The sequence below is a fragment of the Opisthocomus hoazin genome, chromosome 2, assembly GCF_030867145.1.
Source record: "Opisthocomus hoazin isolate bOpiHoa1 chromosome 2, bOpiHoa1.hap1, whole genome shotgun sequence".
In the NCBI taxonomy this organism is placed as follows: domain Eukaryota; kingdom Metazoa; phylum Chordata; class Aves; order Opisthocomiformes; family Opisthocomidae; genus Opisthocomus; species Opisthocomus hoazin.
Genome location: NC_134415.1, coordinates 93031141 through 93103229, shown reverse-complemented (window position 1 = coordinate 93103229; position 72089 = coordinate 93031141).

Below are 72089 nucleotides of genomic sequence, written 5' to 3'. Positions count from 1 at the left end.
CTTATGTGCTTTCATTTGTATAAGCACATAAATAACATAAACACACATGTAAGCAATTGCCTTTCATTATAGTTGCTTCTCATCTCTGTTTCCACTGGTTCCAGTTGCACTTCTATTGTGATAATGTGGTTTGTTCATGTGTTCCCAGCATTAAAGACGAGCTTCCTCCCACTAACATCAAATATGAATTTTGCTACTCTTTCCACAAAATTGACATCAGGCCCATACTGTCCAGTCAGTCTCAAACACAGCTTTGACAAATTCATGCAGGTGTTGTGATTAGGGGATTACTAAAGGCCCTGTTGCCTAGGCAGACTCTCCTAATGATTTTAATTATAAGGCATCACAGTGACCACCAGGAAAAATCAACAGTTATTGCATGAAGCAGGGCTTTATAAGGTAAAGTACTGAGAGCCGTTATTAACACTCAATCTAAACTTTTTGACTTTATTGAGATAAAGAGGTAAAAATTACACTTGTCCAGGCTTGCTTCAGTCTGAGAAGTTTCATTTCCCTTCAGCAAGTGTGAATAGTTCATCCAGAAACAAAATAAAACCCAACCTGCCCACACTGTCAGCTAAGTATGGAAATACTGTATCTTCTCCCTGTAGATTCTTCTTTCTGCACTTTAGCCTCCGTTTCTCACCAGTTTTCCATCAGATTTATGAAATGTACTACTGGGTTAGCTCAATGACAGCAATGAACCACAAATAGAACATCCTCTCTATAAGTGGGAAAAGTTTTATGCATGTTGCAGTTGTCTTTGCAAAAACAATCTTATACCCTGGTGTCAGGAAGTCTGACACAGTATCCATAGTGTTATTTTCATCAGTGTACATACAGTAAATAACCCACTGACCCAGCTTGGAAGGTGCAGTGATACCCATGCACTACAAGTGTATTATGTTAACTTACGGTATTGCCTTGAGAACAGCTCTAAGGCTTTTAACACTGCCATTATGTTCAGAGAAGTGAATACGTTTTCTTACTCAGAAAATCTGTTTTCTTTTTACATTGAAGGTATAGGACGCTTGCTTTAGTTGCTGAAGATTTTACTGTTGTTTTAATCTTGTTGACATTAGGAGACAACACTCTAGGAATGTAAACAGGATTCTCACTACTCACACTCCCTTAGGAGAGTTGTGTTGGCTCCAGTTACTATCCATTCACTAATGCTAAGATGTGAGCTAGAAAGGCCAAAGGCTTACTTTCAAAATCCTAGCTAAGTCTGATTTTTGGCAGGAAAGAAAGTTACCTTTTTACTTTTATGTTAAGTCAAGACTGTGTTGCAGCTATTGAGAGACAAGCATGGAACTTAATATCATCAGTGGCTGAGTGTGCAGTGTGTACCATGTCCAGAATATATCAGCACTTTAAAAAAGGTGATGCCAAGAGGTTTTATTCCTTCTTGCTACCTTGGTAATGTCTGTGCCCCTCCCATGGCCCTTTGGAGTGATGCAGGACCAGCCATCTGAGAAGACAACAATAACTACTTCTACTGTCAAAATAGATCAGAAAAGTTGTATAGACACATCTCATGCTCTCTTTTGTAGTCCTTCCTTACTGAAGGTCAGAGCACGGTTTCCGTCACCGTAACGCTGAAGGTAAGCTACCCTGGAACTGCTGAACTGAAACTGCAAAACTCATCTCAGCATCAGCAGGGCAGCCTATTCCCCATCTGCACTTGCCTGGCAGCTCTTCAACACTAGTCCTGGAGGAGGCAATCTTCCAACTGAACATGAGTACTAACAAAAGTTCACAGACCTATCCTGAAGTACAAGATCCTAGGGAACAAAGAGAAAGCTCCCTTGTTTCCTTTGCAAGTTCATAATGCAGCAACCTTCCACGAAGTAACACCTCAGACCATCAGGCACAGCTCAGGATCTGTCCACGATTATGCCAAAACCATAGCAGAACCAACTGCATTCAAATAAAGAGGTGATTCTTCAGGATGGAGTCCATGAGTAAACTGCAGACAAGGCTGCAACCACATTTGTCCCAGACACGTTACGGCTGGGCAAGAATAAGGAATTTCAATTCCTCACCTGAACCTCTTGTGGTTACAGGAATTGCTGCCAAACATGAACGTTCTCCTTACTTCTAGACCCTCAGGAACAAAGTATACCAAAGTGGGTGAAAGAAGAGCAGGACAATGTACCTACATCTTTCTTCTTGTACAGATCAATTTTATAGTACACATGGAAAAGGGCATACTGTAAGGTCCTCTTCCTTCCCTGAAAGGCTTTGTATTACTCCAGGACCTTCCAAGCATGACTGAGCATAATACAGTCATCAGTGAAATCTTCACAGGTACTGCAGAATTTGCATAAACATGTACCATGATGAGAAGAAGAAAATAGAATTATAGGATCAGAAAGGGGGAAGTGTAATGAAATGCCAAAACACATGCGTATCCATAAAACTAAAATGAAATCCAGAATTCTCTAAAGAAGAATCAATGAAAACAGAACAAGAGGTTAATTTATATGTCTTCAAGTGAAACAAACTCATCGTAATGGTTGCCCGTAAAAAGTATCTAGTCACTCTGGAAAACAAATAGTGTGACTCCAGCAGTTTCGGTATTCTTCAGGTATTTTATGTGGGAAAACTATATCTGTTGATCTACAGCATATTTGGCAAGTTTTTAAAGGAAGTTTTGCCCAAAGATTTTGTTCACCATAAAATATGAGAGTATAAGATCATATGCCATGCCTTCTGGGCATAATCTTACTTATAGCAACATAAATTAGAAGTTACTTCAGAAAAGCTAAAAAAGTTTACGTACAAAAGAAAATCAAAGCCAGAGTGCTCTGAGCTGATCAGGATACAGGTGTGAGGCTGTAACAGCTCTCCAATTTTCCCTAACTTAGCATTTATTAGGGTGACACAGAGTTGCCGAGAGCCTGGCTATTCAAGAGGAAAATAATATGGCACAAAAGTGGAGAGGCAACACCCCATGAACTTGGCATCTTTGTGTTTTAGATTTTCTTTCTGTCCCAAATTCCTTGTCTCTTTTAACTGGTTGGCAGTGTACCATACTAGCTGAGCAGGGCCCATGTGTTCATCCTGCTGTCGTTCTACCACTACTTCTAAGAACGAGGCTCCAGAAGTAACATGATATAGATATTGGCAATAAATGTTTGGCTCAGGACCCTTTCTTCACTCTCTTCCTCCTTTCTTTATAGATCTAATTATAACTAAAAGAGTACTTGTGCCAAATCACTCTCATCTGCAACCCCAAATTCCTTAAAAATGACGGAAATTCTCCTGAAGCGTGCAATGATGGGAAAAAAAATGATCACATTCATGATTTTCCATGCAGTCTTGAGAGAATAACTTAGCTAAAGCCTTGGTCAAGATGAACTAACTTGAATGCATTTGTGCATGCTAAACATAAAATAAAAATGAGAATGGTTATTTCTTCCTGTTTGTTGCCTCCTGTTAACCCACCTTCCAGCATACCCAGTTTTGCAGGTCAGATAGTTGTGCAGTAAGAACTACAGTGCTTTTCCTCAGCGACCAGTGAGGGACAAAAGCTAAGCGAATGGGCTGTATGTCTAGCTGACAGCTTTAAGAGATCTTATGAGACCCCAAAGATAGGCATACTGACAACTGTGGAAGGGTTTGTGGAATCCGTGCACAGCCCCACACTCTTCTGACCACTCGGGTAGGGAACTAGCCATTTTTCTTCTTATGGGAAACAAGGTTAACCTCTTTCTTTCTGGTCCTTCAAATCTCAGGCAATAAACTTAAATAATTTGGTGAAAAAAGAATTTATTAAACCACAGTGTATAAACAGCTTAAAATTTCTGTTCCATACAAAATCTGTTCAAGCACTGTTTTTCCAAGAGACATTTCAAGGTTAGCCATGGCCGCATATCTTCTCCCTGTCATAATGATGTCAGCTTGCACTGGCCTTTGGCCACTGCTCCACAAGACCCCTCTTTGTGGCTATTAGTACCAGATCAGAAACACAGTCACTTCCAGATGCAAAGTGTGGAGAGATCCCACCAAAGTGCAAACTCACAGGGTTGAACAGTGTCAGAAAACTTCCTGTGGCAATAACATTGTCCTGACAGGATTTAAGAAAGATTAAGTATTATCAGACTTCTAACAACCTAATGCTAGCACAAAAACTGTCTCATATGCCCTAGCTAATTTCACAAAAAAGTGACTCTCAGCTCAGACCAGCTCTAGAGCAAACCTGCCCTGGTAGGTGAGACGGTGAGGCACAATGCTACTCAATGTGGAAGCTCAGCCCGAGACAGAAGTTTGGCTACAAATGTGGTAGTACTCAGACAGGGTGAAAACATTTTGACAGATGAATTTTAGACCAGAAAATTCAGCTCCTGTCAAAACAAAAAAATCTCAAGGCAGTGTGTGAATTTTTAAAGCATTTTTCTGCAAGTGTCAAAATATTTTCAGCTTTATTTTTATATTTTGACAGCATCAAAATATTTTGTTTATATACAGCTAAAACTTTTTTTTCAATTTCATCAGTTGGTTTTATGACATTCAGTTTGAAATCACACAGTAAAACTGAGTATTTACTATAGCTGATAATTTTATATTACACCTCAACTTAATCATAAAATACTGTCAAAACATTTTAATGCTTCCCAAGTCTTCACTCCTCAAAGACTTTAAGACATTTGGTTTGCTTTATTCAGGATTAAACAAATGAGGAAATAACTTAATTTCTCACTGGATAAAAAATCTCTTTTATGAACTGCTCAAGATCCTTCACCTTAATTTTATAATGCCACGTTTCAAAGAGTGTGTGTCACACAAAAATCCTTCTCTATGTGAAAATTACTGGAGATGGTCCTTTATACTGTATAAAACAAAGGAAAAATGAACAAAAGTGTATCAATGTCATTTTTTCTCATATGTCCAAAAAGACCTTGAGTTTGAGGAAAATAAGGTGGTGAACTAGAAGAATTCAGCATTTCAGAGACACAGATGAACACCGCCTGGAGACGAATTTTGTCTCATTCTAATTCTAGCCTAGTGATTGCTGTAACAACCCTAGCTGTGCGCTCTGAATCCCTAGTGTCACTATTCCCATCTGCTTCTGAGGTGGACTCAGTTGTGAAAGCTTATGAAGTAAAAAGTAAAAGTTTGTAAAGGAAATAAAAAATATTGCAAATGGATAAGAGGAAAAGACATTTGAGGAAAAGACATTTCTGATGACTATTGAGCAGATTTTTAAGTTACAGTTAATATAAAACTTAGATCTCTTTTTTTACCTTTGATTTTAAAATAATGTGTATTTCTATATATATAAAGGCAGAAATATATGTATTTAAAAATGTGTGAAACAATTTCTAACCCAATGACCTCTCTGCTTACCCCAAAAAAGTGAAAATTTGGTCTTTTCCCCTAGCCACAATTTGATAAGACTTGAGAAGTCGGAAGCAGAGAAGCAGATATTCGTCAGACTCTTGGTTACGAAATAGGTATTACTTAGAGTTGCTCTAGATTCGTTGACATTTTTGAACAAAAAAAATAAAGACTGCAAGGATGGTTTGAAGAGATAAGGTTTAATTGCTCTTTAACTTCATTCTTCTTTTAATTTCCAGAAGTGAGGACAAGCATATTAAGAGAAAGTCATTCTTCAGTCCAAATCGGTGATATGTTGTTTCTCATGCAGCAAAAAAGAAAAAAGTTGCACATTCTTGAAAAATGATACCAACCCTTACGTTTATATCTCATAGTCCTGGAACTACTATCCTACAAAATGGCAGGTAAACTCCAGTTAATGTAAATGCAACAGATGCTTACTCCCTGAGAAAGAAATCTAACAAAGGAGGCAGGAGACCTGCATGGTTAAACAAGGAGCTTCTAGCAGAGATCAGGTGGAAGAGAAAGGTCCATGGAATGTGGAAAGAGGGGCAGGCCACTTGGGAAGAGTACAGAAACGTGGTGAGAGCATTCAGGGATGCTACGAGGAAGGCCAAACCTCACCTGGAATTGAAGCTGGCAATGGATGTCAAAAACAACAAGAAGGGCTTCTTCAACTACATCAGCAGCAAAAGGAAGGCTAGGGACAATGTGGGGCCGCTGCTGAAGGAGGCGGGTGTCCTGGTGACGGAGGATGCGGAGAAGGCAGAGCTACTGAATGACTTCTTTGCTTCAGTCTTCAGTGCTAAGACTGGCCCTCAGGAATCCCAGGCCCCGGAAGTAAGAGAAGAAGCCTACAAAGAGGACGACTTTCCCTTGGTCGAGGAGGACTGTGTGAGGGATCGCTTAAGTGATCTGGATGTCCACAAATCCATGGGCCCCGATGGAATGCACCCACGAGTGCTGAGGGAGCTGGCGGGTGTCATTGCTGAGCCACTCTTGATCACCTTTGAGAGGTCCTGGAGGACAGGAGAGGTGCCCGAGGACTGGAGAAAGGCCAATGTCACTCCAATCTTCAAAAAGGGCAAGAAAGAGGACCCATGGAACTACAGGCCAGTCAGCCTCACCTCCATCCTGGGAAAGCTGATGGAGCAGCTTATCCTGGAGGCCATCGTCAAACAAGTGGAGGAAAAGAAGGTTATCAGGAGTAGTCAGCATGGATTCACCAAGGGGAAATCATGCCTGACCAATCTGATAGCTTTCTACGATGACATGACTGGCTGGGTAGACGAAAGGAGAGCCATAGATGTTGTCTACCTTGACTTCAGCAAGGCTTTTGACACAGTCTCCCATGATATCCTCCTAGGGAAGCTGAGGAAGTGTGGGCTGGATGAGTGGTCGGTGAAGTGGATAGAGAACTGGCTGAATGGCAGAACGCAGAGGGTTGTCATCAGTGGCGCTGAGTCTAGTTGGAGGCTGGTAACAAGTGGTGTCCCCCAGGGGTCAGTACTGGGCCCAGTCTTGTTTAACTTCTTCATCAACGACCTGGATGAAGAGTTGGAATGTACCCTCAGCAAGTTTGCTGATGACACCAAACTGGGAGGAGTGGTAGATACACCAGAAGGCTGTGCTGCCATTCAGCGTGACCTGGATAGGCTGGAAAGCTGGGCAGAGAGGAACCTGATGAGGTTCAACAAAGGCAAATGCAAGGTCCTGCACCTGGGGAGGAACAACCTCATGCACCAGTACAGGCTTGGGGCGGACCTGCTGGAGAGCAGCTCTGCGGAGAGGGACCTGGGTGTCCTGGTGGACGACAGGTTAACCATGACCCAGCAGTGTGCCCTGGCTGCCAAGAAAGCCAGTGGAATCCTGGGGTGCATCAAGAAGAGTGTGGCCAGCAGGTCGAGGGAGGTTCTCCTTCCCCTCTACACTGCCCTAGTGAGGCCTCATCTAGAGTACTCTGTCCAGTTCTGGGCTCCCCAGTTCAAGAAAGATGAAGAGCTACTGGAGAGAGTCCAGCGGAGGGCTACGAGTATGATGAGGGGACCGGAACATCTCCCCTACGAGAAGAGGTTGAGGGAACTGGGCTTGTTCAGCCTGAAGAAGAGAAGGCTGTGAGGGGACCTAATAAATGCTTACAAATATCTGAAGGATGGGTGTCAGGAGGATGGGGCCAAGCTCTTTTCAGTGGTGCCCAGCGATAGGACAAGGGGCAACGGGCACAAACTGAGGCACAGGAAGTTCCGTCTGAACATGAGGAAGAACTTCTTCCCTCTGAGGGTGACGGAGCACTGGAACAGACTGCCCAGGGAGGTTGTGGAGTCTCTTTCTCTGGAGATATTCAAGACCCTTCTGGACAAGGTCCTGTGCAGCTTGCTGTAGGTGACCCTGCTTCGGCAGGGGGGTTGGACTAGATGACCCACAGAGGTCCCTTCCAACCCCTACTATTCTGTGATTCTGTGATTCTGTGAAAGGAGAAACATGCTTCAGAGCATTGCACTCTGCAAGAAAGACTTTGTGTAGGGTATTATGTACCTGTTAGATACATCATACACTTTCCTGTGTCCTTCACTTGAAACCAGGCTTATAACCTCGACCAGTTTGTAACTGAAAGGGGTGAATGCCTCTCGTAGATAACCTGTTTTACTAATCTTCTTGTCAGGTTTCGGTATAAAACACGAAGGAAAAAGAACGTTTCGGTTACTGTTTCAGGGCCTGGGCCAGCATACTAACTACTCGAGGAATGTTTCACCGTCCAGCAGAATCAGGACTAAATGGACAAACTTTCCCACACATTCTGCCAATGTGTTTGAATTCTGCCGATAATAACAGTTCTGCTATTCACAGTACCAGGCCGCTGTGAGCAGACAATCTCAGTTTAGCCCAAATTACATAAAGAAGAAAAATGTGTATTGAGATGTAAATCTTAAATTCACCTTCTTTTGTGTTTTTCTCAGATACCTACACAAAAACACTGCTAACCTCTCCATCAGCGCAACAAAAGCATATGTCTTTAAAACAAATGAGAGCTGCTTGCTACCAAGGAAAAGCAGTCTAATTAGCTGATAATATTTTAGTACCGTGCTGCCATGGGCAGATTAGGCAGGCTAGACAGGCTGAGCAGAGGGTTAGTCTAAACGTTACTGAACCAGAGATACAGGGCAAAGGTGGCTTGATTTGTTCCACCTGGGAGTGAGTAAAGCATCTTGTTTTTCATTTTCGGCTTTGGAAATGTGGAAATAACTACAGCATTTATTCACTGTCTATTTGGTTGCTACCAGGAGTTTACAGTGTTTCTTAGATGAAGTAAATTGCTATAAACTTCAGAAAAACATTGAAAAATTTAGAACATGTCTTAAATATCTTGTTTACATTTAAAAGCTGGATTTTTTTATTGCAATGGAGATCTGAGTTTGCCAGGAATTTCCAGACTATGTGTCCTATCCATTCTATTCCAACCCTTTTATCACAATGACCTTCTTTCTGCATAATTCATTATAAGAAAATATTTTTGCATGGGAGATTACTAAGGCAAAAACATAACATTGTAAGCAAGAAAGTGGTTCTACGTAGATGTGATACTGGAATGCAGATCTGAGTTAGTATAGTTTTAAATAGAAAATCTACATTTCATCCTCCTACCTCCACCCTTTGTAAAAAAGCAGGATAGACCTAAAATAACAATTCACTCAATGACCTATGCTTGTTTTACTATTGGGACACAAAGGAAAAAATCACCCATCATTGACTAGAAGGTACTATTTCCTTTGTGATACATGGACATCTGTTAATATAGCAAGTAAGATTTGCACCTACACACTAGCCCTGTTGCCAAGTTCCTGTTTCCACCAGGATCTAACTGGCAACTTCCTGGCCCAATCGTCCTTTTGACACTTGCTCCTGGCCCGCTGCCCTTCCCTGAGAGCTGACAGGAGCCTGCCCCATAGATGTCTATTCCTCTGCCTGAAAAGAGTCAGGAGCTGCGAGTCTGAGATGCAGTGAGCACCTCCATGTGGGAGAAAGGCATGGGCTGAAGGACATCTTCCCTTCCAGGTGTAGGTGGCCAACCTACAGCCGGGGGCTGTCTCTGGAGTTGGGAAAAAAGCACTTGAAACCTGAACCATGGTCCAAAACCAGGACCCTCCACTGCACACTGTGTCCTCTTTACCAGACTGTCCTCTAAGCAGCGTCTCTTTTGGTACTATGACACATCTTGTTGAAAATTTCTCCACCAAGCAGGGCACAGGTTGCATGCTGTTACCTCTTGCTGCATCAGGTAGTATGGCCAGGGGAAGAGTATGGCTTGAGGACCTTCCAGCTCCCACTACCTGTGGGCTGGGACACCTTGCTGTGGCTGCAGGCAGCCAAACACAGACTGGAGGAGTCTGAAGGTTTCTCTAGCTGAAGCTAGTCACCAGCACCAGGCTGAGATGCTGTTAAGCTCTCCTTCACTTCTATTTGGCCCCTGTTCCCAACGCAGCTGGTGCAGGAACAGCATTCAGGGCCACTTAAGACATAGCATCACATAGAAACTTCAGTATTATAACTACAGGCTACGAGAAAAATAAACAGGAACAAGGATGTACCCAATTGTGGCCAAAGCTTGTTCTGTGTTAGTCAATATGTACATACTTTGGGACAGGTGAAGCAAGCAGCCTGGTCTGTGACTCATCCTCTCCAAAGTCTTTCCAGCATGTTACAGTTTGTTTTCTGTATTTCTTCTGCCCTGGAGGAGAGATTTTCTTCTGGGGTGCATCGTAGGGGGATGCTTTGAGATCCAGCCTTGGCCTTGCCAGAAGGTTTAAACAGATTCACAGCAGAGATCGGCATTGGTCTAGAAGTCTACCCGGCTCTGTTCTCCTAATCTCACTTCTTGTCTCCAGAAAACTTGGTGCAGCGCAGCTACAAGTGGCAGGTGTAGATCTGCCTGTGTAGATAAAGAGCCTTTTGAAGTGGGAAGGGGGTGGAGAGAAAAACTTGCTACTGAAGATGTCTCCCACAAAGGATTTTCTATTAACCTTTGATTACATTTCGCAGGATTTATTTCTGCAGTGCCCTACAGATAAGATATGCCAAAACACTGTCTGAGGCCTTTCCTAAACATAAATCCTATAGAGTGCAATCAAAGTGTCAGTAGCAAGCTCGATCTGTTCTGCATGTGTGTGCTGCAATGTAACTGTAAGTAGGTTTGATCAAACTTAACAAAACCTGCTGCTTTCGGGGCACTGAGGGCCTGGGCTTGCTTCTCAGTATTTCTTCTAATTGCTTTGAAACTCTTCACTATTTAATTTAATAAAAATAAGGACTGTGGGAAGTGAAGATGTCACTTACAAAAATTCCCAGCCATTTTCAAGTCATGGTTTTTATGTTCTACTCCTCTCAAAACACAAAATGTGGGAGTGGAATAAAATGTTCCAACTCACTAAAGTGTCACTGTGACTGATGCTTCACTGTGGTTTCTCAAACTGCTGAAGATGAGTTATGGGGCAAAACTGAAGGACCACTTTATTCCCCCTCACTACATTCAGCACCACTGCAGACATGAAAAATATTTTCCGTTCAGTAGAAGCACTTGGGACAAACCCTTTACTTCTGCATCAGGAGTGCCTATCAGCACCATTTTCTGAACTGACATGAAACATCAGCAGTATCTGGTTTCAGACATGTACCTAGGTGTATATATGCACATAAGTAGCAGAGAGAAAGAAAGTATTTTAAGTCTAAAAAGGGCAAATCTATTAAGTAAAGATTAGAATTCTTCAAAGACTCTAAGGGTATTAAAAAGGGGATTTTCCAAATAAAGGGCTCATTGTTTACAAGCTGTTTCTGCAATTAATAAAACACATTCAAGACCTTTATATGTAACCTGCCACAGTCTTTTAAGGTAATCTTAGATCAGGAGATACCATTTAAACTCTGAATTTTCTCCAAACATAATCAAAATTCCTCGAATTTTCTGCAAGGAACGAAAAGACTGAAATCCAGCCTGTTTTTATATCTCCAGGTGCATTCATTCTGCCTTCTATGAAAAGAGAAACAAATTGTGGTCTAACAAATAGATCAAATACTGGGATGGATTCTGTTCTTTCCTTCACAAGCTATGACTGAGGCAGAAAAACAGAGAGACATCTTCAAAAATCCACTTACGTCTCCCTGCTCCCATATGGTTTCAGCTACAGCCCTGTAGTGATCCAAAGGGATCATGACAGAAATTTTTGAGGTGGCAGATTCACCCTGCACAGCTCAGGTGATACACTGAGAAGCCAAGTGATACACTGTGAAGCCAAACGGTGCCAAGAATTTACCTTGTGGGAGCTAACTGGGCTCAGCACTACTATGTGATCAGTATTTTAAGACATGACACTCTGATAGTGATTAGTATTAACGGCACAGGAGACTGTCTAAATAAAACTTAATGGTATTTAAAAGGATTTCTGAAGGATGCTTGGTATGATTTATTATATTTTTATGTTAATAGTGAAGAAAATTATTTTCAATATGTAATATGTAGCCAGAAGAAAGTAATTTATCATTTAAACATCCACAGCCAAATTACAGCTCATAATTTATTAGATAGGAGCATCTAATCTTCCTGAAATGTGTCTTGAGAGATTTTTGTTACTTGCCTAAAATCAAAGAAGGAAACAATCAGATACAAATCACTTGGCAAGCTGTGGTTTTTCACAAGACCAATTCTTACTCTGATGAGAAAGGAACAATGCATGCTCCAGAATACATCTGATCACTCAAACAAAAGGACTCTGTCTATCAAATTAGCTAAGAAAGGATGAAATAAGATTAATTTTGAACTAAATCCCCCTAGTGTCATGCCATTGTTGTTAGGCCCTCGTATTTTGCCCACAGTTCACCAGATTGCATAACAGTGCCTGGATTTATTTACTGAATTTACTGCTCTTTAATTTTCCCTTCCCAGTGAAGGCTGAGCATTATACTTGCATGCAACAATTGCTGAATTGTTTGTATCTGTGACTAGAGCCATTTGTCTGAGCCATGAGATCCACTCCAGTCACTGACAAAATCAACCCAGTATTTTTTTGTGTGGTTTACTCCCTGTCTTCTTTATTGGGCAGGCACAGATCCCTCTCCCTGTAAAAGCCAGAGCTGGGAAATTAGTGGGAAAAACTGTTCACAATCAGTGTGTTAAAAATGAGAATAATGACCAACAGTGCTGTTATATGAAGTCAAAAATTTTAGAGAGATAGGCTTAGAGCATTCATGCCGCAATAGTGTATATCTTCACATTGCAGCTTTCTATTTCCACAAGTCATTTTGAAGACAGGGGTTCAGCATCCTCCCAAGTCTTCATGTGAATAACCCCAGAGGATCCAAAACCAAAGTTGTGATACACAGTAATATTGAGGACAGCAGGAGATACCTGTGTTGCACAGTCTCCAGGAAGGCAATGAGGCATTGCGTGTGAAAAGAACTTTAACAGAGTATGCCAGCATCAACTCAAACAGACCTGAGGCCTCCACCAGGTTTTGGTGTCTTGCATTACCCATTAAGGACTGCTGTAGTAAACTTGCAGCAAAAAATTACACTCCAGTCATTTCCCCCTTTCTTCTGCTTCTTTGTTTTGAAATGGTTAAGGATCATTTTCTCTGTTCCCACCCTAGCCAGCAGACTTTATTAACTCTTCACCTCATGTTCATTGTTGAATTCATTGCACTCTTTGAAGTATACCAATTATCTACCGCTGTTCTCTTCTCTCTAGGTGCAATATGGGGGAAAAAAGATCATCTCTAAAAACTACAGGAAAAAAAAGCAATTAAAAGCCACCTTCCATTCCAGCAGAGAAAGAGGTCTTCATTCTGTCATCCCTGTGCTTCAGACAATATCACTAACAGACTTAAAAAGTTACTTACCTTTGGAAATTGATTAAAAAAAGAAAAAAGAATCTCCTTCCTTAAGGTCAAGAAGTCGCTCTGCTCTGCTCACCAGCATTACATGTACTAAAAAGTGATTTGTTTACTGAATCCTGAGCTTTTTTCACTGAAAGTCTGTTGTTCCTTCAAGTTATGCCACTGATCAATCAACTACTTATTTGCTAAATAGGCTTCAATTTTAGCTTTTTTTAAAATAAAAAATTTCTTGATTGTTAAAATGGAATGAATATAAATTTAGTTCTTTGATGAATAATTTTAGCATTCACTATCCTTCAAATATCTAGGAACTTTTTGAAGAGCTTTTGCCTCTGTCAATTTTATAGTTCTCTGGCAGAAAGCTCAAATTGCTAGGTGTATTAAATGAATATGCCATTTATATACACATGTTATGGGGGTCTTTTTTTTCCCAAATACCAAATAAAGGCAACTGAGAAAATCACATCTCAAGTAAACTGCAAAGATCAGCCATAAAATTGCACAACTTCCAGTAGTTCTCATTCTGCTCCCTCCTTAATGTCAACAAGGTATTATTTTTATATCTCAGTTCTGATTAGAGGACAAGGAAAGTAAAAGTATTTTTATTTTCTTTTTTTTGTGGGGTTTTTTTTTTGAGCATTGAAAGACAGATTCTTGGTCTACGGACCTAAAAGGTGACTCACTTTCTATATATGAGCTGCAAAGAAAGCAGACCTGCTTTATGAAACACCTTTGCAGCCACCAGAAGTAATACTTTGCTTCAAAAGTAAGTCTGAAAATTGATCCAACCTCCAAAAGACTTAACATGTACATCTTCTCCCCTCATTGTCTCATCAAGGGCTGGATTCCCTGCTATGAATATCTGCTACCCAAAAGAAAGGCATTTGGGTAAGTTACTCATCAGGATTCCTTCTATAATCATCACAAAGGGAGAAGTACACCACAATATGATTGATACCCTTTGAAAACATAAGTCTAATATAAAAGTAGTTGCTTTCTGGAGAAACATCATGGTAGATTGACCATGGGGTGATCACAGACACCTACATCTGAGACCGCTGAAGTCAGCAAAACCCATCCCATCCCTATACACCACCAACACACTCATTTCACTTTGCCAGTAAATTATATTTTTTGTCTTTGTATTTAGGGATTTTTTTTTTACTTCATGACTTAGCTGTAAAATTTAGGCACCTTTCCTCCTTCTCACTAGCACTGGATCTAGTATCCCAGCTCATGGAGAAAAACAAAATCACCAGCCTGTCCAGAGCATTATCAGCCTCTGTTCAGACATGCAAAGGAGAAGGTTAAAGTATCTCTCCTTTCCTACACTTCCCTATTATCTGCCTGGGCTCAGTCAAAAAAGGAGAGAATAAGCTCTTGAAAATTTTTCCTGCTGCTGTGTTCCTGTTTACACACCTGGCACCTCTGTACTGTTCTGCATCCATCCAGACTAGCAGAGTCCGTGCAGCTCCTCCGCGCTTCCCGAGGCTTGCAAGCAACCTTAAAGACTATAGTCTCATCCTATCGAAACTAGTTTGAATAAAAGCATTATTTACATGTATATGTAAAAAGTGTTTATACAACACACACGTATGGCAGTGTAGTCTGAAACACACAATACATGCACCTAGTGAGAACCAGCTCCTTACAACCTGTCTGTCTTGCAGCACCTTTCTCTGCACACCATGCCCTAGTAAGACATGCTGGGCAAAATATTTTTATATGACCAAAGCCTGCCTCTTTACAAAACCTTCTAGGTTCTCGGTCCCAGGAAACCTTATTTAGGTATTTAGCATATTCTCCTACCTATTTGACACAGATGTTCTGAGTTACAGAACAGTTGCTTAAAATCGCATGCTACATTCAGACCCCTTCTACTTTTCCTATGTGAAGTTTGAATGCACTTTGGCCACTTGAAAAATAATTTCTGTAGGTCTTTAAGATTCTCTAACAGACCTTTTATACTGATTGTGTCATACATCTAGACCAGAAAGTTTTGGAATACTTAAACATTATAGCTTTCCTAGTATTTAACACTTTTGACCAGCAGATCTGTAAGTGCTTTAATAATCGCCCATTTGCACAAACAGAAAAACTGCAGTTCTGAGATGTGCAGTGACATTCTGTATCATGACCAAGGCACTCTCACTTCTTCCCGCTCTCTTCTCTGCTGCATGAGCAAATGGAAAGCGTGGAAGCCCAGCCAGTGGAAATATATTAACTGAGTTTTACTAATTTCATTCCAACTGCTTTGGAATGTCTAACGAACTCTCTGAAGCTAAGTTCATTGTCTTTCAGCAGTTTGACATATTTGTCAGTTAATTTAACATTTATAAACACACACAGAAATGAATTTTTAATGCTAGATTTGCATGTGAAATCCTGTCTGCACTGTAAGCTTGGTTTGTTTAAGAAAACAAAATTCTCATCAGTGGAGAATAAAAGTATGAGCACAATCACTGCTTGCAAATAAAAACAAAAAATGAAAAAAATACATGTAACCCCCCCCACACACATACCGACAAATAATGGTGCTGAACTTTCTGGTGGGAAAAATGTATAACAGTTTTGGTAAATCCTAACTTCAGTTCTGTAAAAAAAATACTTTTTGTGAGTTGATTAAACATTCTTTAAACATTTTTAAGTGCTTATTATATTATATTTGGAATTACCATACAGATGAGTAGGCAAAATCATAAAAGAAAGGTCTTCTTTGTACAGATAAAAAGGGAGCAAGTGCACATTAGTTCCTAGTGGAAGACACAGAGGTCATTTAATCATTGTGTGGAAAGGGAGGAGATGTTAATTTATTGATAGATCATTTTTACATTACAAGTCCTACTGTAGCACTGGATTTCCAAGATAAGTGAATTTTCAGAGAGACACCATTTGGAGGAATGTCTTAATACCAACAGAAATGTAAGAGCTTCTAATTTTCTTCTGGATGACATGGATAAAGTTGGTAGAAGGAGTATCTTGTAATTGGGGAAAACTTGCCTTAAATGAGGCACGCACGGTTCATAGACTGCCTAGTCAGCTGTAATATCTAGAAAGAGATTTCAGAGCTTATTAAAACAGCTTAAAGATGGTAACTTTGAGTTCCTAAGTTGGCAAGTGTTACAAAAGTTATGAGAAAAAGAATTCTAAAATGAGAAGATATTAAATATTTATGCATATGTGGAAAGTTCTAGCCCATCAGTGGTTTGTGATTTTATAGCAAGATTTAGACAATGAAAAGTGACCAGTATCTCTGGTCATAAGTATCTCTAGAAGAGCATCTAGAAGTATCAGAAGTGACGTTAAGTATCTCTGAGAGAGAAAATTTACCATGCAATATATTAGTTTTACCACACAAGATAGGGACAGGGTACAAAATCAGCAACAGTACAAATTCCACATAGACAAGGAAAAATAAGGCACCTGCCACATTTGCCATGGGTAGCAACATGCGAAGCAGTACGCTGTTTTGCTGAGTGTAACTGTAAATTTTATTTATTTTATGTAAATTTTGCATAAATTTCAGAAAGTGTACCTGAAGAATAAACTCTGAGGTTTCCTTTTGGGAACCTTTATGTCCATTTTAGTAACCTACATCTCTGAAACATGAAATAATATGTAGTATTTAGCTTCTGTAATACAGACTGTAAAGATCGTATTTTTTTTCTTTTTCTGATCAGCACATTATGATACCAACGAGATACCAGGCTTCCTATGGTTGTTGTCGTACACGGTGATAGTCCTAAAGCTTGTGAATGAAGCAGCACAGGTACAAAATCGATTCTGACTCACCCAGCAAAGGGAATCACCCTGTTCTTACCAAATGAGGATGCTCACAAACTACCTGGACTAAAGCAGAAAGACAACAAAGTAAAACCCAGCTGACTTCTGGCCTTCTGCCTCTGGGCAGGAGTCACCCATCAGCATCTGTGCAAGTGCAGGTGGGCTCCATCGCACCCAGGCGATGATCAGGCAAATCTGGCAGACCTCCAGAGGACCGTAATCCCTTGGATCTCCTGGGAGCATGCGTCATTCACCCAAAAAACCCTGAATCGCACGTAAAGTGCTATTCTTCCAGCTGAGTGGCTGCTGAGAGCTCGTGTACGGACCTTATAGTTTTCTATCCAAGAGCTATCTAAACTAAAATGCTTCAAGTGAATCGAGAATGCCCTCTTCTTCCTGAGAGCCCTTATGATTCATCTCCTAAGTCCAGCCTTTTCTTGCATACTCTCGTTGGAGGTGTCTGACATCTGCGTGGTGCTCAGTTCACTCCAGGAGGTGGGTTATGAATGTTTCTGTTGCTTCAGCCTGAGGTCAGAGAACCCAGATTCCTCCCTTTCAGGATGACTGCCTGACTACAGACGGTGCTATTTCCTGCATGTAACAGGAGAGCCCTGCTCAGTTAGACATTTACCTTTAAACAAGGGACTGCGGCATCTGGTTTCCAAGTGTACAGAAATGTCTGATGAGCTGCTGACCTCAAACACCTACGCCCTGCGAGGTGTGATGTTTCAGCTGTTTTTGGTGACCAGGGTCAGCTTCATTCCTGCTTGGCAGGAACACTCCTCTGTGGAGAACCCTCTGAGGCACTGTACTCTTTCTCTCACCGAAGTCAGAAACCAAGAAGTACCTCTTTACTACCTTCACGTCTCCCTGGCAGGAAAAGCAGTAACATTTTTTAGTTTCCAGAAGTCAAGCAGGAGGTGCCTTCAACCTGAAGACCTCACCAGGACACCGAAGTTAAGCTACAGATATTTCTGACTTTGATATTTATGTTTTCCACCCACAAATACTTTAAACACCAACAAAAGAATATCAAAACACCATTATAACTCAAAAGTTAGGCAAGTTTCTTTCTGCAGTTAAGTGATTGCAGGCAGTAATAAAATAAATGTTGAAGACAGCAAACCAACAAGGTAGAAGCACAGTCATTCAGAAAAAAATTTGTGATAAGAGGGATCCTTAGAGTCCAGAGTGCAAGAATTTGTGCAGTCTGCTATGATCTTAGGAGGACATGAATGCTGTCACTCGTGGAGTGTGCACTAGCACAAAGATGGTGGGATGCCTGATCCATCCATCCCAGGTGTTTCTCTGCTGGCAAGAGAAGGAGTCTCTCCTGCCCCCAGTCCTCCTGACCACGGAAGCAGGTTCAATGCGTGTGGTGCGGTCACAAACAGGTTTGGTTTATTGTCCTGCTCCAGGCTGTGATGAGCAAGCACAGTGAGGCCTGAGAGGTACCCCCAGCCAGCCCTGATTACACCACTTCCATATCTTTGCATACTTTTTCCTGGTTCTTGACCTCCTCTTGCTCTACTCTTGTCCCTCCTTTTGCCATCTCCGTCCTCTCATAACTAAACAGCCATAATTAACTCTTCCAGCTTGGTTTCAGTTTTGCTGCATCTGTACCCAAATTTGGTGGGTTTGATATGATTACCTAGGGATTCCTGGCTTTATATGTACTTTTTGGTATGGTTCCCTAGATAGTGCTGGCTTTGCATGACTGTATTCCCAAAAGGTCCCTCATATTCCACTCCAATTATCTGTCAAATCCAGCCAAGTCTTACATAACTCTCCCTTAAACAACAGTGAAATCCAACCCCCTTTCACAGCACTATCTGTTACCTTTGTCAGATTAATACGTTGTTATCAGTCACATCCAGCAACTCCAGCTATGTCAGGTCCAAAGGTTTCTCACATCCTTTGTAGTTATCTTCTCCTGGGGCCAGGACCCCATCACCTGCCTGCAGCATTGACATAATCAAGATGTCCCTTGGCCTGCATGCAAGTGGCAGGTGTATAGCCAAACAAGAAAGAAGATAAACTAGTTGTATGTGAGAGAAGAATGGAGAAGTTTAGGTATGGAGTATCTATCTAGCATTCTGCCATGGGCAAGTCCACAGCCAAAGGGAGGAAGACTTTATCTTTTCTTACAGATTTTGAGAGCAGGATTCATCAATACGGGTTCATGAAAGGCAGGTCCTGCTTGACCAACCTGATCTCCTTCTATGACCAGGTGACCCGCCTAGTGGCCTGAAGTTGCATCAGGGGATGTTTAGAATAGATATGAGGAAAAATTTCTTTACTGAAAGAGTGGTCAGACATTGGAACAGGCTGCCCAGGGAGGTGGTGGAGTCCCCATCCCTGGAGGTGTTCAAAAAACCTGTAGACATGGCACTTCGGGATATGGTTTAGTAGGCATGGTGTTGTTGGACGGATGGTTGGACTTGATGACCTTAGAGGTCTTTTCCAACCTATGATTCTATGATTCTATGATTCTATGATCTCATTTAACAAGAGCTATCTAAAACTTACCTAATAAATGCATCTGCATTTTCTTCTGAACTCAACAGAAAAAAATTAAGAAAGGAAGTTAGAAGTTTCTCCTTTGACTGATCAGGAATCACTTTTTTCTCTGCAAGTTGCAGGTGTCTTCTGTAAGTCAATGTTGCCTCTTGTGCCAATTCCATCACCTGGATTTTATTACTCTCTTCTTTCTTTATTTTCTCTCCCTACCCACATGTGAAAACACTAGATGAGCTGAAAGACAGATAGAACTGGAACCAAAATCTCGGGCATTAATCTGCATTCCTTGCTTTCAGCACTGGGGACAAAGAGAACCGGGAAGGAATTGGCGGTTGCTTACTAGCTTTCATTGACAAAGCTATTGCCTTCTTGCAGTTTCGTAGGTGAGGTCATCATGCTGAGTAATTTTTGGGACAGATGGTGGAACTGGGACAGACAACAAAGAACAGATGGCCAGTGAGAAGTACCAGAATAAAAACATGTGGTTTGGAGCTGGACAGCCTACTCTTTCCGCATCAAACAGTTATAGTGTTAATCTATTTAATTCTAAATTCAGGTTTTCTATTAATGTCTTGCAACAGCTACATTTAGTACCATTCAGAAATTTAAGTTCAGCTTTTTGTCTTCTGAGGTAAATATTCTAACTCATCAGGGGAAAATTAAACTAATTTTGTCTTTTTTGCATGTAAACACTAGTTGAAACTGGGGAAAAACACTTTTAAGAGAAGTATTCTTTTTTTTCCAGGGCTAGTAAGGAAAATTTAAAATATTTTTAAAAATACTCTTCGCTGATTTCCACTCTTCCCACTTGCTCTGCTATAGAAGACGGGTATCATGGCTATAAAGAGAAGAGAGAAGATACTTGTAACTTGTATATAAAGATTGTTTTCATCTGCTTCTGAGATTGAGACAATCAGCATTTAGGGACATACCTCAAATCCAGAGTTATTCATTTCAGATTATAAGAGAACCACATAGACAATACAGTCAGAATACAATAAAGTGAAATGACTGTGTCGTTCAGGTACAAATTTGGCAGGTACTTTCTGATGGATGCATCTCAATGAGCTTGGCATTAAAGGACTATGGCATGGGAAAAGATGTGCATAGACCAGAATGCAAGCTCTTTTCTAAAGGAGAACAATAAACAATTTTTTTAATCTTAGAAGTATAAATTCGGTAAAGTCACACTGATTTTCAGTGGTTGAATTCATGCATGCTTTTACACATTAGAGATTCCTCAGCTATTCTGGTTACAGAAATTTAACGAAAGTAAGCATTGATTTTTTTTAATTTTTTTTTTAAACAAGAGAGCAATCTTTGGGGATCTGTAGTGGAGTCAGCTGAAGAAGAGCAATAATATGTCTTTCAAAGGTCTCAGTCTTCCGTACTCTTATAAAACAAACTCCATATAACCCAGCTTGGACCTCATTTACACTGCCACCAGCATAATTTTATCTACTCCAGTGAACTCACCAGTGCTTAGCTGTAGATTACGTCATGAGAGTCAGCAATGGTGTGTTTAAATGGCACAACGAACTTCTGATTACTCATTTTAAATGAAATGACCAAGGGTTTTCATTCAAAACAGAGTGAGTTGAAGAGAACTGGAGAGAAAATTAACAAAAATTGGCATAGCTAACTTCAGTGAATCTCAGTCCAAAGTGAAGAAGACTAGTTGACAGTACCAAGCCTAAAAGAACCTTTCGATGATTTTATGATCCCAACATTATTTCAAACAAGGGCAAGAAAAGACACAGCTAATTTCTCACTAGAAAATTCTATAAACTGAAGAAAAAAATTACAGTTCAATTGCTGGAACCATCCTATGTTCTGGGTGCCAGGATACCTGAAGAATGTTGGTTTTGGTTTGCTCTCAGTTTAGGTTCTGCAAGTAATGATTCTCTTCTGCAAACTGTCTTTTACCTTAAATCCTTTTACAATAAAATGTCCATTTTAAAAAAGACATAACACATTGCCTCTCTGATTCAACAGCAGCATGTTATTATGTAATGCAATTCCTGCCTAGTTTATAAGGACACTAGTGAAACATGATAAGGTTTGGAGCTCAAAATTTCCCTGCTGCATAAGCCCAAAACTACGTACGGAATTCAGTCTTCAGAAAATGAGAATCCCTCTTCAAGATCTAGAACCAGCACAGCAGATTCTCTCCTCCAAATGTTACAGCAAGCATATGAGTTCAACACAGACTAAAGGTTATGGTCCATAAATACATTCTCCTTGGCTGAGAACTGGCAGAGAAGATCTGGCCTCAGCCCAAGTCCTCTCCTAAGCATGCAGCCCTCTCTTTTCCCTCCTCCTCCTCCAGCTGACACCATCATGAAGAGTGCTCAGACAGGCAGCTGCTGCCAAATAGCAAGCTCTTTGCCCCTTAAGCTTTCTTAAGGTCTCCAGAGATGCCATGGACAATTTTTCTACACAGGAATTATAAATTTTACTAAAGATTCTCCCAATACTGAAATTCATGTTAAATGGCTGCAATCTCCTAGATGTCCACCCAGCATAACTAAAATGCATAAGGTAGGATGATGGACCAACTTCAACTGTGGGAGGAGCTGCGCTGGGTAAGACAGAGAGAGTTCCTCTAAGTCCACTGTCCCACATGACTCCATGGTAGGGAGATCAACATGAGGCTGTTAACATTGTTTATACAACCTGACTATAAAAGCACCTCTTTTTTATTATAATTTGGGGAAGTTACCCTGAATATCTTGAAACTACCCTGAGCATTTCCTAAATTAAATAAAGTCTCAGTTTGGTAATTAATGTGATCTCTCTTTGCATTCGAAAAATCTTAACACCTCGGTTATCTTGTTAGTATAAAATCACATACCATTTTCTTCTGTGCTTGACAATAATAGACTTCTCCACTGCTTTGCCAAAATAAATAATTTTTACAATTCATATATTTTTTCAATCTATATGCATAGATTAGCATAAAAATTTTACATATTCTGTATTTTCAACTTTGCCATCAGTGTATTTTCAACTTTGCCACATAGTTTAGTATTTGACTGGAAATCCCTTACCTGTTTATCTAATGTTAAGAACATATATATGTGTATGTGCATATGGGTGTCATACCACCATTTCATTTTTAAAAGATGCAGATGGCAGAATAACAGAGGGTGCTGTTATCAACAGTTGTGTAAATTTCTCACTGATAAACATATGTACAAGTGGTCTATTTATTCTGATGGCAAGACTAACTGAGATTATACAAGTAGACCTGGGCACAGGTTATGTTTTATTGAGGAGTCTGCATAAATACTAATTACTCTCAACCTTATTTATGAGGTAGTTGAATATTATCATTATTTTGCACATGGCAGAACTGAGAAACTAAATTGCTTCTTCAAGGCTATTCTGAAAGGAAATAGGCTACATTAAAGCATTACTTAAATTCACTGTGGACTCAGCTGTTATACCATGCTGTCTAGATTGAGTTTGATGTGATTATTTCTCTTAGAAAACTCTCCTGCACATCAACAGGAAGATTTTAAACATAAGAGGAAAGGTTTGCTGTCTTCAGACTATCAGGCTACAAAGATGATTCAGTTGTCGAAAATTTAGCTAAATAAGTAACTGTTAGTTCTTGTCCTGCCCTTAAAGCACATATCTGTCAGTTTATTTTCTTTGCTAAACAGCTTCTTAGATAGTGTTAACCCTGATGATACTTCTGTCTTTCCTACTATGCCACCATGCATCAGTCTGAATCCAAAGCTTTCTCATGAGAGTTAGCCACTCAGACAGTATTTGTGGAGCGCACTTCATCTGCATCATCAAACATCACTCCATAGCTGAGGACATCTCAATAACACTACAGCAGCAACCTCTCAATATCATTTAAGCAAATCTTCACCTTCAGGATGTATCTGTTGCTAATTGATTTTTACCTTCAGCTGGAAAGACAGGGATGAGTGCCCTCATGAGTGCCCTCATGTCTTTCAGATCATCGCCAAATCCTCACTCCGAACCGTTACAGTTCGTAGGAATCACCAATGCAAAGTGTGACCAAAGGAGCTCTTGACCCTGGACAATCACTGTGCAATGTCTCATGTGTGGCTTTTGGATGACCACACTTTGTGTGGACCGCTGGGGCTGGTTGGCAGATGAATCATTTCTCTCAGGAGGAGCAGCCAACCATTTCCAACACCCTTGGCTCCTCTCTGACATACAATAGTCATGAATCTCCCAGCCATTAAAGAATGCAATTCTGCAGCTGCTATTATCAGACACAGCTCTCTACTGCATGCAGCAAGGACAGTCTGATTTGTGACTGTAATGGGTTGCCAGCTGGAAAGGACAACTACCTGCCTCCACACTGGCACCGTAGCTTCCATCTCTGTCATCTGGTACCATTTTCCTTCCACATTTCTGGAGACCTGCATGTAAGTGAAACTCATTTATTTCCAGGCACTTTTCTCTGCAGGCATGTTTTCTTGCAGATTTTCCACTTGTTTCTTGAGTTCAGGAGAGAGCATCCCTCCTGTTGACCTCTCACTTGTTTTGACTACCTGGGACACATTTCCTTCAACTAGAGGTCAGGACTTGACCTAAAACATCCAGGCTCAAGGTTCCCATCTGGGAACAGAAACTACCCATGCCAGAAAAGGCAAAACTGTCAGTGAAGTTCAAATACTATCTTTTGGGGTTTTGTGGTTCTACCTTCCCTAGCTCGTATAAATTCTTTTAAGTTCTCTTGTTTTAACTCCCCCACAGCACTGCCTTGTTTTATGTATTTCACTAGTGCACACTTCTCAGTAAGATGCTTCCTTTTAAGCCTCTTTTCACTTAGGTCATCCTGCCTCCATTTTAATCACAATAGGGATCAAAGGTCATCAACTAGGCTAGCAAACCTCAAGGCTCACTCATGAGACAGTCCCCAGGCAAGCCGCAAACAACCGCCAAAAAAGGCAAACTCAGTGCTAAGACATAAAGTTTCTTTTCTTTGGATTTTTTTCGTTTGGGTCTATACAAACTTCTTCACTCAGCTTCCTAATCCCATAGAGAAACATGTCATCTTCATTTTGATCCATGTTCCTGAATAGAGAGCTAAGTGGGTATATCTCACACTGACAAAGTAGCTTAGTTAAATGTTAATTAAAACTGAGAGATGTGTGTAATTACTCAACTTCACTTACTTACTCTTTTATTGTATTACTCTCATGGGTAAGAACATAAAAAATAAAGACAGTGAGAAAGAGGTTTTGGTCTCTTGAGAGGAGCTGTTGATAAAAGCTACAAATGAGGACTGGGAAAAAAAATGCTACCATATGTGCTGATAGAGCACATGAAAGTTTTATGGGAGGATAGCTACACAAACTGAATGAGAGGGCTTTTGTCTGGACTGATGACTAATTGACATGAATTAGATTACAAGATAGCTGCCTCAAAACCTCTACAACTGCTAACAGAAATACTGTTAGAGGAAAGCAGCACAGACAATCAGCAAAAATAAAAAATATGGTGCATTACTTTGTGTCTGCCGGCTTTTAAAAAGCCAACATGGCTCTGTTTGAGTGGAATCCAGTCCAAAAATGCAGCGAACAAGTTTGTCATGGGAAAACATGAGAGTTATTTGCATTTGTTGTACAATCATGGCTGGCCAAATTCCTCTCACCGCGCACCGAGCTGCATTTACAGAAAGTAGCACAGCTTTTTACCCTCCTAAAAACAGGGTCAGGTGAGGGCACTGAGAGAATGTGTGTGAGTGTGGGGTGGCACTGCTCATCCTTGCCTCAGCACACAGACTGCAGAGCACACAGTGGCCCCACGGAGGGCAAAAAGCAGCCTTTGCTCCCCCTGTAATTCTGAAGCGGAGAAATCCTCACATACGGAAAAAAATGTGTAATTTAACATCCATACCTTCATACTGCAATAGCAGGAATTAACTTAGAAGGAAGCCTTACCTGTGAGGACACTCGATATTAAAGTCTATGTCAAAAATAGATGTTTTGCTTAAAACAAACAGAACAGGTTTGGTGGTAGGGTTACTCTTTGTTTTGGTATGTACTACATATTCCATAAAGCCTGATGAATTTCAAGTGTCTTTAAATCTTTTAATAGTGTTTTTTGATCTCAGTGTTCAACTGTGCTCTGCTTGCTAGCATTTCACGAGAACTGATTTTCTGAGCACAGGAAAGAGTGTAAAGTTGAGCTTCATTCGGATGATTACTATACACAGAGTACTATGCTTCAGAAGCAGCAAGGTTCTCAAGTGGCAGAGTAGTGCCAAAGGTATGAATTAGCTTAGGTATAAGTATGTGCTGAAACACACACCTGAAGTGTGTCTATAAGATAAGCCATACTGTCACTCACTATTTTCTTCAGCATTTTCAGATGGCTTTTATAACTGTTGTAGGTTTCACCTGTTTAAGAAACAAATAAACAACCAAAGCACCTTGAAACTAAAGACAATTATCTTCTTAAAATGCCGTATTAAAATCTCTGAAACCAATAAACCACACAGCACAAAAGCTGTCTTTCTCTTCAGCTACTCTTCTGCTCTACTTCACATGTAGTCTCTCCAGTGAGATTGGAAGAAAGTTGCAGCTGGAGTATTACTTCTGCAGAGTCAATGGCATTTACCACCCACTTCAATAGGGTCAGAACATTTTTCACACTGAAAGCTTTGAGTCTTCTCCTCTCCAGAAAACTTAATTACCCAAACTAAGGAAAATGAAAAAAATAAAGCGAAGGATTCACCAGAAAATGGTTTCGTGTAAAGGAAGCAAGATAAATCTATTTTCATTGTAATCTAAATTACTACTAAACTCACAAGAGAGAAATGTTTTTACAGTATTCTGTCTTTGACACTAGTTTTTAATTTATTCCTTGCTTTAAATATGTTGCATTTGGACAACAGTGTTGATGTTGCCTCATATGAGGTTTTTTTGTTTAGTTTTGTTTTTGTAAAACAGAAATCAGTTACAGAGATAGGACTACAGTACTTGCAGCAAATGAAATACACTTTTTGTAATGCTTTTTCAACAAAGTTGGTTTTGGCACTCTAATTTCAGATAAAGTATGAATAAATACCCTTCATTTATTTTTGGACTAGTGTTGTGCTAAGAGCCAATTTTAAATCAGGGCTCAGCCTAAACTGTACATATTGCATCTTACAACACTCCTTTCTTGTCATATAGGTTCTGCCATAATAGTCCAGTCAGGGACAGGGAGCTTGGAGAGAATAGCTGTTTCATGCAATCTCTCACTCTCTCATCATTAAAAATTCGGTTGAAGTATCTCAACAGTGCAACCAGAAGAGCAGAAACTGGTTGGGAAGAAAACAAGTGTGAAAAACAAAAAATCTTCATCTATTTCCCATCATGATTTATCAACTTAGACCCATGTGCAGTTCTTCAGACTCACTTTTGGCAGACTGGTGGGTGCCCAGGCCAAGATGTGCTATCAGACCAGTCTGCAGACTTGTATATCCCCATCACTGCAAGCGGGGCTACTCTTTCCAGCTGCCTTTCCACCTCTCTCCCAGGTAGGCAGTGGTAATGGAAGTTGTGGCTGCTGAATGAAAAAAGAAGTGATAGTTGTAGACTGTAGGACTTAATGGCTAAACATTTCTTTCATGTTCATTAGCATGGTAAAGCAGTTAAATGGTCATAACATCAATAAAAAGCTACTACTAGAAAAGATATATTAAGGAGGGAGAGGGAAAAAAACGTTCCCAAAAGGTGAAATGAAGGTACAGCAGGACAATAACCAAGGAGCCAAGTGTATTGCATGGTGAAAGTAATTTACTGGGAAATGTCCAAAATATGGAGCTACAAAGAAAGAAGAAACTGAGGTGGACATACAGTAATTTTCTGGAATGTTTGAAGAACCACCCCCAGAGAATATGCAATGATACAGAAGTTGTGTTTCTTTAATAGATAACACTGGATCTTTAATCCAGCCTAGTGCAAGTGTGTACATACTTCTAGCCCTATGGCCTACATACCAACTCAACACAGGGCTGAGGGTCTCTGCATTGGGCAAGTAAGGACTAGGGTGGTCCATAACTAGAGAATGCGAATGGGTCTGCAAAGACCCTCACGGTTCCAGTGCAGGACAGCGCTGGGACAAGGGAATAGCTGCCCTGGAGGAGTCTAAACCATGTCGTACTAGCAGCCTAATTGTTTCTATAAGCACCCTTCATCCCACAGCTAGGGTTTCAGAGTACTCATAAGACCTGCATCAGTACAGTCCCACTACCACTGGTGGGGTATAACCTCAGCAAGGGAGTTGCACCTGGACAGGCTCAAAAGGTTCAAGATTCACAGGTTGGACATGTTTGTGCAGTGTCTGTATTCAGAGAAAAGACAGAACTGTGGTTAAGCTGGTAGTCTGGGACTAGCAGAATCCAAATTCTCAGACAGCCTTCTCGTTTGAACTTCAGCAATTCACTTCATTGGTCTGCCCTCTAGTTTCCCAGTATGCACTGAAAAAGGAATTTTTTTTTCTTGCCTGACTACCTTGTCTTTTCAGAGTGCAATGCCTTCAGGATGTTCTTCAGAAGATCTCACACTGCATGTATGAGGTGCACTCATATACAAGAGAGAGATCTAGGTTTTCAGGCACTACTGTATCATAAATATGTCACAGTTGCTGAAATCTAAAAGGTCACATTGAAAGCAGAACAAAGATGACACAAGCTGAAGGTCAAAAATCTTTTCCAGAAAAGTAAATATTCCACAAGATATAGAACTTACTTTTTCTTAAACTAAATATTCTCTCTTTCTAGTTTATGAGAGGATTAAATGTGGCTTCTAAAAATGCAAAGTACTTACAGACAGACTGCCTGAGAGAGAAGTAAATTGCATGCATACAGAAGTCCTTCAAACATTATCCTTCATTAATATCTCTACTAAGTATCTGGAAACATGCAATCAAAATCAGGGCTTGGTGATACTATGTACAATGACCTTACAGCAAGGGAAATGCTTATATGTCAAAAGGGAATTATTGGTGCCTCTGTGCTCTTTACCAAGGCCATTCAGAATGTGTGATAACTCTGACAGAATGTAGCTCTTCTTATCCCCTGATTCAAAGAGTTTTTGTTGCAAACTCAGCAGCATGGGGCCAAGACTTACAGCTGAGCACTCTCCTTCCATTCACCCAAGGACAACAAAGAGAGACACAAAAACATGTTCAAGTACTAAAGGAAGATACTCTTAAAAATCGGAAAGAAATTCCTCGCCCGCACTGTGAATGTCATTGGGTGTAAATATTTCCACTGGTCTGCAAGTGTAACCATGAAGTACAGACAGGATCTTACAGAGCATTTTAACACCTTTCCAAATGAAAAGGCATGTATTTCACCTTCTGCTGCTTTTTGTAAAGTTTTATTTTTCTTTTACCTCTAAGAAGCTCTTAGATCATTTTCTCTGAAAACTACTCTTCTCTGAGTACTCTTCTCTCTCTACTCTTCTAGTGTTAGCCTACATATGAGTAGTCAAGCTCTTTATTACTGATCTCTTCAGTCTCACAGTAGCTCACAGGAGCATCTAGATATTGCAGCCGAACTGGATGTAGCATCTCAAGCACCTGGAATTATGTTTGCTGCAAATTGCATTTGTCTTTGTATTTAATCATTTGAGGTCATCCATAGACATATAACTGTTTAAATTGGACTATTCACTTTCAAATATCTATGTCTGCTTTAGTGCTGACAAAGAATTTTAGGTATTCCACACAGCAAGCTTGCAGCTTTCCCATACCTACTTCACAGAAATTGTATCGCTCATCAAAGCCCTGAACCAAATACCCCGGGTTTGAAAATTTAGCCACACGTCAGTCAGTTAAGAATCTTTTTACTCAGAGGAAAAGGGGAACTTCTTATTAAAAAGCCAACAGTCCTGGCTTTGATTTCTGTTTCCCGCTCCTCTCCACTTGGAAACAAGTGAAGGGGGAAGAGAGAGCACTGCCAGGGCTGAGGAAAGGTGCAACTCGGTCCATTCAAATCCAGCCCATTTCTGTGCTGACAATATTGAACTAAGTCAGTATTAGTGAATTACTTCAATAATGAATCCTACCTTGTCCGAGAAAACTTGAGAATCAAGGACCCAGTATTGGATACTTGACTTCTAATTTTCTTTACAGAAATGCTTAGTCCATGTATATCTGCATACTGTTCTCTAAATGATGCAGAGGAAAGAATCTGTCGCACAGTATCAGTGTGACAAGTTTTTTCACCATCTTAATACATCTTAATTAAATGCAAGCACACAAAGGGACAAGTAGGCCTATTGGGCTCTCCAGGGACCGGTAACGCTTCATTTAAGGATGTATCTTTTCAAGAAAACAGTATTCACTGTTCCTTCAGAGATGACCTGGTCAGGAACAGGAGGTGGTAGGAAATAATTAGGCAAAGGATATGCAAAGGTCACAGGTGGCAATTTTGAACTATCCTGTTGAAATGCTTTGAACTATTTTGAAACCATTTTGGAGAGCGGAAGTACAACTGTGTGCAAGTCTGCACGGGCTGGCAGATAGCTGTTTGATCCTTCCCCTCCACATTTAAGCACTGACAACAGTCTCCTTAGATCATTACTCAGTCTAGTATGTCTTATATGTGAGCATCAATAGCTTTGTCTTTGCTACCATTTCTCCTCTGTAGGAGTTCCTATTACTGTATCACTAATACAGGATCACTGACTGACAAAACCTCCGTAATACTGCTGCAAATACCACTCTTCTTTCTGTTTTATCCTGGGTATGGAAAATAGTTAACAAATTGTGGTTATTTTAATAGGCAAGTTTGTTTTCAAACTGTATTTTTCACAACAATCATCTAACTGTTAAATGTTAATACATTTTATAACACAATTCCACTGTTCAGGAATAGTGCATAGGCCTATGTGATTTTGTCAAGATATTGACTGAATAATTATACCAAGCAAATAATAATTACAACAAACAAATAAAATCTATAGGATATCATGCAAAATTCAATTGTCTTTTTACTGCTGTTGTTTCTAACTAGCTGCCAAGTGACACTTTTTTCACCCCGTTTGGATGATGGAGACTTTGTAAACAAGAGAAAAGGTAGGTACGATAGATTACAAAGAATAGTGATTTCTCTGGATGCAGACTTCTTCTTTTTAAGCAACCATGTTTCTTTGTAGAAGTCTGCATGAATGAATCTGTACTTGCATGAATGTTTCAGACAGGAGCGAGAGGAGGCATGGATGGGGTAGAACTGATGCTGATGACTGCAATAGGCCTGGATGTTTGTAGAAATCTTTCAGTCACATTTGCCCTGCTTTCCTCTGAAGTTGTATCTGTTTCACAAGTACAAAAGGATTTAATTTCTTAGTCAGGCTTTCAAAATAACGCTTTTAGTTTCTTATACCATAGTGCCTTTGGAGATAAACAGTTAAATCTCTGCTATTTGGTAGAGATCAGTAACACTGAACAAGTGTATATTGGGAATTGTGCCTTAAACTTTAGCGATAGTTGTAATAAAAGAGTTGGAAAGGAACCAGTCTGGCTTTCACTACCTCTTTGTGAGATTAAGAGCTGCCATAGTTTTGCGGTGGTGAAGAATGGCCACAGCTCTAAACTTCTGAACTTCATAAATTCCAGTCTGGAAATAACAAGGATGAACAGACAAGGAAGCCCAAGAGAGTAGTTCCTTAATTACTTTGCAGAGTAGAACAAGACAGATATTACCTTAATGTGAATGATACTCATGATAAGTCCCTGAAATTCTGCTTCCTCAGGAATTCATCCTGCCCTGCAGCACAAGTGCAATCTGTGGCTGGGATCCTCTGCTCGTTGTCATTCTACAAATATGGCTATTCGCAGCAAATGAGGCACTCCCTGAATACCTAAACGAACATAAAAATATACATGAGTTGTTACAAAATAGGAAAATGTTTAAAATGTAAGATATAGTGCCAGTGGCCAGACTACGCAATTACTTGAGCTGTCTTCCCATGTATACTTTTAGAATATGCATCACATTTGTTGCTGCATCCAAGTATAAAGCGTATCATCACCCCACAGCCTGCTTTCCAAGTGTGGCAGAAATTAGTTCAAAGCTGTCCCATGTCTTCCTTTCTGCCAGTCAGTCAGCTGCAAAGAGGCTCTAGGATAGGGATCAGTCATCTGCAATCTTCCTCAAACAGCATATTGTTGTCACCTCGGTAGAAACATCAGTGCAAAGGGTGATGTACCGATTGTCCCTGGGCAACATGAGGGCAGGAGGGTGATGGATAAATCCCATGACTCTTTTTCCCTGAAGCAGGAAAAAAAACGTTGAGGTACCCCTTACAGAAAGCTTAGTCCGTATTTGGGGACTACCATGTGTCTTTCAGAAATCAATTTAGATATCTTCCCTACGAGCCTGCAGAAGTGTCTACCCTCATAGACGAGAAATTCTCCGTCCTCCTGTGCCTGCATGGCTTGTGAAAGGGACAGAGTCTGTGCAGGACTTGGCCATTCCCACATCAAAAGGTGAACAGGCTCTCATACGTGCATGTTTATACACTTCCAATCCTTCTAAACTATTCACAGTTAATTTCAAAGTCTCTTAAGAAGTAATAGTTTTACATTGGCTTTTCATGAATGAAAATAACAAAGAAAAAAAGTGATTTCTGTCACTATGTTGTTTTTAAACATAACCTACAACACGTGAGCAATGTGCCTGGTTGCACTGTCAGAGATTTCTATCAACATGTCTTTTGCATTCTCCAAGTGAGATGCAAAAATAATGTGGAAGTTTTAAAAGCTTACACTGAATTACTCGATTTATGTTCTTCCACATACAGTACCATGCAAATATTTGTATTGGCACAGTAACCCCTGCTCTGGAGAATTTAACTGGATTCAGAAACTGCTACAATATCCCCCTGTTAATTTAATCCTTGCACAGTATATATTAACATACGACTACCTAGTAAGAAACAATAAAGACAGATTTAGCCTGGATATTAGATAAAGGTTTCTAGTTATTACAGAATTTAAATTCTGAAAAGAAGTTCTAATAGGTTCTTAGTCTGATTACTCCTAGCTACTTGTAGACTTTGATCAGTTTTTATGGAGAGGATTGTCCATACATATTGACACTGGCTGCAATAGTAGGGATCTAGCCCCAGCGATCCAGAGAGATACTGCCTACATCAAAGTTCCAATAAAAATGCTGTCAAATTTACAGTAAAAGCAAAAAATACAAGGCTGCAAGTATCTCCGCCTTTTTTAACTATATGTAAACACTCCTCTTCACATATAACTTAACATGGTGAAACAAAGATTGCCGAGTTTTACATTTCTTGATTTCAGTGAAAATAATTTAAGACATTTTGTGAAAGACCAACCTTTTACTCCAAGCAAGGAATAAATAGAAAATGTTTGTTAAAACCTTTTATTAAACGTAGCAAAATTAAAAATTTTTGCCCTTCTGGTTTACTTCAACTTTGGTTCTTTCTATCGAACCCTAGGATGAGCTCAAAACAGTCAAGCATGTATAAAGGTTAAAACACCCTTGAAAGGCTATCCTATTTTTGCTTATGATCTCTTTCTAAAGCTCACAAGGCCTGCCTATTAGCCTCTTTCATATTGCTTTTAAGTGTCCAGGATCACTGTATATTTCTTTCAAGTTTCTAAAGAGAGTACAGGCAGGAAAATGAAAGTGTCAGAGAAGAACCAGGCTAAGGAGAACCCTGCAAACAGACAGTTTTTTGGCAAATATTGATTTTTCTCATCTTGAGGCCTCCAGGTATGTTTGATTTAAGGCGCTGAAAGAGCAATCAGTCCAGCTGGTAGAAACTTTTTCACTAAGCAAACAATCACAGGGATTAGAACCCCAGAAGTGTTCATGCTGCGTCATACTTGACGGTAGCTAAAATCTCCCCACTAACTAGCTCAAATGAGTTGTCAAGTTAGCTGAGCAATCTCACAGACATTTTTGTGACATTTTGCTAGCAGCTCTGATAAATAAATGTATCTCATTAGAAAGTGGATGCTGATTTCTAGTGATAAATTTTGCTAGCATGAGAGACGTTTGCAAATATTATCTATTGATTTATTTTAATGCAAAACCTCCTCTGCACACATGCATGCTTTGTGCAAATAAAAATTATTGAGATAGAGGTATTCAGAACTAGCTTGCAGAGTTTTGAGAGTGCCTTTTTAAAGCATAAATAAAGGTCTTTGCTTACAGTGAGCACAAGCAAATGATAAAGTTAGGTGTTTTGCCAGAGTCCTGAGGGTCTGCGTGATGTGTTTTAGCAATACCATTCCAAAGAAGAGCTGAGAGCAGCCTACAGACAAAGTACTTGGAAAGATTTCTCTCCACAACTCATTGAGATAAATGAATGGAAAGCAAGTGGAAAAATCCCATAAAAGCTCCCTGTTAAGTGAATGAAAGTATATTTGCTCCAGGAGCAAAAATGACAGTGATGCCCTCCAGTAGCATGGATGACACTGAAACACATGGGCCACAATGTCAAAAAAAAATTTAGTTTATTCTGGTTTTATTTTGTAAAGGACAGATGTATGTCAGAGGTGTGATACACCAAAAGCCTACAGGGGCAGCAGTCCTTCACTTTCCAGTGATACCAGAAGCTAGCAAAATAAGCTTGTTTGTTAAAGCACATACTTCCCAAGCAGATCATACTTCACCTCTTTGATCGCCATCTCTATCCAACTGTCTTCCCCAATTAACTTCAGCCCTCCAAAGTTTCAATATCTACTGCAGGGGAAGTAGCAAATCTGTGCAGAATCCAACCCAGTATAGCTGGCTTTTCCAAAATGCTCTGTGAAGTTCTGCTAAAGCTATGCAAAACCTGCTGTAAAAATTGAAAGCCTGACCTGGTACATTAATACCAACCTAACAATCTGGACCTCTTTCAGGGAAGACACACCAACTCCTGGAGAGCCTTTGCCCATCAAGGTGATGTGGGAAATTGATGTTTAGTTCAATTTTGTTACAGCTTTAGGTTAATCTTTTCCACATGTCACAGGAGAGTGTCAGACTGAACTGGAGCCAGAGCAATTGGCAAAGGGTGTGTCCTGCAGAGATCATTTAAGGCTCATCAACCGTGCCCCATTCTGTGACTGCAGTGAAGGCAGAGAACAGGGCAGCCCAAATTATTCAGACTCATGTCCAAAGCCAGAACAATTCTCAGAACCTGAGAGACTTGGTGGCGAAGAGTGTGCCAAGCCACCTTTTGTTCCCATCACCCCCCTCACATCTGCTGCGGTGCACCAAGAAGGCAGCCGACATCTCTAGCCTAGACTCATCTCTCCTCCCAGTGAGATGCTGGTCACATGACAAATGCTGCACAAAGAGCCATTACTTCTGCACTATAATTTCACACTTTTCTGGAAATGTCATCATTTTTGGACTTCCAGCACACCTTTAATGGATAATGTTAGGTTATGTGATAAAAATCTTGTTTGCATGTCCAGAAAGGAGTACAGAGAGATAGAGGTGCTGGGGGGGCAGGAAGCCCAACTAATACCGTGCCAGGCCCATCACAAGAGTCATCAGGCCATCTAACCAGAGGAGGACCTAAAGGTGGGGAAAGGGAGGGATCCATGTGGTTTGTGGAGGAAGGAGTTTAGGATAATAGAGGGGTAAGGGGATGAAAAGGGCTGGTCACAAGTAAGAAACTGCCAGTTGATATGTTTTTCTGGCCATGACCTGCATCCTGGTCAGCACAGTCTCTTTTATCTTCTTATTAAATTAATTTCCAACCCTTTTCCTGGGTCTCTGCTCATTGTGCACGTGTGTGTATGGGGCATGAGTGTAGCAACCACGGTCAGAGCGGTGGTCAGAGGGGCTGTGTATATACACATGCATATATATGTGAATGTATATGTACATGTATACATTTACATGTATGTGTATTCTCATTAGTGGACCTCTATCCTGGTGTGCCAGAGAGTGGAGCGGGATGAGATCATTAGTACTATCTGTGTTTGTGTGAGCGCTCTGAGTGTCTTTTAAAATAGACTTTTACCATAGGCACCAATTGCTTTATGCTTTTTCCATTTAAAAAAAAGGCAAAATTCAATGTTGTACTATAAATAAAACATTTAGCTCTGGGTTAATATTAATCAATGATACCATGTAACATTATTTCCAGATCATTTGTATATTTGCTGTTTACTGCAGGCCCAGCTCATCAGTCAAAATACCTCTCTCATAACGTGTCTCAATGTATCCCTGGATCTGTAAGGCTGTGATAACCTTTCATCCAGTCTTCTCATTCAAAAGGATGATCATATGGTCAAACAAGAAAGGGGTTTTAGTTACTTTTTTACTCAGGTAATAACATGGCTTTTATCCATTCAAAGGTGACTATGCAGTCATGTTTTATAGTTCCAGTATCTTTGGATACTGGTGTGGAGGAGTAATCTGAAGAAATGCGATGGGTCACTGCTTTTCTAGATTGAAACTACTACTGACACTACCTTTAAGTAGCATAGTGTTCCTACACAGGGGCATAGTGAAAATTAAACACAGATTGTTGGGTGATGAACAGCACAGTCTTGTACTTGCTAAATAATATTCTCAGTCATCTCAGTAATGTTTAACTTATAAAATGCATCAGTGATTTGGTTACAGCAGATATGCAGCAGAAACAGCATAGCTGGTGGTCCTAGCTTTTACAGACTCTTGCTTTAACACAGTCAAATAGAACAAATTCTAGTGATTTATTGTTGGACTAGATTTCACCCTCTGGGCAAAATGCCATGAAGTTGGGGTCAGGGCTTTGTAGGCTGCAATAAACATATCTTTTTCAAACCAACAGGCACATCTGACTGCTGATCTTTATGCACTATCCATTAGACTCTCACTGGCCCTACCCTACCTATTATTTACTGCAAGTCTTTATGTATTAAGAAAGTAAAAATAATTGTCAACCAAAAAGTCACACAGAGTTTGTTCACCAATGGTCAAACACGTAGCTGGCACTGAAGGCCAGAGCCATGCGAGAGGGAGCAGAAAATATGCCATTACACTATAGGTTTAAAATAATATCTCTAGTCAGCATTTCACATCACAAACACCAGTATCTTAAAAATTCGGGACATACTCTCACAGTTTAAGTATTCTCCCTGGGTAGAGGCAGACCTGACAGAAAGAAAAATTTGCCTACAGAGTGCTGTGCTGAGCCTGCTGCAGCCCTGCCTGCTCTGCTGTGGTGAGGCAACAGGCAGCAGGTTCCCTTGGAAGAGCAAATGCATCCTGGGGTGTCTCTGCAAGGGTCAGAAAGACACATCAGAGAAAAGTGACACTTGAAAAAATGGTCATCAGCTCGTACAGAATGTCTTTATGGTTGTCGTCTAAGAAAAAAAAAGACAGAAATCTCTGCCAGTAAGGAACAAATTAAGAGCCTTGAAATCACCAAACTAGGTCTGCTGGAGTGGCAGTTTAACTCAGCTGTGCCCTCTGAAGAATTCTGATCCCAAGATGAGATAAAATAGCTATCTGCCTAGCAGGCAGCTATGCATAACCCATTCTTGCTGAGCATGTTGAAACTACCTGGACTGCAACTGCGGAGTTTTGGCTGGAAATTACTACTGCTGTAATTACAGTCTCTAATTCTTTATATTAATAGAGAGCTTACAATAATAGCAGAGAGTAAGATGCTAGACAGATTTCCAGTTACAATCCTTATTTGACAGGAAGTTAATATTATTAGATGTAAATTATTTTGAAGTTATGTAAGGAGTACTGGCGGCTTCCCATAAAGTGGAACTGTAGTAGATGATGTGAATAAAAAGAGGCTCAGGCTCCACACAATAGCACTTTATCCAAATGCTTGTGATCTGTTACCTGGATTCCTCAGTTATCCAGCTTGTCTGCCACAGATACTCAAATCCACTATCACCTGCTCTGTCTCCCAAAATAATTAGCACCATCACTCACATCTTCAGAAAACATAAAAAGAGTGAAGTTTTATAAAGGAAAAAGTTATTACATGCAAATAATATCAGTGCATTCTAGTATATAATTCCAGTACATTATACACTATAGTATCATTACTCCTTTATGTGTGTGAAACAGCTATGGGAACCCACAAGTACCCTTTCCCATTCCGATTTTCTTAGGAGGTATCGCAATGAAATCCTGGCCCACAGCACGGTGCTCATTAGGATGAGGAAGGTTGCAGCCAGAGGGAGTGTTAGGGCTGGTTCTCTAAGAAAAACGCATCCCACACTGGTGTGACTGCAGCTTAGCGAGTAAACAGGGTTAACACACAGGCACTGCAAAGTAGCTTAGTTCTGGTCTATTCCTGGTACTTTGTCAGTGTGTGGTGGCAGCTAAGAATAAATATTTTTCATACCAGTGCTTTCATCAGAGAAGGTACGTTACAGTTCGGGAATTCTCTAGGAATATATTAGTACCAAAATACCACAGATAGAAAGATGACTGGTAAGTAGAAAGACCAATGAATTAACATTGCACATAGTCAAAACATGGTAAGATAAGGTGAATGTCGCACATAAAATCAGGCCAAATTCAGCCCCAGTGAAAGGCACTCTATTTTAATCTTGCACATTTTTCTTCAAAACTCAGAGTATTCACAACTGACAGTTTACTCAAGAATTTAGCAGTTTTCTTCTCCTAGCTGGAAAAACTACCAGCAAGCTTCATTTTCTGAAAATTATCTGCTGATCATTTTCAGATACATTTTATGTCTTTAAATACTTGTAGATCTATGAAGCCATGAAAAATATTTAATTTTCATTCCCTAAACATTATTGACTAATACAGTGAAACTGGTTAGAAACACTTTGTGGTGTTCTCTCTCCCCTTTCCAGGGGAGGCTTCCAGCCCATTCTGACACAAGTGGTGTAATCCACTACACCTGGAAAACTGTTTGCCATTAATAATCCTAACAACCTTCACTTTTTCAAAGCATTGCATGCTGCAAGAGTTTGACAAAGAACAGCCTTGACATATTATCATGACACCAGCAATGACAAAATAAAGCACAATTAACTTAAAAGCCTGAGAAAAGACTAGTGCATTGTTTTGCTTTTGTTCTGGTTTTCCCTCTGTTAGGAACATATACCACCACCACATGGGAAGCATCTTCCTCGGTAAAGAAAAATTGGTGTATGCAAGATAAGCTTGAGAAATGTAAGATAACATTACCAAAATCTTAAATGAATTTAATAAACAAGTTTCTTTAGTTATCATCATTTAATGCTGTGAGTAAAATAATTGTAGCACTAAATTTGAGAATAAAGAAATATAGAAAGCAAGAAGACAAGTAGGTGGTAAAAAAAATAACTAAGAAGCAAAACGAGAAAAATTTATGATTTTACATTATCCACAGCACAAAAAGATTTGAGCTTTGTTAGAAATAAAATTACTGGAATTATGATCAAAATCTATGATAGCCTCAGTAAGAGAAGCTAAACAAGTATCTGGAGAGAGAAATAGTTTACAGGTTTGATCTCTAGATTTGTACAGCTGATAGCATTTAAGAATAAAGATACCCATGTGCAATAAAAATGTCCTAGTGAACTCAAATCTGCACTGAAGAAATGCCAGGTAACAACCTCTACTTGTTTTAAAACAGGTCCTCTCTGTGGATAGGATTTGAAGACACTGATCAAATAGCTGTAGACCTTTTAGAACATTTGGCTTCTCTTGGTAAAATCAAATTTGCAAAAACATTCTTGCAATATTTGAGGCATCACAGACAACATTAGTAGCAACCTGGAGGATGGTCATCTCACTAACCACTTTCTCCTTTTTGTTTTCTTTACACCGTGATAGGGGGAATATAAGCAAGAGAGAAGAAATCTTCAGGGGGTGGAGCAAAGCATGAAAGGTGTGCATCTACACAGCTTGCGGTGTTCTTAATTTCATTATGTGAGATAATTTGCTAGAAAAGTGTATTGGTTTTAGTATTATTCAGACAGAATTCACAGAAGATGTTTTATATCTGACATTTATACTGAATGCATGAATTATGATGGAACATTATAACATTTTACCTCTCTGACAGCTTAAGATATTTGATCTGAATGTCAAATCTTCATGAATCTGAATCTTGCTTTCCCAAAATTTTCATTAATTTGTTTGTATTTTAAATTCACTATTTCCACAAACATACATCTCATATTTTCTTGCCTGCATACTCCTGCAAAATAAACATGAAAAAGATGAAAGTGGAGGTAGGGTTTTATTCGAGGAAATAACTTTAGGAAATCATGAGTTTCCACCTTCGAAAGGTTAAGTAGCTGAAAATGAAAGATTAATTACCCTTCAAAGGTGCCTATTTCTATAAAGGGAGCCAAGGATAACAAGCTTACACTTCACTTGTAAATGTCTGAAGGCAAGTAAGAAACACCTCTCACGTGACAGATTTTAACCCTTTGTTCTAACCGCCTTTCTATTGTGACATGCAGGATTTGATTAAGGACAAGCTAAGCACAAGATACCTCAGTAAGAACGTCATTTCTCAGCACTTTTGAAAAAGATATAGAATACATTTAAAACCTTCCCAGATCTTTTAAACAAGAACCTAATAAAACACAGTAGTAAACTGCCTGGGATAATCGTGAAATCCTCCAAGACAAGAAGTCAAGTAAACATCTCATGGGAACATCCTCAGTTGTACTAATCCTGCATTAAATTTCACTAGATGATGCATTAGGTGCCCTTCCAGCTTGCTCTGCATGTTTCCATGCAAGAAAAGAATACATAAATCACTAATTTTGACAAACTTTCCAACACTTTCACATTCAGTAGTTTCCCTGGATGTTCTATATTCCAGCTACAGCACTGCAGATCTCTAACTATATACAAATCTGCCTCTACGTAGATTGCTTTCTGCACCTCTGGTCCCATTTTGTGTTTTCATGGAGAGTTTACCTTCTGGTATTTAGATGTTTTCTGAGGGGAACCACCCCTGCTTCTATCACACTCCCAATTCTTTATTAACCTAAAGTAGTAGAGACCAAACTCTCCACCTCTGATAGATAACTGTGTTGGTATTGCAGAAAAAGAATACACTTTTTTAATTTGATTTGTCACTGTGTCAGAAAAAATGGCAGCAAGACTCTCAGTAACGTATTTACATATAACAGCAAGTAACATATTCTGTTTACCATCTAGAAGGGAGTGTCACTTTCTAAAACCCAGTTTAAATACAGACTGAAGCAAAAGCCAAACTTGTGCTTTTCAGGTTTCCCAAACAGGTATATCCTGTACAGTGAATGAGTTCAGTTACCTTTCTGTAACTAGCTTTTAGGAAAGCCCTGTTGTGCACTTTGTTCCTAAAACATTATTTGAAAATGCTTATCAAATTACAGATGTGCTTATAGGTATTAAATACAGTATTACTACATCTTATTTTTTGCTTCTAAGTTGGAATAAATTTAAAACCCAGAAAGCCTAAGGGTTTGTAAGTCAAAATATTCCTTCACAAATCATGGCATTATCAAACCAGATTTTCTAGAAAACTTCTGGTCTTCAAAAGCCAGCAAGATTAAAGGGATGACAAGAAAGACTATTCCCACTTTATGCATAAGATATGCACTAGGTGTGAATCACTAAATTCTGTGAAGGGCCATTCATGGTCAAGCTTTACTTACAAGTGGGTAACTGTACTGCATGTTTGGATTGGCCCTTGCTGGCAACTCACACACTTGTGATCAATTTACAGCAGATGATAACAGCATAACTGTCAGAGTAGAAGTATTTAAAAAGAAACTTCAAATTGATCTTAAGTTTGTCCCTAGAAAAATCTGCTAAAAACTTTTATGTGATCACCTTGGTGTTTTGCTCTGCATTCTTTGACAAGATTTTATAACACAAGCCTAAAATCCAGGAGAACTGACTTGACTTTGAGAGGAGAAAGAGGTTTCTCCTGTCGTGGTTACTGGAGTACCTAAAATGTCCCACTCAGTTGCACATTTTGCTAGTACAGAGATTTCTGGACAGCTACTCTCCACATAGTACATGCTTTCCTGATATTTCTGTGCCTCGTCTCTAGAGCATAAAACATGAAGTTCATTAATCTGGATTCTAGGGCTCTGAGGGACTGTAGGATGGGTCAAGGGACAGAGGACCAACAGCATATTCTTAGGCACTTCGGTCTTTCTAACTGATTACTTCCCACTCTCCTTCCAGTGGCTGCCTTTGCAGAGACTCTGCTAGCTGTTATTACAAACGTCAGGATCACTTTAGTTATGAAAGAATCTCAGGAGAAAGACTAAAGCACCAGAGTAATGTCTCTACTGGGTACTGGGAGGATAATTCATATAACAGTGAAAGGTGCTCCAAAAGAACATCTGAAAGGTAATAGTACGTATTGAAGTCAGATGACCCTGTCATCTCTGTGGGGTCTATCCTGGGTAACTAGCAGGTGTGACAGGCAGCTCAAAGGCAGCCTGAAGCTGAGGACAATACAGGAGAGCTCAGGGCTTCAGAGCAAGGGACTAAGAAGGTCAGAGCTTACAACAAAGATCATCTCTATGACAGCTGCCTTTGTCACAGTTGCCTTCTCCTGGTGCTGTAGTATAACACTGGGTGATCAGCTTTGATAGGAGGGGAAGGTAGGTGGGTCATTCCACTTTGAGAAAGACTTTCCTTGGACTTCTCACTTATTCAGTGACAATTTCTTTCTCTGCTTGGTCTGGACAGATGCAGAAGTGCTGAAGGCTGAAAAGCCATTTTATGGTTCTCTCTCCAATGGATGTGTTCAAGCACAGTCCAAGATTTCAGGTCTGATATTGTCCCCATACACTTATTGAGCAGCAAAAATGAACCCCAGCTTTTTTTTTTTTGGTTTGGGGGCTGATGAGGTAAAGGCTATGGAGATGTCCTAGCCCACGAGGACACACAAAGTATACACTTATTTGTGGTGCAGCCTCTCTTCATGTGGGGAAGCATTCAAAACCGAATTTTTCTGAAGGCAGAACACTTAGAAGAAGTTTAACACATTGCTAATGGACAACAAACTAAGAGCTACTAAAAACCAAGCTAACACAGGGATTAAGAAAAAATAAACAAAGAACTCTGAGGCTGGACCAAAATTTTTTTCTGGCAGAGTGGACTCAAACAGTAAGGAGCTCTGATCTAAGTCACAGCACCAGTTGTGCAGCACAAGGAATCGCAGGCTTGGTAAGTCAATATAGGGACAGGAAGGCAAAAAGTGTGCACACACGGGTGAACATACACAGACATGTGGAACCAAAATCAGGAAACTTAACTCAAGGAGAATCTAGGTTTGTACAAATGAAAGGGAAAAGAGGGGAGAAGAGGAAAAAGAAACAGAAATGGAGTGACATAGCCAGGCCTATACAGCCATCTTCTGACACCAAACACAGTCTCCATTCTTCCACGCAAATACGCTGCTCCAGAAAATTGAAATTAAGAAAAACAAGGTCTGGACACTAAAGAAGAAAGTATATATTGTTCTCTGTTCTGTGCTGTGTTCTATTTATTGTGTTTGTGTGTCAGTCTTTAAAATGCAACCTCACGCAGCAGGGGAATACTGCTCCTTTTTTGTCTGAGGGTCCCTCAGTACACAAGTGTGCCAAACAAGCCCACATTCCATTGGATCAGGAATCCCTCCAGTGCAGGAAGCAGATGTTGAGGGTTTTGATCCTTTTTTTCTTTTTCTTTTTTTCTTTTTCTTCTTTTTCTCTAAATTAAAAGTCAAAAGAGTCTGAAAAGGGAAAAAAAATAAAGCAAAAAAATCAACTAGTATGAAAGAGGTTTACTTTCTTCTAAAAGCCATTCTGGACCAGCCTAAATCAGATCAATTAATTTTTTTATTACTAATTAACTTGAAACTTACTTTGAATTGTAAGCAAATGAATAATAGGAACATACGAACTTTGCAGCTTACTCCTACACAGAAGGGACAGGTGAGTTGAATCACTTTTTCCCTGGTCAAAATAAGGAGTGGCACAAATGCAAATGAAGACAGTATTGACGCAAGGTCAAAATTACTGCCCCAGAAGTTCTGTTCCTTTTGCAGCTGTTTCAACCCTCATTCAGCCCTATGATTCTTCTTTTTCCTCACTATCCTTCAAGGTTGGCTTGTAAAAGAGAATTGTTAGAGTGTGGTTTTTTTGTGCTCTTCATAGATAAACAATTCTGAATGACCATTTCAAGTGTTTTAGAGAAAGTTTGAAGTAAGTCAGCAGCTTCTCTGTCATATCTGTTGTGAAGCTAACATGCAAGTGCTTCTGCATATTGAATCGGAAGAATTCAATGAAGGGTCCAGCTTTTGTTCCTCATGTAGAAAATGCCATTTTCTATTCAGCTGTTGCGAAACAGGCTCAGGATTAAGATCTCCAACTCCAACTTTTGCACCAAGTACTTTTTACCAATATATTTTTCTTTGATGATGAACATCATTAATGAATTCTTTTTTTTTTCTTCAGTGAAGAGGAGGAAGCAGTGAAATGACAAACTTCACTACAAAGACTTCATTTATATATGACACATTATATGTTAGAAGAACTTGAAAAACTCTTTGGTTCGAAGCCAAGCATTCAGAGGTCAAGGAAGGCCAGAATAAAAATTGCCCAGGCAAACTTAATCAGGCAATACGGGCTTTCATTACATGAATGCACACAATCATTTTCTGTTGGTCCCCTATCGTCACTTGGCTATTGCATTGTGCTCATTGCTGTGTACTATGCACAACCTGTTATTAACTCCTTAGAAGAAATTTCCTTTTCGGGCTGTTTAATTGGTGCTGCTCACTTCTATCCTCCCTAGTTCAGCTCTTCCCCCTCTTTTTCATCACACCAAACAGATTCTGCCTCCACAATGTGTGGGCACCAGTAAGGTGGTTGTGAGCAGACCTTAATTTTATTTTCTGTCCCGGTAACCAAACTGGAACCAAGCACTCATGCCCAGAGCACATGCGAGGTATCATTTTCAAGAGGAGCACCACTTTAGTGCACCAGATGAAGGAAGTACACCCAACCGTCCTGCAGAAATAACAAATCTGGCTCTTCTGAGGAGCTAGGAAAGAAATGAGCATGATAGGTAAGGACATACAGCTGAGCTCTGGAAAGTCTTCCAACTGTGTGTAAATTGCAATATCTCAAAGATGAATTGGGACAAATAATCATGAGGTGTGTGGCAAAGTCAAATTTCAAGCCTCATTATCAAAGTATAGAACTGTAAAACTTCCCAAAAGTAGAGAAACACCAAAATCAAACCTTACCCTCAGACATGGCTGTTTTTTTCCAAGTACAAAATAGAAAACACAACCCGAGGCAAAGGTATAGTATGGAAAATTTTAGTTCTAGCTTGGCAAGATTAAAAGCGACTTTAAATGCAAGGTTAAGAAGAGTTTGGTGATGGAAAACATCAAGCAGGCTTAACCATAGATAATACCTCTTGTGGCAGGTAAATACTGCTTTTCTAACAGGTTTCAAGGTGTTTTTATATAAAATTAAGTTACAATCAAACAGACTTTTTAATAAGAGCAGTCCAGTTTTGCATGTTTTTCTAATTCCTAATCAGCTCTGCAAGCCCTATGAAAGTCCAAAATGAGATATATGTGTTGGCTTAGCAGTAAGTAAATGTCACAGGTTTCTACTTATTGAGCTCAGAAATCACGTAATATAAACTGTTTCTGAGATGTTAGAAGGGTGATCAGATCTCTACAACAGTAAAGCAGACCTTACCTGTGCCCCAAAGACTGTGCAATCTAGGTTGGCCCCAAATATTTGTCCAGCACAAGAAAATCCTACCTAATAAACAAATCTCAGCACGTCTTTCTAACAGAAAGGAGAAAGTGTATTAGCTCACCAGTACACTTTGATATCTGTATTTATATCAACTGCGTAGGTAACAGACCATTTAAAAATCTGGCACTTCAGCTGGAATACCAAAGATGGCTGACATCATGAAGACAGTAAAATCACAGGAATTTCACTACTGACCTCTACTTCCTTTTTTCTTTGGCTTTGCAGGTTTTCTTGCTTTTTTCCCCATTTAGTCTATGAAGTTTGCTGGAATGTCAGGGTGGGGGATGGTTAGTTATAATCAAGTCGCATGTCAGCCAGAACAGGATATCGTATTGTTTACTAGGCAATGCCTTGCTCTCTTCAGTATTCCTATAACCCAGGCACACTTTACCTTCTGACTACAGTTTGTTTCAGTATGAGCTGAGTAATCCTGTGGCCTTTTTAAGGTGTGAAAAGCAAATGTCACAGGCATGCATTGCCATATCTTCCTGTTTGCATAAAATTCAACAAGAAAAGCAGCTTGTCCTGGAGTCTCAGAGTGTTAGATGCTACCGTTTCATGGCCATTACTCAGACAGCACATACAAGGTTCTGTAAAAACCCCAGAGCGGCAGGACTAGCCATTCAACCGCTTCTGATATAATGCTGCAAAGGTTTACTTTTTCTGAAGAAGAATTTCTGAAGGAATGGATAGGATAAAACAGATACTCTTCTTTTTTTCTCACTTGTCCAAAAATTATCATAGTCTTCTTTTGCATAGTCAGCTTGGCTTCTAAGAAAATAAGAACAACTGGGAAAATTTGCAAATGATTGCTTTATTGGTGAAGCTAACATCAGCAGTAGAATCCTAGGCAGGAACCCTCCAAGACTGCATAGTCTTCTGCAGCATTAATGGAGACACATCTCTAAGAGAATCTGCTTAAATGAGTTTATTGTCAATGTTTGTGAATCACAGCTCCCCGGTTCAGCATGCAACCTCCATTGTACACAGAACCCATCAGGGCATTACAGACCTACCTAAATGACAAGAAAATTTATTGCATTTTTTTAAACCTCTAGGCCCTTTAGAGGAAACCATCTGCTCAGATTCAAACATTGTTCATTTTATATTCTGTGGCAATAAATTCTGAAATATGTCAATATTGACAGAAGTTTTTCAACCATGTCACCCTAAATGTCCTCAGTGTCTTACCTTCCCTGTCCTAGCAGGGAAATTTTCTTTGGTCACTCTCTTGCCAAGAATAGATATAAAGCAAATATTGTTTATTACAAATATTTCTTCTGAGACTGTTTCCCAGACTGCCAAAAGATTTATAGCATTTTCCTCATTGAGATTGGCTCATGTACAAAAATATATTTATGGAAATCAGTCAGATGAAAAGGTATTTTTCTACACAAAATATACATTGGAAAAATGCCCCATGTTAATAAAAATATATGTATTAAATTTCCAAGAGGAAGAGATGGTTGACACATGCCATTCAGCTGAACAGGCAGTGCTAAAATCATCAGGGTGCTTTGCAGAATACAAACCAAGCAACATGGCACAAAACTGGAGCAGTTAAGAAGTTCACCTTAAAGGACCTATTACTTCTACCTAGCTCATAATTAGTGCATTTTCTTTAAAATTCCCTCCAAATATTTCTCATTCTTCCTGTTTTACAGGTGGGTAAACCAAAATATAGAAGGTAGATAGACATTCTGTAAAGGTCAACCTAGTTGAACCCACACTGCATGGCAGATGCAGTCTTGGCAGGTGCAGAAAATCCTGAATTCCTGTTCTCCTGTGAAAACTTTGGTTGCATCCCACATCCATGTTTGGCCAGGACTTGCCCATGTACCATCCCTTTTTCCAAAAGGTTTGCCTTTGGAAGCAATTATTGGTATAGGATCAGGAGCTGCAGTGCACTCCAGTAGGTCCCTGGGCTCCATAATCAGGAGAGAATACTGAGAGTACCTCCTGAATTCACCTACCCGACAGGTCAGGCATGACCACTATCCATGCTAACAGCCCAAATTTTACTGAAATAAAAGTTACTCTCAATTTCCACCAGGATGGAAAATACTTCAAAAATTTCCTTGAAATTAAATTCATACAGTAATTTCAGTAATACAAATCAAGCCCTCTAATCAGACTATTTCCCACAATCTTTCCACAGAGGAATTTCATATGACTAACTTTATTCCTGTTTTTATTTTCTGATTTTAGAAGAAATCTATCCCTTCATCCTCTTATATTGCCTAGATTTCCTATCATTTCCCAGTAGTCTGTGTTTCTGCAATTCACTAGAATGTAACATTTGCCTTTCTGTACGAGTTGTACTCTTCATGAAATATGAATGCTACAAATCAGCAAACGCTTCAGGCATGTTGGGAGATACACTGTTTGTACATGATATTTGGAATGAATCCAGTGAAATCAGAGCATCTTGCAAAACTGAGAAGTTCCAACGCGTTTACACTATAAATCATTTCATTGGTTTGCTTCTGCATGAAGAAATACACAGAAACAAGCTAGTGTGTATATACATACATATATACACACATATACTCCTTGCTAAACCCATCTAAGAAGAAAGTACCTCTTTAGGAAGACATAGTAGTTTTACAAATTGACTATACACAGCCTCAAAGGTGTAATAGTTTGTCATCAGTATGTTTGGTTTTCTCCTACTATGAAATGTTTCCGTTCTCAAAAACAGTGGAATGATGTCATAACACATCCCCAGGGCATGAATCACACCACCAACTGCTTCTCCACAAACTGTTCTGTGAGAGAGCAGAGGAAAAAATCCTTGGACCACATGACAACACCCACCTAACATGGAAGTCTAGTACCATGCAAGGTGAAGTAAATAGTGCCTTTCTAGCCTGCATTTCCTCAGTGGAACCCTAAATCTTCGCGTTTTCCCCATGCAGCCTCCAGGTACCGCTGACCACCACAGCTCCCTCTCTCCCACACCTGAGTGCACCAGTCTGGAGAGACACATAATGCATGCAGGATGTTTATCCTAGCAATATCAATACATAATTTATACAGGAAATTATACTTTCAGGAATGTCACCTAGAACACGTCACAGAATCACAGAATATTAGGGGTTGGAAGGGACCTCTGGGGGTCATCTAGTCCAAACCCCCTGCTGAAGTAGGATCACCTACAGCAGGCTGCACAGGTCATCATCCAGGTGTTTTTTTTAATATCTCTACAGAAAGAGAATCCACAGCCTCCCTGGAGAGCCTGTTCCAGGGCTCCGTCACCCTCAGAGGGAAGAAGTTCTTCCTCAAGTTCAGATAGAGCTTCCTATGCTTCAGTTTGTGCCTGTTGCCCCTTGTTCTGTCGCTGGGCACCATTGAAAAGAGTCTGGCCCCATTCTCTTGACACCCACCCTTAAGATATTTTTAAGCATTTATAAGGTCCCCTCTCAGTGTTCTCTTCTTCAGGCTAAACAAGCCCAGCTCCCTCAACCTTTCCTCGTAGAAGAGATGCTCCAGTCGCCTCATCATCCTCATCATCCTCGTAGCCCTGTCAATAAACAGTAGTATGTCAAATAAACAATAGTATGTCAATAAACACCATCTCTGCTTTAGAAACAGACATATTGATACAACTGAGTTGGTATGAAATTTCAACATCTCATGTCACGATCCTGAAGTTGTGGAAATGTTCCTTAAAGGATTGCATTAGTCATAATTCTTAGAGTTATGTGTAAGTAAAAATAAGAGACATGTTACTTTTTTCAACAGAGAAACTTCACTTCAAATGCATGCACTTTTAAATGCACAGTTCTGACATTTTCTGCTTCCTTTATAGGTTTGTCCGGGCATCCACATAAGCTGACTGGGACTCAACATTTCACAAACCTTTCTCTCTACCTCTGTGTCTACATTGTATGGTATCTCTAGGACCAGGATTGAAGGTTGAAATCTGAATCCTGCTGTTCTGTTCCCAAGTTCAGGCTTTTGCCATTGATCTGTGTTGAAGATCCCACCACAATGGCACGTCTTAAACCACCAGCCCAACTGCTTAACATACCTGCTTTTCGAATATAGAACAAATGTGTCCAAACAACATATGTTGTACTTCACACATATTTCTTGTTAAACTCCTTTTTTTTTTCTTTTTTTTTTTCTAATCTTAAGCAAATGCTGTCATTACTCGGGCTGCTGTGAATGCAAAATTGTCACAGATGGAAGAGGAACCTGAGCACACATTGCCTGTGACACCTCTTTTTGATGTGAAGTACTTGGCAGACCTACTACCTACAGTAAGCACATTTGCCTACCCCCTAGCAACAATAGGATGAGTTTACGCTTTGACTGGAGTTTGAGTCAGCTCCTGAAGCAGGTAAACTGGTTGAACAATCTCACCTGAAAAGGCGGGCATTGTAAGCACATAACATGTTGTGAGAAGATACGTTTATTTTGACAGGAGGGAAAGAAAAACTTATGTCTTCCTATGCTTGTTGGTGTCTGGAATATTTAATGTCAGGTCAGATCTATAAAGGATAAATTTCTGAGAAGGAGGGAAAGGCATTAGGGTTATCCAGTCTCTGTGCTCTGAAGCATTTGACATTTATGAGACAAAATGATTGTGACACCTTGAGCACTTTTTTGGCAGGTGCTGACAGTTCCATAGTAACTGGAAACTTAGCAAGAAATCCAAAACTCATATAAACATAATCACACAAGTCAGACTGCCTCTTGCCTCAGTAGATCTATCACCGGAACCATTCAATGAATTTGTATCAATTTTGTTTTGAAAGTACTCTTATTAGTTCAGGCTCCCTGTCATTGTCACAGGACAGAAAGAAGGGATTGTGTGATGTGGTGGAAGGAGATATTTCACATCCAGAGCTTAAAATTACTTCCAGTCGTTCTTGTGTTGTTTAACTGCATCATGAGCAAAAAAATTTCTTTAAGGTGATTTGTTTTTCCTGTACTGTAAGGCAACACTTTCCATACTCTTATGTTATAATTACTGCTGCACACTGGAAGCAGTCACTAAAAAAGTTCATGCCATTCTTTACATGACATCAGCTCTGAAAAAGCAATAGTAAAGTTTTTAGCAAATCAGAGAAGGACCTCTACAAGTTATTAGATAGCCTCTAGTCTAAAAAATCTCATCAGGGTGACTTTTATGTCCTTTACTGCACTTTCTGCTACCCACTTTGGAAAGATAAACAGAACAGGTAAAGCAGATCATTCTAATTTTCTTTCAGATTCCCAGGTAAACGAGATCCACACACAGTCCTGGCTGCCTTAAATATGATGACAAACCTGCATGTCTACCTGTTGTGTGGATGAAGACTCCAACAAATACCTCTCTTTTCTAATTAGGGCCAATATTTCTTGGTTCATGGGACACCAGCTTTCTACTTCTGAAAAATGGTTTCTATTTTGGCTGTCACTCACCTTCTACTTTGCTCCTTCCAGTTGCTACTGTGATCTACTCGGTCTGCAGCCTCTTGTCTTGAGCAGTAATAACCCAAGAGAGATTTTGTCCCACTTGGTCCTCATTTAAGCAGACAAGGCAAGAAAAGTACTTCTCTCTCTGGTGCTTCCTAGAAAATAGTCTTGGCCCTATCAGTTTCAAACTCACTTGAGTATGGCAACTAAGAAGTTACCCAAAGAAGCAATAAATTCTCCATTATTATTCTCCCACAGATTCTCCAAGGCCATTCTCCCAACACTGGTATCCACAGACCCAGTTACATCTTTATTTATATTCTGTCATCCACCTCTTCACAGAAGAGGATGTACGAGTGCCAGAAAACTCATTACAGAAACTCTCCTCTCTGCCTGATTTCTCATATCTTTAAGGAAAACATACCAGTAATCTTTCTAAAGGTTTGGCGTTGCCTGTCTGGTGAATCAAAATTGTGGCAACACAATGGAGTTGTCCTGTTCTGAATTACTGAATACTGCCTTACACAGTGTGATCTGTAAAGATATTCAGTAGGGTTCATAAGTTTCTGGTTCTTTCTGGAGTGATGCTGTTATCGTTGTGGTGTGATACACATCTTTAAGAAAAGGTGACAATTATCTTTTTCAATAACTTGTGTAAGGTTGTCCATTCATTGTTTGCTACAATGGAGCAGATATTTGAAAAGCATTCTGTATTTGCTCACTGCTTTCAGTTAAAACCAAGAATCTTAACATCAGGATACGAATAAATATCATAGAATCACAGAATCACAGAATCACAAAATCACAGAATGTTAGGGGTTAGAAGGGACCTCTGGGGATCATCAAGTAAAAACCCCTTGCTGAAGCACGATCACCTACAGCAGGCTGCACAGGTCCTCATCCAGGTGGGTTTTGAATATCTCCAGAGAAGGAGAATCCACAACATCCCTGGGCAGCCTGTTCCACTGCTCCGTCACCCTCAAAGTAAAGTTCTTCTGCATGTTCAGATGGAACTTCCTGTGCATCAATTTGTGCCCATTGCCCCTTGTCCTGTCGCTGGACACCATTGAAAAGAGTCTGGCCCCATTCTCTTGACACCCACCCTTAAGATATTTATAAGCATTTATAAGGTCCCCTCTCAGTGTTCTGTTCTTCAGGCTAAACAAGCCCAGCTCCCTCAGCCTTTCCTCATAGGAGAGATGCTCCAGGCCCCTCATCATCCTCATAGCCCTCCACTGGACTCTCTGCAGTAGCTCCTCATCTTTCTTGAAGTGGGGAGCCCAGAACTGGACAGAGTACTCCAGATGGGGCCTCACTAGGGCAGAGTAGAGAGGGAGGAGAACCTCCCTCGACCTGCTGGCCACAATTCTCTTAATGCACTGTACTGGTGCACTGGGTTGTTCCTCCCCAGGTGCAGGACCCTGCACCTGCCTTTGTTGAACTTCATCAGGTTCCTCTGTGCCCAACTCTCTTGCCTGTCCAGGTCTTGCTGAATGGCAGCACAGCCTTTGGGCACATCAGCCACTTCTCCCAGTTTTGTGTCATCAGCAATCTTGCTGAGGGTACACTCTCTCCCTTCATCCAGGTCACTGATGAAAAAGATGAACAAGTCTGGGTAGAGTTCTGACCCCTGGGGAACCCCTCTAGCTACAGGCTTCCAACTAGATTCTGCGCCGCTGATGTTCTGCCATTTAGCCCTCTGATTTCTGCCATTCATCCAGTTTTCAATCCACCCCACTCTCCACTCATCTAGCCCACACTTCCTAAGCTTGCTTATGAGGATGTTATGGGAGACTGTCAGAAGCCTTGCTGAAGTTGAGTAGACAACATCCACTGCTCTCCCCTCATCTACTCAGCTGGTCATGCCATTATAGAAGTCTATCAGATTGGTTAAGCATGTTTTCCCCTTGGTGAATCAATGCTGACTACTCCTGATAACCTCCTTTACCTTCACTTGCTTAAAGGCAACATCCAGAATGAGCTGTTCCATCACATTTGCAGGGAAGGTGAGGCTGACTGGCCTGTAGTTCCCTGGTCCTCCTTCTTTTTGAAGACTGGAGTGACATTGGCTTTCATCCAGTCCTCAGGAACTTTTCCGGTTCTCCAGGACCTTTCAAAGATGATGGAGAGTGGCTCAGCAATGATGTCTGCCAGCTCCCTCAGCACTCATGGGTACATGCCCTCGGGGCCCATGGATTTGTGGGTGTCCAGTTTGCTTAAATGATCTCTCACCAGATTCTCCTCAGCCAAGGGGAGGTCTTCCTTTCTCCAAGCTTTCTCTCTTAACTCCAGGGACTGGGCTGCCTGAATGCCAGGCTTAGCACTGAAGACTAAAGCAAAGAAGGCATTCAGTAACTCTGCCTTCTCTGCATCCTCCGTCACCAAGGCACCCACCTCATTCAGCAATGGTCCCAAATTTTCCCTAGTCATGCGTTTGCTGCTGATGTACTTGAAGAAGCCCTTCTTGTTGTCTTTTACATCCCTTGCCAGATTTAATTCCAGGTGGGCCTTAGTCTTCCTCGTTACCTCCCTGCAGGCTCTGACAATATTCCTATGTTCCTCCTAAGTGGCCTGTCCCTCTTTCCACATTCCATAAATCTTTCTCTTCCATTTGAGTTTCAGTAGAAGCTCGTTGTTTGTCCATGCAGTTCTGCTGCCTCCTGTGCTTGATTTCTTACTCACGGGAATGCACCAAACCTGAGTATGGAGGAAACAGTGCTTAAACAGCGACCAGTTTTCTTGGACCCCCCTACCTTCTGGAGCCTGAACCCATGGGATTCCTCGAAGTAGGTGCTTGGAGAGCCCAAAGTTAGCTCTCCTGAAGTCCAAGGCTGTGATCCTACTTATTTCCCTGTTTCCTCCTTGCAGGATCCTGAACTAGTCAAGACACAAAAAAATTGTTCTCACACCAAGCATGTTAGTATAACGTCCAAAAGATTTTTATGAGTACTTTCAAGTGTTTGCTCTCTTGTCCTTCATCCAGAATAAGGATCACACAGAATAAGCTGTCAGTTTTATTTGGGACCTGGGTTGATTTTGTAAGAGGTAGACCTGTTGCTAAGCATTTCTGTGGGAGAGAGGGTATGTCATGCACATGGAGAGGAGGTGATAAGATTAATAATGTTGCTTAGATCCTGCAATATCCATTAGGGGAATTCTGCTTAAGTGGAAAATAAATCCCACACTGACATCGGTGTGAGAAGACGCAGCAGCTACCATAAGTAACATAATAAATGCCCTGTGGGTCAAACCAGTGATACTTCAAAAAGACGGATCAGGTCTTCTGACTTCCTTTGACTCTTTGTTTTATAAAAGACCTTATATAAATAGGAACAACCTTGTGTTGTCATGTTTCCATGCCTTTTCCCACTCAAGAGAAAAAGCCCCATACCAGTGTTTGGTGGAGGTGAATGAAAATACGGCTGTTATTAGCAGCTTACTGCCCATCTCTCACTTCATTATTATTATCCAGTCATGAGGTCTAATACTTCAAATTAATCTCACAGTCCCATCAACAAGGTCTGGGATTGAGTTCTGTGCCAGTCAAGAGTATACCTAGAATAAAAAAGAAGGTTGGACATGTTCATTTGTCTAATGAGATGTTATATTAACGTGGATCTAGATCTAGGCTACTGAAGAACAGAGCACCCAAAGAGGCCTTGAGAGGTCTGAATCCTCCCATTTGTTTCTGCTACATCCTTTGGCATCACAAGGGACAACCACAATTCTGTCACTGACAGCACCTCCTCTCTGGCTTTGAGGAATTCAATAGTGCTCATATCCATCCAGGATGGTCTTCAAAATGATGCTTTCTTCTCTTCACTTCCCCTCCTTTTTTTTTGCTGCATCAATGTAAGCTACTTCTCTTTACAAGCTTTTCACAGTATATCAGTGTTGTATCTACCACTTGTTGTTGAGTAACCACTGAGCTCAGCTGGCTTATGAATCTAGTCCCTATTACCTTTTTATCCAAATTCGAAGCAGGAAAGGCAGTGTTCTGTTTTGGAGGATGCATCAATAAACATCTGAACAGACATACATCTTTCTTCAAAGCTTTGTTCCTCATATCTCCTTTGATGTGAGGTCTTCAGAAGCATTGATAAGGGCACTTTGAAGTCTTCCTGTTGTGACTGTCTTTCTGATTTTATTCTTGGCAAAAATGCAGTCTTTCAGTAATGCACATAATCATACAAACCTAACCTGTAACAGAAATTCCAAGTTAATTGGCAATACAAACAGTCAGAAGTTCAAGTCTGAAAAAGAATTCAATGGTCTTTTTCAGTAAAAGTAGTGTCATGTAGAGCTTATGACTTGAAAGTATATTTCTTAAAAGAGTATAGTGAATGATTTTTTGCTTAAGTAATTTCTCCATGTAGAAGTGTGGTTGTGATTATAAGCACCACTTCTTTGTAAGCACAGCTCAAAGAACTTGATTTTTTCATTAACTTTCAAGACCATATCAGAAGGTACATGTGAATATCCATCTCCGTTTTTACAGACAAGGAAACTAGAGCAGAGGAGAAATGTTTCCCCTCTAGTCACATGGCAGAGCAATGTGAGGGTCAGGAACAGAAGCTCTGTCCCCTGAATAGCCACCTTGTCCTATTCCTGCTGTGTCATGCATCTTCTCTGAGATATGTCAGTATCACAGTTGCAGAGCATGCATAATAGGTAGGATGGACATCTTCTACCTTCAGATACTGAGTATTGGATTTTACCATAAATGTCATACAGAAGGATTTTTCCAAACAAAAATTATTTCTTAAGAACTAGGGAAAAAATATTTGCTATCTGAATAAGAACTTGATGTAAGTCTGCTATGTTTTTTTCTAAGAAGAAGAGAGTGAATGTTTCCTTGGGCACAGTCCTTATACATTAGGTATGTCAGGCTGAGGTAAAAAGCTTCCAGTAACATAATCTGAAATAACCGAGTGAAATTCTTGAGAACTTTCAAGTAACCCATTTTAAACACTAGTGGCTTACTTTCATGCCCAAGCTTATTGAGGTATTTACCTGGTGAGTTCACAGTACATTTTGGACTATGAGTCTTTTTTTCATTTTCTCCCTTCAAAAAACGCTGAGCAATGAATGCCTTCACCATATCACAGATCATACCGGAAAAAGCTGTGATACAGAGACATAGTCACCAAGGGACTTCTTTGTACTACTTGGTTTACTGTCTGATATCTGCAAGTTATATGCCATTGCCTGAATGACTGGTTTTAGAATTAGGTGAGCAAAACCTGAAGACAGTTTTCTTGGCTATAAAAAAAGACGTCAGAAAAAAATCTCCGGGGTTTGTATAAATGAAGTGCTTGAACTGGCAACTTGTGTTGTTACTTCTGGAACAAATCTGAGCAGCAGCAAAGACTGGCTGTAATTAAAAGCATTACGTACTCTAATAAATAGGGCTGCATATATCATTACTAGCAATTGCCATTGGAAGGGTGTCTACAGTGAAGAAAGAAGGGTAGATCACTGTGGAGCCCGGATAGTCTAGCATTTGGCAGAGATATGGGTCTTGTCTTCTGAAGGGGAAGCTAAATGATATCTAAATTTTAGCAGGTTTCTGAGTTTAAAATATATACCCTGATTTTTATTTTTTTTTTTTAACCATAGATTCAGGTTTATTGATCATCAAGGTGGAGGTTTCCCAGGACTGACCACACAAGCTCAGTTACTTACACTTGAGGATGATTAACAAACAGCAAGGTTTTCCAGTTAAATATCACAGTGCATGGTACTGGTATGCTGTATTTAATTACTTATCACTTATGCTACACTTGTCACTGTGGAACCAGAAAGGGAACTTATTATTGAATGAAACCAGAATGGCACATTGCTAAAAGGCCACAGGACTGGATGTGCCCTTCCATTGCCATATATAAAAGGGGAGAGAAACTATTCCAAACCATAGCCTTCCACTTACATTTACAGCCCTTCTAGTTTCTCTAGTTGGCCAAAAGTGCCAGGCAGAGACAAAGGCTCAAGCTCTCATCTCTTTTTAGCCTTAAGGCCCCACCCCCATCAAGTATGTCTTCAGAAGTGTAAATATGTAATAATCCCAGGACTGGTAGAAGCCCTCTGAGCTTCTGCTACCCCAATCCCCTAAAATCTCTCTTGTAGAATCTCTGTTGGATGCACATGAACATCTCCAACACCCTGTGGACCCTCAGAAGGATTTTTCAAGCATAATAATCTTAATATTATAGTAATAAATCACTAGTGCATTAAGGTTCAGTTTATACAGCGTGATAGATTTTTCCCTCTTTTGATATGTTAACTAGATGCGTGTTGGTTTCTTTATCACTAAACAGCCAGGGGGATATTTAGAGGTGTGCACACACATGAAGACAAAGAGTGAAACTGTCTTGTGTTTGAATCTCCAGGAATATAAATTCACATACCCTACAGTATAAGAAATCTTCAATAACCTTTGGAAATGAACTTGCTCAGCGTTTCATGTAGACATGAAGCCATCAACAGCTTCCCTCTGAGGGTGACGGAGCACTGGAACAGGCTGCCCAGGGAGGTTGTGGAGTCTCCTTCTCTGGAGATATTCAAGACCCGCCTGGACAAGGTCCTGTGCAGCCTGCTGTAGGTGACCCTGCTTCGGCAGGGGTGTTGGACTAGATGACCCACAGAGGTCCCTTCCAACCCCTACTATTCTGTGATTCTGTGATTCTGTAGCAGTAGCAGCCTGGAGCTGAATTTTTGCTGGCATGGTTTCCTTATCCATGAAGGTCAAACAGCTAGCTAAAGACATGGTAGTGGGTTTGTGCCAAAATAATAAGCCGGTTCAATAGAGAATGAAGAGACATTGGGGTATTAGGTAGAGTCTACATCTTTCAGTATTGCTTCTCTCATGAGGGAATCGCATGTACTTTCCTTGAGCTAACTGAACTGTAATACTATGTTATTTTCCAGGATAATACTTTAACATTTCCCTTCAGCTTCATTATGAAATGCTTGAACTCTTTAATAGTCACTCAGTGGGAATGCAGTTTAAGCAGCAAAACAAAGTGAATTCAAACTCAAAGCTTATTTGTCCAGTCAAGTTTTAGGCTATGAATAAAACATAGAGTACAGCATAGCAAGTTTGCTGTCTTAAGCATTAACTCATTTTGGAACACTGTATTGAGTCACCATTTGAATTTAATCTGAACTTCTGAAAGTCATTTTAGTATAGATATAGTAAGTGATAGCTCTTCATCACTTACAAAAGAAAAACAGAGCCCAATCCTGAAGACCCTGTATAGCATTTTCTTGAGCTATGGATCCTATCCAGCTAGTCCCCCTCCCCTGCACTTCGGTAATAGTAGCCAATAAATTAGCTTTTACAGCACTGTTTTTATTGCATTTTGCCCTCGTATGTTTTTGCTACAAAAATTACTCTAGCAATGACAGAAACTTCCTATGCACGTATACCAGCCCATGTTATGTTTACATGTGTTTGTAAACACAAACAGTGCCTGGGAGGTGAAATAATGCCACAGCCAAGCCACAAGCACAATCTCTTCACCCTTTCCTCCACAGAAGTTGGTTAAATCTAGAAAGTTCCTGCTAAATATTCCAAGGAATCTTACAAAACATCTGGGAAACAAAACCTCTCACTGCAAATCACAAGACACACACTTGAAGTAGACTAGTCCATCATGTGCTAGAGAGGACTGTGATGTTTAAGAAAAAGTGGACAAGTTTTCCTTGCTTTTACTACTTTGACTTTCTCACAGGATGTCTCCTTGTGAGTTGCTTAATTCAACTTGCAGAAAAGCATTTCTGGAAAGTCACAGATCATATGGCTTTCCAAATAAGATATTTCATATTCTTTTCTCTGAGTTGTACATGAAAACTTGCAGTGTTGCATGGATTTGGTGCAGAATTAAGCTAGAATTTTTTAGAAGACAGAGGAGTTTGAAATCACAATAGCTTGTCCTTATACATAGTAAGAACTCTAGATGATTTGACGAGCACACCTGATCTCAGATTCAGCTTTTCACTTGCTATTGTACAACTGGAAGTAATGTTTGGATTCACAATGCTAAACAGCTATAAATATTTGGAACTGTAATTAAACAATTTTTCAAAACTTTTTTATTTCATTTTTTAATTCATATTTATCTGTTAGACAGGTCTGTTCTGATACTTATGCCCCTAATTTGTGCCAGGATGATATTTTCCTCTCCAAAATGACATCAGATTAGGTGCATATGTACAGAAGACAGCTTTTAGACATGCTCCTACTGGACAGGTATAACATTTGCACTATTTTTTCAGCTAAAATACCAAAACTGTGTAAGCATGTATCACCTTCAGATGGCCTTCCCTAAAAGACTGAGCATCTTTATACTAGCTCCCATTACAAGACTGGGACATAAACATAATCACCAGTTGTTTTTTAGACAACTGTTGCACTAAAAAATGGGGTCGTAAACATCTTCAGTCAATTTACAAATCACTTATAGGCATGACTGGATTAACTGCTAACCAGTTTTCCACTTGAGTTTCACGCAATATAAAGGGGTGGGGTTTGTCTTTTTCTTTTTTATTTCATCAATCTTTAGCCTCCTTTCTTTTAAGAAATATTGCCAAAAAAATGTTTGTTTAGCTGCTTGCATGATTCTTTAAATTTCACTAGGTAAACATCGCACATGGAAGAAGTGTAACATTGAAGACAATTGTAATAACATCTCTGTTGTGCATCCACCCTGTCTCATCTGTTTTGTAGCTGTATTGCCATGTCTTGCACTTTGTGCTTAACTTGAAAATAAAGCATCTTTATCTGCTAACATTGGTCAGTTACTCCCAATCTCCCAGTGGCTTATTCTTCAGTTTCCACCTTCAATGTCCAAAATAAAAGAGAAATAATGGAATCTCTCCTCCCCAGTACAAAAGGCTGCTTCTCTTGGATGTTCATTCCCATCCCTAGGTTTGATGGCAGTGTTCCAAATGGAAGAAAAATGGAAGTTACTCAACATAGTCCATCAAAATATCAGGATGCTCAACAGGACAAAACACATACTAGGTCCATCCATGATTATCCAAACCTTCCTTCACCCCTTGTTCATTTTTAAAATAGAGAAATAAATAGCAACAACAATTTTATAAGTTATTAAATCAATTTTCTTTCAATAGGGTCTGTTTGAGACATTCTAAGTTGCCAGTTTCATCTGGGATCTTTCAACAATACCAAAATTCATTTGTAATAGACAGGAGGAAGGGGGCAGGGAAAAGAATATGTAGAACTGTTACTCCATCGTATTTCAAGGAGCAGCTGTGACACAGGAGGAAAGGGTGGGGACAGGATCAGTAAACAGTCTTTCATTTCTCCTGCAAAGCAAAACAGAATTAAAACCAGAAACTAGAGCTGGTGAGAAAGGGGAAGGGGAGGTAAAGCAGAAACAGGAGAAGGTACTACTAATAATTTTTTTAGGTGTTACTTATAAAAAACTAAAACAAAGATGTGAAAACAGAGTCTAGATGGAACTGCGAAAGGGAAATTGTAACAGTAAACAAGAAACAGCCTCTGCGAGATTAATAAAGGCTGGTAAACAGGTGCTTTATATCCCTTGCAGAAATGGTCTCCACAGGGATCATTCGTGTGAGGAACTGCTGCTCCTGCCCAGGATGTCTTCTCTGGTTGATCTGCCCTGGCCAGAGAAGAAGGCAGGAGTGCACATGGACCTAGCTGCTCCATTTCCTTTCCCGTGGCACCTCCTGGAATGTTGGGCTCAGTAGCTCCCGGGAGGGAAGGACTCCGATGCTGTAGGTCTCTGTGTCCAGGGCAAGAGTGGCCTGAATTGAACCTTTGATGTGTGACACACAGCTACAGTGTACAAATAAGAGACTACTCAGAAATGAAAGAGTCCGTCACTGATCTGTGTGGCCTGAACACACATAAGAGCACCCTCCTGGCCCTGATTGGGAATAGCCCATTGGAGGACTGGCACCTTGTTTGCCCAAGGGGCACTCCTGCCTTTGCCTGGTTGGAGGTCCTTACCAGAAAAGAGCAGTTCTTGTCGGTGAAGGTAAAGGAAGACTCCAGTATGTGCTAGCTGCTTTTCTCGAACAATTCTAGACATTCCTAACATACAAGAAAAAATGTTGGGTTGGCTCGGATGAGGTGGAGACAAATTCTGCTACATCTTATCCTGACAAGTCACTTCAGCAAGAGAATCTGGCACCTTGATATGCTTCTGGGCAAGGCTACCTGGGAGCAGAGTTGTGAACTGGTCACCTTTGGCTGCTGTTACGTATCAATGAAAGTCTGAGATTAAAAGAGTGGAATTCAGCACACAGAATCATCTGTGTTGGTAATGCCCCAAATCAAGGTATCCTGCTAAGAAAAGAAACAGGGTAAGGAAGGAAATGCTACAAGTAGGGATAACACAGGGCATGCAAGGTAAAGGCAGCTTTGTATTCCCTGTGTTTGCTATTTTAGTGTCTCAAACAATTACATCCTTGATGGCCCCCAAGTTAATTTTCTGTAGCATCTGCTCCAAGTGGGTACAAAGTTGGGATTTCAGTTCCTTGCTCTCTGTCTCTTGGCTAGTGGTTCTTCTTTCTGGAACAGGAGCTGCACATAGTTTGGCCCAGGGTGCTTGACACATCAGTGGCAAAAAGACCTCCTTATACAAAACAGTGGCCCTTTGAAGTGGTTTTTCATTCCTCCCACTGGAATCCTGGCCTGAGAGGAATCTGGGGGGTGACACCAACTGACTCAACCATGCTTCAAGTTCAAGGAAATATACAGCAAATAGCTCTGAGACTGAGAGTTGCGTTTGCAGAAACAGCTCATCTCTCACTGAATGCTCTTCTGTCCAAAACCTTGCTAGCACGTTTCCAGTACTCAGCAAGGCAGTTCACAAAACAAATGAGGAATTCAAAACTGTGGTAGTGTGAGCAAGGTGAAAGGCAAGTTGTTGACACTGAGCAACTGGCATAAAGAAGATCTACTTGCTGCTTTTGTAGAATGGAGTAACAAGATGATGGATCTGAATAAAAAGCTCATTAATGATGTCCTTCATAATTCAGTTTTAAGCTCAATGCAAAGAGTTCAGAGTCTCAGAAAGTGAAGCCACAGGGATCTGTGATCTGCTCTCACTGCCTGTATGCTGCAAGACCATCCATGTCACCCCACTGTCCTCCAGCAGAGTCAAGTTCCTTGTGCTTTGCTGAAGTACATTTTACAGGAAGGCAGTTTGTATTCACCTGAAGACACGAAGAGCTGGAAAGCGTATCACTTCTCTGGTTAGTTAATCTGAATTGCTGCTACCTCACGTCTGAAGGCACTTGCCTCTTTTCCTGGTTGAGTTTGTCTGCCTTTGGTTTGAAAGCATCCTTGTTATGGCTTTTTCTTCTAAACCGCCTGCTGTTTTCCAAACATGCTTATGCACCAGTCAAGTCACCTTTAAACCATTCTGTGAAAAAAATCTGTACACTGTGGTATTTTCCAGTCCTGCTCCCATTTTTTGGACTCTTCTTTCAAATCCAGTGCCAAATCTGCAGAGAGAATTCCAGCCTCTTTCTTATTGATGCAAATCACAGAAGTAAGACCATTTCCTTACTCCTACCACTCTGCCGTTTTTTTTTTTGGTACCATCAAGGTGGACAAGTCACCTCACTTTATGGTTCATCTATTCTCACCACTGAATCTACTACCGGCTGTCAAAACTGTTCCCTAATTTTCCGTATAGATTATTTAACATGGCTTAGATAAACTCTCTTCAAATAATATTTTTTACATCTCGCAGACATCTAAGTAACATTAAGCTGCAACTGAAAAAGAATTGAGCTTGTTTAGTCTACGAAAGAGAAGCCTGAAGGAAGACCTGATAACAGGTCTTTTTATGTAGAGAAAGGGCTGCTGCAAAGAGCAAAGGAATAATCCGTTCTTCATGTCCCTGGACAGAAGACAAGAAGGAATACACTCAAACTACAGCTAGAGAAATTCAAATTGGATATCAGGAAAAAACTTTTCTATTTCTAAGAATCACTAAGTGTGGGAATAGATTACCTTGGGTGATTTCTCTTAGGAGGAAAGACTGAGGGAGCTGGGCTTGTTTAGCCTGCAGAAGAGAACACTGAGAGGGGACCTTAAAAATGCTTATAAGGGTTGATGTCAAGACAATTGGGCCAGACTCTTTTTGGTGGTGCCCAGCAACAGGACAAGGGGCAATGGGCACAAACTGAAGCATAGGAAGTTCCAGTTGACCATGACGAAGAACTTTACTTTGAGTATGATAGAGCACTGGAATAGGCTGCCCAAAGGGGTTACGGAGTCTCCTTCTCTGGGGATATTCAAAACCCGCCTGGATGGGGTCCTGCTTATCCTGCTCTGGGTGACCCTGCTTTGACAGGGGGGTTGGACTAGATGATCCCCAGAGGTCTCTTCCAACCCCTACCATTCTGTGATTGTGTGATTCTGTGATTGTGATATCTCTGTCACTAGGAGCTTCTAAACAGGGTTTAGACAAATGTTTGCCAAGGGTGGCAAAGGCAGAGTTGAATTCTCGAGGCTGAACATAGACTACGTATCCTCCCTAAACCTCTTTCAATTCTATTTTTCTATGATCTTTTCCTTTACTCTGCCCTTTTATATAAGGGAGTTCTTGATATTTGTAGAAATTAATCAGATCCATAAATAGACATGTATATTTATTCACAAACTTGCCTACAGAGAACAGAGTAAAAGAAAAAATCTTGTGAAGGCATATAAAGAAGAAAAGTTAATAGTTTATTACAAAGGCATGACATATCTGTTCATAGCGTCAACCCCAGAAACTCATAATGGAACATTACAATAAATATTTTTAATTAAAATAGTTCACAACTCTAAAGCAGTTAAGGCATCAAAACCTGTGAATTCATGTCATATAGGTACAGCTCCCATTTGTAAAGCGTAATGTTTCCTATAATCCACATTTTCTTGACAAAACTCAAAAGTTCGTAATGAGTAGAAAAACAAATGAGCTGTAGGTAGCCAGACCAGATGACTATCTTGCAAACAAGCTGCTCTCCCCACTACCCAAGGAAAAATATCTATTGGGCTAAATCTGGTGGTTTTGAACATAAGGTAACATTTTCCTAAAGCCACATACCTGATTTTGCAATCCAGACTGAGACATCATTGCCTGAATAACTAATACTTAGTCCTCTGATGCAAAATTCTGGCAAGAAGATGGTAAAACCAGTCCTTTGGTTGTTAATTTTGTACTCTCTTTAAGTAAACAACAAAATTATTTTTATTTCTCCTCAAATATCCCCCAAACTGTATTACTGCCACATTTGTATAGGCAGTATGGTAATCAGGATTTATTCTCAGAAACATCATTTCACACTGACTGGTGGTAACTAAGTAATTTTATGTACTTTTGTGTTTTTTTCAAAAGCGTTTGTGTCCAGACAAAGTTTCTACAAAGTTTATTGTAGAACCAATGGCAATGCATGCATAGGCGTACTAATACCTTTTATCTGAGGATCTGAATCAACATTCTTTGATGACAAGCTTTCTCTTGGCATTAATGAAGGCAAGTATGGTCTCAAATTGGTCATTCACAGCACCAGTCAATGGCAGTTTAGTAAGAACAAGGACTGCATTATAAGGACAAACATTCGGTATGATTCAAATCTTATGCAATATAGGAATGAGCTTAATGCAAGATTACTATTGAAGCCTTAGCCAGTCATCCCCATAGTGTGATTTGTCATAAAACTTCCTTGGAGAAAACTACAATGAAGAAGTAGAAGCACATGGAACACGCAAGTAATGTCTACATGTGAGAGTGCTCACACCATGTGAAAATCAGATGCAGGAAAGATTAAGAACTCATATACTAAAATATACACCTGTTACATTAAGATTTTTTATATTATCCTCAAGTTTTTGCCATACAAATTTTCCCTTTCACAAAAAAATATCTGCTTAAGAAGAATTTGGTTTAGTTTACAAAATCAAAATAAACTCTGTCTTTAGGAAACATATTAGTTAAGCACTCTGCTCCAGCATTCCCAGAAATCTAGCCAGCTTCTTTCTTCAGTATTCTGAATGCAGCTGTGTATGCAAATTTCCTCCCTTCTCAGTTAGCTCACTGGAGCTGTAGACAAACATGGCAGTATGTAACTTTTAAATTTTGTATTCCTTAGCACTAAGATGCTTATACAACTTGCTGCGTACCTACAAGATACTATTATAACCCTTATATTTCCTCCCCCTTCTTCTATCAATCTTTTCGTTGCTTGGACCCTTAAGCATTACTTTGACCTGTATCCATAGCTGTGACCCATATCTTTATCTTCTAAATTAAATATGTGTCTTTATTTATACACGCAGAAGTATGGCTCAGTTTTTGCATCTGAGAATAAGTGATTAGCACAAGAACTACAGCGAAAATCAGTTCAGCTTGTGGGAAATTGAAAAGTTTTTACTTGTTTTCTTTGCTGAGCCCACATATTCCCTAATTATTTTGTTGGTTGAGTAACAGTCCTTGATGCATTTGGCTTCATTTTCTAACCTTTAGGGCTTTGATGCAGTTGCCTGTACTTTTGCCAATTCTTTAAAACAATAAAAGACATGGAACATCTGAAAACTAAATACAAAGCATGTTAATGATGTTTGCAAACTGTGCTTGGCCTGTGCTTTGTGCCATGTCCAGTGACTTTGTAAATTTGAATTCGTAATCTAAAGCGTATAACTCTGACACTAAATAAGGAAAAAAATGTGCTTAAAGTTTTCAATGAAGTGTGGATGGAGTTGCATATAGAAGGGTTCCCTGAGCATAGTTACATAAATATGCCAGCCTTAGTGTTACTACGGAGGGACAGTCCTGGCTGATGGCAGCTGGAAAAGTATTGGAATAATCATTGCAAACTGTACTGGAGGTGATTTTATTGTCAAGCAGAATATTGCTATACAGTCAAAGAAGATTTTTTTATACTCTTATGATACGCTTACTTGAGAAGCAGATAGTTGTTTTCTCTTCAGTGCCATGTATTTCTCTATCCTGCAGTGATTGTACAACCTATGGTAAACAGTAACATCATCTGTCCTCAGGACAATAACATGGAAAGTTGTTTATTGTGTGTTCAAACCACTAGAAGAATGTCTGTAGAATTCAGAGAATAATGGGTGTGAAACAGACTGCCACAACCTGTAAACAAAATGGACACATCTGCAGTTGGAAGAGAGATAACCCAACAAAAATTCATGGAAAATGATGATGTTACCATCAATACTCACCCACTTGCTAAAATTCTGTATACCAGGTGAGCTACCAGTGGTCACTGACAGCATGCAAGAGAGCTCCTATGCTTGCCAAAGACTTCTGACAAAAACAGAATTTTAATGCCTCTTGATGGTGTTATTGTTATTCCCCCTGCTGTGAAATGCAGGAGTATCAGCTACTGAGTATCTGTCATGTTCCAGCCTCCCAACAACTGGCTCTGTTTCTCCGACGAGTGAAGCAATCCCTAAATATGTATATACATATGTACATAGATATGGAGTTTATATCTCTTTGGGAATTAGATCTTGAAATTTAATTGCAAGATGTTATTTTACGGCTATAAACACCCACCAGTTTTCCCCAAACTACTCCGTCTTGAAACTATGGCACATTGTTTTCAGGAAAAAAGTTCTTATTGGGCTTATTTTACATTTGCTAAAACCAGTTACACGTGATCCTCAGCTGGATAGTGATGGGGAGGCAGTATGTTCTGGCTCATTTATGAAAGAAGCTGCATCATTGATGATAGAATATTATATGCCTCTGTCCCACCGAATACGTGAAAGAATCCATCAGGAGACTTTTATGGAAAACAGCTTTTCTGTGATTAATTCTACAAAGCAATGTCATTACTTTTTTCAGACTGACGTTTTCTTTTTTTCTTGTTACTTTTTACCACCTGTGGCCTTGAAGAGAAGAGGTGTCTCCTCTTTCCATTCACCAAATAAGTCAAAGGTCATAGCAACAGGTGAAGATCTTTTTCACCTGACAAGGTGGTCTCACATGTGGTCTCACAGTATCTCTTTTATGTTAATGGCTGAGAAATCTCAGCATGTACAGGCACCACAGGACAGCCAGCACTGACCTCACCATGCTCTCCAGGATGTAATGGCTGCGGCTGTAAATTAAAGGCATCCCCCTCCTATGGGGATTCCTTTATGTCAAGGATAGACTAACTATTTGTCATCATTTTCCAGTTCACAATGTCTAAAATAATGTGAGGGTTGAGCTGCACGCAGTCTGGCACAGCTGTGTTTTTCATAGCATGACACCAAGGATATGTGCTGCATTACCACATAGGATAATGTGGGAGGAATGTCCTAGATGGAAGCAGTCAATCTTGGCGTGGGCTGCATCCAGGAACAGACCCTGGAACAAATTATCATGTCAACTGTTTCTATGTCTCCTTTTGGAAGGAAATAGCTAGCTCACTCCAGAGCATAGTCTGGGAGTAAACCAAATAACAGACTATTGCCAGTGTGGATACAAATACACCTAACTTCACCTTCAGTACGACCAGACTTTAGGCCACATTTGAGCACCGCTGAGAGAATAAAGACTCTTTTTCCTTAGATTCCCCAGCTTTGAAATGGTTTTGTGATTTTGTCTGTTTGATATTGCAAGTGAAATAGCTCGGAGGAGCATAAACTGCACCTTGCTGTAAAAATGATGAGGAGGCCTATAGTAATTATGGCTGTTTACAGATTAACACTCAGAAACACAGCCCAATCGAGAAGGAATCCCTGCCAACAGATATCACTGCTGAGGGTAACATTCCCTTAGATGAAAATTTAATGGCAGAAGTCACTTGGGCTTTGATGCAGGGTGCTGAAATCTTCAGGCTAGCTCTGTCTTTGACAGGGACCCATCTCCAGGGAGCGGGGTGTACGGGTGATATCTTCTCAACAGCCTGTCTTGTTCATCTGCTGAATTATGAACCAGCTGAGCATTTTTCAGCTTAGTCATCTCATTCCTGCAGATAGTAATCAAGACCAGAGGTTGCAAATGCATGGGAGGGTCTCTCCTCCTGGCATGCAAGACTGGCCAGTGACTGCTGACATAGCTCTAAGCGCTGTATCGCATGCTGTGGTGAAGCAAAGCAAAGAAATTGCAAGTAGGTCAGCAGCACAGGCAGAAAAGCCTGAACTTTACACTGGAGTAATCATTCTCTCCTCCGTACCTGCCTTCATAGCAGAAGCTCTGGAAGGATTAAGCAGATCTTTGCCGAGGGGCTGTCCTCAATGGCTACATTTACGGTCACATTTCTACCTTATCCCACACTTCTCAGTAGAAGTTCTTCAGTCTTTGGCCTTGAGGCAGGGAGACTGGTTGGAGAAGACTCATTGGCACCTTCCCTCATGATAGTGTGGCTGCCACATGGAGAGCTCTCGTGATTCAGGATCTCACAAACAGGTTGCGACACTCTTTCTCTCCAACTGGAAAAATGCACCTAGAAGATCAGAGAACAATATTTCCAGAGCATGGGACTCACACCATCCCACCAGCTCCCCTTTGGGATGCTGACATTCAGCAGGTGACTGCTCTAAGCACCTGTAACGCCACACTCCAAGTGCCTTGCTCCTGGATCCAAACCTGACGCCTGCACCCCTCCACCCATTAAACACACTTGCTATCTCCATGGGGCTTCACTCTGTTCATATCCTCTTCTAACACATGGCTTCTGTGTCAGCCCTTGGCATGCTGCCCACTGCTCCAGACTAGAACCTTCTTCATCACCAAGGCCTCGCCAGCCTGTTGCCCAAAGGTGCTCCATTCTCATTAGTTGCCTGTTAGGATTTCATCACCGCTTATTCTGGCAGGTCTTGTCAAGCATGCCTGGACTGACAGAGAGATATTCATGACACAGCAATTTTCATAGCAGTAGCATCATAAGAATTTCATGATCTGAGTTTACTGAGTTCACTAAATGAACATGCAAGCCTCATTGGAAATAAGCTGTATTATAAATAAAGGATTATTAAAGGATTATTACAAAATAAAGGATTATTTTGGCATACAGACTGGACTCTGATTCTCTATAATTTGATCATGGTGACATCTTTTGCATTTCTTTCTTCTTAAAACTATCAACTGGTAATGTAAGTGACTACCTCAAAATGCGTAAGAGCTCAGGACACAACAGTAACTAGTTTCATTTTAAGAGTTAATATACATACTATGTAGTTTCAAGTCAGGTAGTCACCTCAGTTTTAGTAAGAATGATGTCTCACCTCTAGAAACTCCTTGAACGCCCTTTATGCAGAAGCATGGAACCAAATCTCTGTCCCAGGGATACTTGATCTCCATTTGATTTTGTCTTAATGCTACAGGTGATTATCCAATATCAGAAGATGTATGCTGTGCTATTTTTTTCAAATAAAACTGCTTGTTCTAAAAATAAAAGGGAGCCTGCTTTGCTTCAGATTGTGCATTATCCCCATCAACTGCATGAAATATTGTGGATTATTTATGAACTAGGATTTTAGGTCAAATACTGCATGTGTTTTAAAAACTTGAATGGGAAGTTTCCACACTGGGAACTGATTTATCTTTTGTGGGAAGCAGTGCAACTTTGTCAAGATTTCTACCCTGAGCAAAGGCAAGACAGGCTTTGACTTCTTCTCTTTCAGTTAATAGATGTACATTATGGATTTCACATAACCTAATTATGATGATTAGGAATGGGATGAAATAGATTATCTCTTCCAGTTAACATACTTTGTATGAGCGATACTAGTGTTAATGGTGAAGATGGAGAATACTGACATAAGAAGATGCACCATTAAAAGTTACTGTTCAGCATTTTCTTATTATTTTTTATTTTTTATTATTATTTTGTTCTGCGCAACAGCTGGACAGTAGACAAATCACTGGTTTGTCGGTTTAGCTGCAAGGGCTATGCAGTTTAGCTTTTACTCTATTGTATCCTGGAAGATGTCCTATCAGCATTGGTTAGCAGCCCATCTTGGTTTGGGAGCTAAGTCTAGAGCATCCCAAGTCAAACTCTGTACTCTGGATGTTGATGTTTCATCTTGGCAAGCTATCTGTTTATCGAGTTTCCAGGCAGGCACACAGGGTTGAGGTAATAAGACCAATGAACCAGTTTTCCTCAGGAGAGCTGAGCTATCATTTACAGATGTGATATGGGCTTTTTTGATCTCAAACATGCAAAATCCATTCTTGTAAAAAGCAAAAAGTAAGAACATTTAGTATGACTCTGAGGGTGACGGAGCACTGGAACAGGCTGCCCAGGGAGGTTGTGGAGTCTCCTTCTCTGGAGATATTCAAGACCCGCCTGGACAAGGTCCTGTGCAGCTTGCTGTAGGTGACCCTGCTTCGGCAGGAGGGTTGGACTAGATGACCCACAGAGGTCCCTTCCAACCCCTACTATTCTGTGATTCTGTGATTCTGTGATTCTGGAGCTGTTGCTTTTTTCTTCCTTTCTTTTTGACATACAGACCCCAAGTTAAAAAAACAATGGCATGTTTTTGGATTCAGGATTAGAGCAGCCATGAGGCACTGTGGACATGGTTTGTGATTGTAATTTGTGGAATTTGTGGCTATATGGAAATTAAAATTTTGACTTGGAAAGGCTGACAACAACTACAATATATTTAGTTAAAACACCAGCTGTACCTACTTCTCAATTAAATGCTTAGACTGACAATCCCTAAAATGGAAAACACATGCTCTTTGTAATTCAAATTTATCCACACTAGGGCCCCTTTCAGTGTATTTTAAAAAGTCTTGTCCTGTTGGAAGAGCAAACAAAAGCAAATTTCACCACAAGTAAAAGAAGTCAGATTAACGGGAGTTCAGCTGTAACTGGTTTACGTGACTGTCTTTCATACATAAGAAGCCACTTGCAACTGCTTAGGATCCCAGGCACTGTGCACCATACTCCACAGATTTGTCAGCTTCGTGCTCCCTCCGAGGTCGTTGTGTGGCTGCCATACAGGAGAAGAGAAGAATTAATCCCAATCACAGTTTCCCAGAGCAGAACCCTGTGGAGATGCAGCTGATAACTCCTTTTCATCCACTCCTTACATCTTGGGTCTCTATAAACCGAAGAGCAGAATTCTTTGCAAATTTCTAACTCTTCAGTAAAAAAAAAAAAGGGGGGGGGGGGAAGTAATTTGCAAATATAGCAAAATTTCGTAGCATACAGACTGTGTTCAGCTAAAGGTAAAGCAGGACAAAAGATGTTTAGTGTGCTGTCTGACTTCACCTCAGCCTGAAGTCTTGATCCATAGGATACACACGGCTTCAGCAGCCTGTCCTCCAAATTTCACCTGATTCCTCTCAAAATCAGTGCTGAAACTCTGATATCCATGGTTCAGAACGGTACCTTTTCTGACTCTGATTTAAGCATGCAAGGATGCAAGCAGCCGTGGACTTGGGGAAACAGGGGAGTCCCTAATCTCCACAAAACCATGAAATATTAAATTAAGTATGGCAGGAATAAAAGAATAGGCATGCTGAGTTTGGAACCGTAGTTCTAACAAATTCACTCATAGTACAAAAGTAGTCATTAACACACCCCTTTCTTTTTTCAAGAAAAATAATGAGCTCTAAAGCGGAAAAAGGTCCAAATGATGATATTCATCTTGAGATTCTGCAGCTTCTCTAAGCTGGAAGTTATCAGGTTTGTCCTTCTGTGTATGTAAAATCATACACTGGTCAAACACATTTGTCCCACAGTGGATGAAAGCAATATTTTAATAAAATGTGGAGCACTGTAACTGCATTAATTCAAAGCACATTTCTGGTCTAAGCCATTTTTCATTAGTTGTGATGTTCTGAAAAGCAGCTGATGTTCCTTTTGACTGAGCGTATCAAGATATTTCTGAACCAACTGCAGAAATGTTTCTATGAGAAAAGGGCTGTCTACAGTGGGTGCACTGATCACTATCAAAAGCCAAACACTGAACCTTCAGTACGACTTGGGGCTTCCCTTTGGGGCTGCAGTAAGTTATAATTCTCACTAATGTATGTGTACATTCCTGGGTGTGAGAAACTGAACCATTAGTTACACTCAGGAAAACAAACTTAGAATTTCTTTGAGCAGCTTGGTTCATGTGACCTTGTTTGTATTTTCTTAGGAATTTTTCTTGGAAAGCTCTGGCATCCTAACTCTCTGCAACTTTGGTCTTTCGGATGGATTTGCTCCCAGAATGAGCTGTAGTTTTCAGATGGCTGGATGGAAAATTTTTTGTAAAACTGCCCTCTTACTGCTGAAGCATCTGGCCCATGAAGACTCTTCAACAGATTGTCTGTTTAGGACTTCTCTGTTTGTTCAGAGCTGAAAAGTCTACTGAATTAGTAGCACTATGAAAGCATTTGCATTGATCTCTATAGATCCACGATTTAAATTCGATCATGTACCTTTAAATGCTAATACAGTTTATACACACCAAATGAAATTTTCATGGCATTT